Source organism: Zootoca vivipara, chromosome Z1 (assembly GCF_965207765.1).
Source record: "Zootoca vivipara chromosome Z1, rZooViv2.hap1.1, whole genome shotgun sequence".
Taxonomy (NCBI): Eukaryota; Metazoa; Chordata; class Lepidosauria; order Squamata; family Lacertidae; genus Zootoca; species Zootoca vivipara.
Window position 1 is genome coordinate 34,685,379 of NC_142583.1, and position 60,948 is coordinate 34,746,326.

At 41.7% G+C, this 60,948-nt stretch overlaps 2 protein-coding genes across 2 annotated transcripts; one reads left to right on the forward strand and one right to left on the reverse strand.

Annotated features, from left to right (window-relative positions):
* Positions 1-27,472: 27,472 nt before the first annotated feature.
* TDO2 (tryptophan 2,3-dioxygenase) lies at positions 27,473-39,206 on the reverse strand. Its single transcript, XM_035113193.3, has 12 exons — positions 39,148-39,206; positions 38,518-38,623; positions 36,701-36,791; positions 35,358-35,428; positions 34,570-34,697; positions 33,397-33,583; positions 32,898-33,005; positions 31,693-31,804; positions 31,527-31,584; positions 30,274-30,353; positions 29,094-29,184; positions 27,473-28,107 (listed from the first exon to the last, which is right to left on the reverse strand). Exons 1-12 carry the CDS (start codon positions 39,180-39,182, stop codon positions 27,954-27,956), a joined length of 1,221 nt encoding a protein of 406 aa, XP_034969084.1. The 5' UTR covers positions 39,183-39,206; the 3' UTR covers positions 27,473-27,953.
* A 7,701-nt stretch (positions 39,207-46,907) lies between these two features.
* ASIC5 (acid sensing ion channel subunit family member 5) lies at positions 46,908-58,423 on the forward strand. Its single transcript, XM_035112947.3, has 10 exons — positions 46,908-46,969; positions 47,512-47,818; positions 48,441-48,672; positions 49,891-50,013; positions 50,950-51,099; positions 51,699-51,846; positions 53,645-53,701; positions 54,422-54,590; positions 57,072-57,163; positions 58,101-58,423. The coding sequence occupies exons 1-10, from the start codon at positions 46,930-46,932 to the stop codon at positions 58,289-58,291; spliced, it is 1,509 nt and encodes a 502-aa protein (XP_034968838.1). The 5' UTR covers positions 46,908-46,929; the 3' UTR covers positions 58,292-58,423.
* Positions 58,424-60,948: the final 2,525 nt, after the last annotated feature.

The window sequence follows — 60,948 nt, forward strand, 5'->3', positions numbered from 1 at the left end:
CTGGAGGGGAAACCTGTGAAGCAGTAAATGACTAATCTAAATAAATAAATAACACTGTAAGTTTGATTAATGACAATTCTGTTCCTTCCCCATATGGGAGAGGGGCACATTTGCCCTACCCTCCTCCCCTGCAAGAAGAAGGGAGATTGACTCCCTTGAAGGAGAGAGAAGCAGAGATCAGGCTATTTAAGCCCATCCAACACCACATGCTCCCCTCTTCTCATTGAGACACACCCTGCCCCCCTACTGCTTTTCCAGTGTGGGCTTCATTAAGGTGACTGAGTATGGATTTTTTTGGGATGACTTTAATTGGCCTGTGTCACTTCCCCCCCCCCCCGCCAACTTCACTGTTGGGCATCGTCTGCATGAATGCAATGGTGTTTTGTTAGAATTTGGCTAATTTGCATTTGGTCCAGGTGGGTGAGTGGATTTTGGACTAAAATCAGACTAATCTTGCAACCAGAGCAGTGTTTGGGCCTGTCAGGTGCATCAGGGCGAACATTGGCTAATGGGGCCGCCTTAAGCATAGCTCCCTCTGGCGTCCCTCCCCCCATTTCCCAGAGGTTTTTTTAGGGAGGACAGCGCTGCTGGTTGGGCTGGAGGAGGCGGGCAGCGGCTGGAGGGTGGCTCCTCTGGCGGGGAAGAGGCAGAGGTTGGATGCGGTGCCTCCCAGCTCAGCTGGCCGCTTCGTGCCACGGTGGCCACGGCAGGCGGAGGCTCTGGGCACAGCACTGCTGCAGCGTGGCATGGCGGAGGCAGGCGAGGGCGGCGAGCTGATGCCGGGAGGCACCACGTCCAGCCTCTACCTCTTCCCTGGCACCCTCCAGAACTTGGTGCCCTGGCCCCCCACGCCACTAGCCTCTATGGGTAAGACACCCCTGAGTGTGCATGTCAGATTCATATACCCAAGGAGCACGCAGGAAGGTAAGTTTCCTCGAGCCTTGCTGTGTGATCCCAGTGTGTGGCTGGCAGCTGGCTCTGGAGGTGGAAGAGTTGAAATCCTCCCACAGCTCCACCTCACCGTCCTCAGTAGAATACACTTAATATTTGAGAAATCAACCACAACAGCGCTAGCTAATGGAGCATGCTTGTGGGAAGCGGAGTTCTGTGTATGCATCAAAGCACCCAGGAAACTGTATGGTGAGTGGTGGGGTGGAGGGGAGCAGTGAAAGGAGTACTTCATAAATTAACCCTCTATTTGCAGAGATAATTCACATCCAACCAATTAAAACATGTACTGGTGGATATGAGAGCAAAGTAGCATTGACCTTTTGATCATATCAGGCAGGTATAAAAATAGTTCATAGTATCACAGATGTAAAATATGGAAAGAGCAAAATCCCAAGGGAACTGTAATTATTTAAATAGTTTTCTGAATAATGGCTCGGATGCAATAATTAGCAGCTGTGAAAACCATATATCTTTCATTAGTGGAGAATCAGGAATTAATTAAGTGAGAAGTACAATAAAGATTTTGCAGTTCAGTAATAGTGCTGAGGGGCATCAAGGAGACCCTCAGGACAAGGAATTTCCAAGTTTCTTCACCATTCATTTGAAAAGCACACAGATATAACATTTTAAAAGTTTAAAGTTAAAACAAGAAGTCTCATTGCATTAGCCTTAAAGGAGATTTTAATGAATGCAAATGTATTGATTCTTTTTTTTACTCAGTAGACATCAAACTATCTACACAACCCAGCCAAAGTCTAAGTATTAAGCCCATTGATTTCTCTCCTCCACTGAAGCATTAAAAGTGTTCAGTTTTATAACACAAATGAAGAATAATTGCTTTATGGATCTTTCATATACAGCTTCCCTTTTATATTTTTAATTAGTGCTGAAATTATGGTTATCGGACCAGGTTATCTGAAGGACGGGTGACACTCTTTAAGCAGAGGCTTGACAGCCATCTGTCAGGAATGCTTTGATGGTGTTTCCTGCTTGGCAGGGGGTTGGACTGGATGGCCCTTGTGGTCTCTTCCCACTCTATGATTCTATGATTCTATGATTCCTGTGACTTTGCCCATGCTCTTAAGATCATAGCTGCCAAGTTTTCCCTTTTCTCACAAGGAAGCCTATTCAGCATAAGGGAAAATCCCTTAAAATAAGGGATAACTTGGCAGCTATGCTTAAGATTGGCCTCACAGGCTCTGGTTGTAGCCCTTCTATTAAGATCAATTATATTGACAAGCTCTAGAGACAGGGCTCTCTCAGTGGAGGCCCCCTTATTTGTGAACTCCTTACTGAATGATATATGTTTGGCTCCATCCTCATCAGCTTTTCAGTAAGCCTTGAAACTCCTTTATTTCACTCTGCTTTTAGTTAAAGATTCTGTGATGGATTTTTCATTGTTTTACTACTTATGTTGTCGCTGTCTGGGTTTAAATTGTTTTGCTGTAGTTGCTCTTACATCTTAATGCAAACTTTGTATGTAAGCTGCTTCAAGAAATGGGCTTCTCTGTGTTAACATTTTGTTTTTGTTTTTAATTTTTTGGTGGGAAAGAGGCGGCAGGCTTTTAAAAAAGGTAGAAATAAAAGGGATAGTTGTGACTTGAAAACCTTAAATAGAAAAGTAAATTGAGAAAGAATAAAATGTATCTCTGTTTTCAACCATAAGTGCATTCTTGGTCATTTATGAAGAAAAAAAATGATCAAATTTGGCAAAGAGTTTTTAGGAATACTTGGCTGCAATTCAAAAGAGTTATTTTCATAATTAAAAGTAACAATTCAGAAAAGAAATATGTTTCTTTTAGAGTATGATACACCTAGCATCAGGGTCGTGGGTTTGAGCTCCACATTGGACAAAAGATCCCTGCATTGCAGGATTTAGACTAGATGACCCTCATGGCCCCTTCCAAGTATAAAATTCTATGATTCTATGAAACTTAAGACAGGGAGGAAGAGCAGGGAGAACATTCTGTCATGCAAGAAGAAATTCTTGAAGTGACAGAACATTCCCCTTGGTGCTATGTTGAATACAATCCTCTGATTTTCACAGTTCTCTGTGCCATAGCTCATTATTAGCAAGGCCATACTGGTTAACAGTGTGCCTGGGTGTAGAGGACAATAGGAGCTACCATTCTTCCATGGACTCCTACAATGGCAGAGGCCTTTGAGAAATTATAATTTCCCCCTGTTCCTCAATACGTTGCTGGCCAGCATGGTGGCGAGAAAGAAGGAAGGGGAATTTGCCCCTCCTCCAGGGGCACCAGTTATAGGGGGCGAAAGAGGTTTCAGACCCCTCAATATTTCTAGGCAGGGAGCTGAGCCCCCCCCCCCATTACGGTGGCCACCATCCCATCACCTCCAGCGAGTGCCAGCCCACCAGGCAGGGGCAGAAGGTGTGGAGGGCAATTTTCACCCTCTACACTCCCCACTGGAATCGCCTGCACGTCCTGGCAGGCCTGACCAGATGGGGGGCCATCATGTGTGTGAAATCATGCATGGGCTCAACTCGGGATACCTGCCCTCCTTAATTTGCCACCCCCAAACATCCCTATGTTGGTGGTCAATTTAAAAGAAGGGAAATATGGCTGATCCAATTCCCCTATCCCTACAAAAACCAAAAGAAATACAGGTACATGTTTGGACGACAACTTCTCACACACTAGCATAGTCCATTATGACGTTTTATTGATGGTCTATATCTTCGGTGTTTAACAACCTTTCAAGTTACATTGCTAATACCATTACTATTTCATTTTTTTTCATTTTGGAAGAGTCTTAATTTTGCTTTAATGATGTCTCATTACTGGAAGAAAATGCATATGTTCTCACTTACCTTATGTCTGCTATCAGCTCATTATTCTTCATTGCCTCTTTAAACCATTCCTCTAAGCATAAAGAAATCAGACTTGTTATTGCATTTAAAATTATGAGTAATAAATGATACTTGGTTTTCCCGTGAGCTTTATGTCTTTAGTCTATAATTTGTAGGGAAGAGTGTGAATCATGTGGAAAACTCTGAAGAAAATATCCGAGCTTATTTTAATTTATAGCTTATTACATAGAAGTTGTGGTTCTTAAACAAACCCGGAATAAATCCATCTGGAGTGAGCGGATATAATCCACAATTACACGAGCATAAGGGCTTTCTTAATTACAGCCTACAATCCCCTAAAACAATTTACGGCAGAGTAACACTAGAGAAATAAATGGATGAGCTTTGAAGTAAATCTCTGCAGAATTGTGGTTATTCTTCAGACTTTTAAATATACACTCAAATTTTAACTCCACATTCCAGGCCAGCTGCTACTTCCTAATACTTTTCAACTGCAGACCCACATCAAGTAGTTTATACTTGAGGTTTCCAAGGTGGGGGGAACAGTTGTACAATGTGGCATGGGGCAAATAAGAGGAGGAGGAATTTAAATCAGGGAAACAGTGAATGGAAGAAATTGTGTAAGGAGGATTAAGTTGGAGGAGGAGCGACTTGTGGTGCTCCAGCTGTTGTTGGACTCCAATTCCCATCAGCTTCTTCCAGCATAGCCAATAGACAGGGATGGTGGGTATTGTAGCTGAGGGCCACTGGTCCCACACCCTTGGTTGAAACCCACTCTTATTCAGCATGAACAGCAGACCCTAGCCTTTTTATCTGCTTTTAACTAAACATTGGCTGAGTGATTCATCACTGTTTTGTCTCCATCCAGGTCAAGCTTAAATGCAACATTTATATGGAGTATGTGGGATATTTGTAATGCATAGCTGCATTTTCCATTTTAAAAGTTTATCTAAATATAAAGGATTTTAAAACACTAGTATTCCCTTTGCTGTTTCCTTTCAAGGATTTCTACCCCTAGTTTTTCATGTGAGGTTTTAATTAAGTAAAGGTAAAGGTCCGGACCATTAGGTCCGGTCGTGACCAACTCTGGGGTTGCGGCACTCATTTCACGTTATTGGCCGAGGGAGCTGGCGTACAGCTTCCAGGTCATGTGGCCAGCATGACAAAGCCACTTCTGGCGAACCAGAGCAGCACATGGAAACCCTGTTCACCTTCCCGTCGGAGCGGTACCTATTTATCTACTTGCACTTTGAGGTGCTTTCAAATTGCTAGGTTGGCAGGAGCTGGGACCGAGCAACAGGAGCTCACCCCGTCGCAGGGATTCGAACCGCCGACCTTCTGATCAGCAAGCCCTAGGCTCTGTGGTTTAACCCACAGTGCCACCCGCATCCCAGGTTTTAATTAACTAGCACTTAATTCAGAGCCTGAGCAGAAGCAAAAGTGAACAGCAATTGCCTTTTTATATCTTTGATTCCGTGGCTTAACTTTTGCCCACAATTCTCATTCCTTGTACTATTACATTGCAATATAGTTTAGTTGTTCTAAATTGCCGTCATTGGCTGTGGCAGGGTCAGAAAGCAGAGTGAGCAACATGTTCACTCAAGCTATGAAGGCAATTCACCTTCTCTGCAGAAAACACTCGGGCACCACAGTGCTGAAGCAAACCTAATCTGTCAGAAAGTTCAGAAGCTACAGCTTCACAGAAGAGGGGGCAGCCTAAAATGTGCCCAGAGAAGTATGCAATAAGAAACAAACCAGCTGTAATATGGTCTTTGTGCCCTATCTGGGTTGTTTACTACAAAGCTCCCTTAGCAGACATGGAGAGCCAAAATAATCAATGGAGGCGTGATACCAGATTGAAAAGTAAAGAGAGAGACTGCTGTTCTCTGCATAGTTTAGTGCATGCAGTAGCACTGAATTCAGGTGAGCTAGGACCATTAACTTGAGTCGCATCTGCCGTAGTCTCGTTGCTGAGCAACAATGTGCAGTGCTCAGTGGAGTGGGAGGCCAGCCAACCAGAAGAGTCTCTGAGGTGTTACTTGCCTGGAGGCAGAATCAGCATCCAAAGTTGGGTCCAGTCCTAGAGTCAGGCAAACAGAAGTCCACATGGTCAGATGGTCCAAGGGTTAGGGATTCCAATGATCATGGGGTCAAGAGTCAGGACAAACAGGAAGCAGCAAAGAAGGACCAGGAACTACAAACATTGTTACCAGCATCCAGCTGCTGCTGGAAGCTCTGCTGAAGAAGGCTGGATCCAGCTGGTTCTCATCAGTGCCTTCTCTGTTCAGCTGCAGTGAAGTAATTCTGCCTCCTCCCCCTTCAGGCTGCTGTTCAGCAGGTGAAGCTGACTCCTGGCCCATGACACCACCTGAGCATTCTCCTCCACATGTTTACTGGCCTCAGTCCAGTTTACCTGAAGGAGCGTCTCCACCCCCATCGTTCTGCCCGGACACTGAGGTCCAGCGCCGAGGGCCTTCTGGCAGTTCCCTCGTTGCGAGAAGCCAAGTTGCAGGGAACCAGGCAGAGGGCCTTCTCGGTAGTGGCGCCTGCTCTGTGGAATGCCCTCCCATCAGATGTCAAAGAGAAAAACAGCTACCAGATTTTTAGAAGACATCTGAAGGCAGCCCTGTTTAAGGCGGCTTTTAATGCTTAATAGATTATTTTATTTTATTTTATTTTTCTGTTGGAAGCCGCCCACAGTGGCTGGGGAAACCCATCCAGATGGGCGGGGTATTATTATTATTATTATTATTATTATTATTATTATTATTATTATTATTATTTCAGTGGACCATATCCCCCCACCTGCCATTGCTACATCCCATGTTGACCACTCCCACTTGCAGCCCACGCAATGGCCGATCATTTGAGGAGGGGAGCCTGCTCTATGTCTATCACTCACCCACACCCAAGTGAGAAACCTGATTGTATAGGGCTCTCTGTCATGGGGCAGCCTACCCATGTAGGTTCATCTCTTTAGATCTTCCCCAAGCACTTGGAGGGTGGGTAGAGCTGGCAGGGAATGTGGTATGAGAGATCTGGCCAATGGACACGGCCCCAGTCTCCAACTCTAAGGCAAAGGCCTGAGTTTTATAATAAGAGGAAGCCTCTGCTGTTGTTCACATGGAAAAGAGCAAAATTTACGTACTTATGTCTCAGCTCCTGGACTGGCCGTACCATTAGGCAGAGAGAGAGAACTGCCTAAGGTGGCAGGTACTGGGGCAACCCCCTAACTGTTTCTCCTGAGCCCCTTGCCATTGGGTTGTTCCCCACTCCCCCTGGTAGCAGAACCTTCTGTTGTTTGAAGCTTGCTATGGAAGAAAGGGGATCACTGGAAAATAAGAACAGTAAAGCAGTTTCCTGCTTATAGAACCATGACCACTTGATGGGGAGGGGTATTTCATGTAGTGAAGGGCGCATACCAAATACTATGACTTTCTTTCTACAACTGAATTTGACATTTTAGCACATTTAGGTAGGAAGTAACAGAACCACATCCAGAAGTGAAGGAAGCATACATGTCCATATCAAATATTATTCTTGGAAACCTCTACTTCCTAAACTTGCACACAATTTATACTGGCTTCTATTTTATCTGAGAAAGGGAAACTTCAACGTGAATAACTTAAGATTTTTTATATATAATTAAAACAAAAACCCCAAACCGGCATTTGAATGCCAAGGGCCATCTTTCATCCTCATGGCCTTCTCTTTCTCTCAGATATCCTTGATCTTGAATGTGATAAGGTCACATTATCCTTTTAACAGCAGACAAGATTGCAAAAGCTACCGTCGGATCTTCAGGCACCATTCACATGGAGCAATGTACTGCCATCTCAGATACATTATTCCTAGTTTTGTAGTCTCAACGGGGGTGGGGGGGAGGCCTCAAGAGTTGGGCTTTGCAAATCTGAGTGGAAAGAAAATAAAAAGATACATGCACACACAATTTGGGATATCCAGGAAGGCTAGACTGAAGAAGGACAGATAATCTAGCGTGTATGTATGCATGAAAATCCAAAGCAGCTTCTCTCTGCTTGAATTTAGCAAGATGTCCATGGAAGATACATAGCCCTAATGATTAAAATGCCGTGTTAAAACCTAGCCAATTTGCAGATTATTCAAAGCAGCTAGGAAGTGTGACCTGCATTCCAGTCCAGCCCGTGTTCCAAATGCAAATATATCCAGCTATCATATTCACTTTTGAGTGTGCAGAAAGAGATCAAAAACATCTATGGCTTTGGAATATTTATCGGTAGCAAGGGTTTTACATTGCAATGAGGGGTGGGGGAGCATTTCTGTTTCACATGACTTGTTGCAACGAGGCACATTCAAATTGGTAGCATTTTAATGATGCATTGCAGTCCTGACTATTGCCTGCTCCCTCCTCTCTGTAAGCCTACTAGCTTTCGACAAATCAGGGTATAGATACAGCCAGTGACAAAAGGAACAAATCACTCGCAGGCCCTCCATCTCTGCCACAGTGTTGTTGCACTTTACTGTTCTTTGCTGACGAGTACCTGATGTACTGCGGGATCAATGTGACTGGTGAGTGGGTGTCCAGGATAGAACACTTCCTGAGGGCCAAGCTGCACATCGCAGGGAAGATTGACCTTTTAAATCTGAAATGCAGGGATGTAGAGAATTTGCTCACTGCAGCAGCAGTAGCAACAGAGGAGGGAATCTTGCCTGAACCATTTCTCCCCTATCCAAGCTGCTGCTGTTGCCCTGGAGAAAGATGGACAACTTGAAGAGGTCGAAATTTGTCCAGATAAACCACAGAGGCCTATAAAATGCTATGTGAGGGGTGCCCACAAAAGCTGTTTCTGGGTAGGTTTATTGTGGAAATCTCCCCTTCCCAATATATTTAAGATGGTTTTCATTATAAAGCTTCCCAGCACCTTTGTAGTCTATTCCAGGGCACCACTTCCCACTTTAATTTAGCCTGTTGAAATTGGGTGTACTGCAAAACTATCAAAATAAATGAGAGTTTAATCAGTTGTATGTTGTTAAAAAGCCTTGTCCAATATACAACTCAATGTTTCATAGCCGTTTTAGCTCCTTAAAAAAACTGTAGGCAGTAGATGACAAATAAAATAGAAAGATTAATTTATTTATAATAAAAAGCTACGTCTCTCTTTTTGATCTGGTGCTGTTAACCATGTAGAGGGGTGGCATTTATCATATTTAAGGAAAAACAAAACAAATCAAAGTTAAATATTTTTAATTAACAGCTTCACCGTGATTAACGATGCCTATGTCAATTTGCTGGCAGGGCGGCATTTTGGAAAACAAGTCTGTCCTACATGATGGGCTGTTTAAAAGGTAACTAAATGGCATCACAGTGCACTGAATTGCTACATGACCTTAAAGAGAGAGGGAAAAAATGCTAAATGCATTGCAGGTTGCCAATAACCTGTAAAGGAATAAGGACACATTCAGGAGTTCCAGGTAGTAGTAATAAAACAATGAGCATTTCTTTTTCTTTTCTTTTCTGTTTTATTTTTATATTCATATTTCCTCCCTTTAATTAAATTTAAACCATTTGCATTTCAAAGTTACCTACTATAAGGGGGAAAACTCAATAATGAGTTTGGACAAGTGGGCTTTGTGTAAAAGACATGAAACAGCTATATCTCTTCTCCTCTGAGGACAAAACTGGGAGAGAGAGAAAATGAGAGAAGAATTTTTTGCAACTTATGCCATGCATAATTTCCCATCATGACTGGCAATCAAGTTTCTTCAGGGGATACTCTCGAAAGCTGTATCCTGCCATGCAGCATGGAGAGTTTCCCTTCTTTCTGGAACATGGTCGAACCAGTTAGTTGATGAGGGCACAGCATATAAATTGAGGGGCAACTCAGTGTAGTAAGTGTCTTTTGCCTCGTGTCACATGGGAAGGCATGTATGAAGAGATCACTGAATGATTTGTTCCAGCGGCGGCGCTTCATGCTCTGCCACCAGGGGCGGAGAGCAGGTGCGCTGCCCCCAGGGATGTGGCACAAGTTCTGGGAGCAGGGCGCGCCGTGCGCATTTTGGGGGAAGGGCACGCCGTGCGCAATGACGTGGCAGGCGTTTTGGGGCGGGGCGGGGCGTGCGCAATGATATGGTGCGTGTTTTGGGGCGACGTGCGCAGGGGCGGGGCATGTGTTTTGGGGGCAGGGCGGGCAGCAGCGATGGGGCCCCTGGGATCGCGTCGCACGGGGCGCACCGCCCCCACCACCCCTATCTTCCTACACCCCTGATTTGTTCAGTTTCATGAGGCTTGCTAGGTGCATTTTGAGATGTATGTGCATGGATCCTCCATTGCTACAGTTGCTTTTAATCATCATCATCATCATCATCCAGAGCTCTTCAGTGTTCCACAGGCAACATTCTTTGGACCGTCCTGCCTTCTTGCGAAGCCCATGGATCTAGAAAAACATAAATATAGACAGCAATCAAGCTATAACATCCAGAAAAGAACAGGTGCAACAGAGGGACAGAGCGACAAGAGTCTTTGTGGGGGCTCGGAACTGACATTGCCATTTGACTCAAGAGCAAGGGTGAAACTCTTAATCAGGCATAGGAAAACTCGGCCCTCCAGATGTTTTGGGACTACAATTCCCATCATCCCTGACCACTGCTCCTGTTAGCTAGGGATGGTGGGAGTTGTAGTCCCAAAACATCTGGAGGACTGAGTTTGGGGGTGCCTGGTTTAGAAGATGCAAAATTCCAGAAGCCAGCACAAAGCAGCATTAAAAACAGAATAAAAACAGAGCAACCTATAATTGATATTAAAATTATCCTGAAAATCCCACAAAGAGCATATATTGTAATGTTACCCTAGAAGTTATACAACTGAGGGGTAGGATATAAATAGAATACCCACTAATCATCCCTCATATTGTTGAATTCACATTATTAAAACAGCCCAAGCTTAGGTGCACATGTTAATTTAAGGCCAATTTTACTCTAAGGAAAACTCTAAGGAAATCTCAGGGTGGGAGAAAACCTTTCCACCAAATGGAAACATCCCATCGATGTTAAAACACAGGGATGTCACTTCTCATATACCAGAACTATGATTAATTGTTCGCATTTTACATGAATTATCACAAGAAAAATTACAGCTCTCTGAAAAGTTTTGAAGTACAGGATTCAATAGATTGCTCCTGAAAGACCTCCTGCCATAATGGCCAGCAAAGCCATGGCATGGCCATCTCTTCTTCATGTTTTCAGAAACAATATTCAAAGGCACTTTCTGAAAGGATGGAAACATTAGATCTTCTCACGAAGAGAAAATTGCTCTTGAAGTTCTCTGAATGGAACAGACGGATCCAAAGTTACTCTTTGACAGGTCATGCAGGGAGCGAGGAAGAAAAAAGGACGTAAACAGAGAAAATCATATGGGAATCTATAACAAAGGATATGCTGAAATGGGAACGATCAGAAACAGAAAAGTAGAGAGGTGAAAGTTACACTCAATAGCCTATTTCTAGTCACCAGCATGGCAGAGACTAAGCCTTCCATTTTACTGTATTAAACATCAGAGACTGGAGAAAATGGCCATAAATAGAACAGCCAGGAGGATAATGAGAGGGAAAGGTTTTTATCTGCTTTATAGATGAATGTACTAGAGTCTCATTTAGAAGAGCAATTCTGTTCCCATGAAACAATTCTCTGCTCATCATAGGCATGGAGTAAAATAGACAACCAGATTCTTTGCAAGTGAAAAAGAATGAAAGTACCATTAGAGTATATTACTTTCAGATGCATACAGCAGAATTCAATTAACATATAAATGTGACAAATAAAACTAATTAGATACTGCCAAGGTGACTGAAGATAAAGGAACAACCTACAATTACAATATAATTTCTTATCTCTGTATCTGTATATGATATATATATACACACACACACTGTCAGGAACTAAATGTTGTCCACCAACTTGTTTCCTTTTGAAATTCTCTACTGCTCTTCTATTACATGGCTGAACCACGGCTTCATATCCTGAGTTATTTTGTGACCGTTAATGCATATCATAAGCAAACAACCATAAAAGGTAAATGGAATTCCTTTCCCCCCTATTATCAATATGGTTATTGACTATTATCAATTTGATTACCACGATAAATTTAGGATAGTATCATTGGGAAGGAGAAAACATAATTTTAGTTGGAAGATAAATATTACCTCCAAGCTAACATATTTGAGTGTGGGAAATTCGTCATTTCATAACTGAATTGTGGGTGTTCAGTAACATTTCAGCTGACATTTGAAGTTCCCACAGGCTGACTATGCAAGGAAGTCATCAGTCCAGAATAACTGTTGGCCTATGAGAAAGGAAAACATTAAAGGTTTGCTGTATGGTGAGGCAAAACTCGCAACTTTGCATAGAATTTGTGTGTGATTTGGGTAGCAGCCATAACACCCACATGACTGTGAAGGCATAAAAGCTTTAAAAAGGCACACTGCATCATTCAGAGCTACAGCTAACATGTGCAATCAAATCATTGTGCTGGTTGGATTAACAATATTGAAATCAGAAAATGAAATCTACGTATATAGCAAACCCTGGACAGAAATTCCTGACAGTAAGAGCTGTTCGACAGTGGAATTTTCTGCCAAGGAGTGTGGTGGAGTCTCCTTCTTTGGAGGTCTTTAAGCAGAGGCTTGACAGCCATCTGTCAGGAATGCTTTGATGGTGTTTCCTGCTTGGCAGGGGGTTGGACTGGATGGCCTTTGTGGTCTCTTCCAACTCTATGATTCTGTGGATAACTAGACATGCCTAGTTTTAGCATAAACATTCCCATTAGCAGAGATGTGGCCAAGATCTTACTGCTGCATATGGCGTGGCCGACCTTTTCTAGCTGACTAAAACAGCTGGAATACTAAAACTGAGGTTTTTAATTAACTCTTATACAATATGAAGTGTAACTTAGCTGGAACATGAGCAGAAAGTTAGATGTGAAAAAAAGCTCACATAACACTTAAGTATTATGGCTGCATTTAAAAACAAGCTGCTATATAATTAAGGAAGGCCAACAGTGTAGAAGAACACAATTTCACTACTTTAAAATAATTAAATTTCAGGCACTATTCCTGGATACAAACTTTACATACTTTTGAGCATCCATCGGCCATCACTGCCAGGTTGCTGCTTGGTCCTGAGTAGAGTAGTTTGGATTTGATATCCCGCTTTATCACTACCCGAAGGAGTCTCAAAGCGGCTAACAATCTCCTTTCCCCTCCTCCCCCACAACAAACACCCTGTGAGGTGGGTGGGGCTGAGAGACTTCAGAGAAGTGTGACTAGCCCAAGGTCACCCAGCAGTTGCATGTGGAGGAGCGGAGACGCGAACCCGGTTCCCCAGATTACGAGTCTACCGCTCTTAACCACTACACCACACTGGCTCACTGAAAAATAGTCATAACATTACACATTTTCTGGGGGGATTACTGTATATGAGGGGGTGGGGTTTTTTTATCGAATCCATTATTGGGTTATTTTAAGGCGGTCCTTTAAAGCGGTCCCCATCACTTAATGGGGAAAAATATATACAAGGGAAACTTATTCTTCATTTACTCATGAAAGGCTAGGGGTAACAGAAGTTTGTATGCTGAGGATTGCCAGAGCCCTTTGAAGTACCATTCCCAGAAGAACAGCACCCTGTTTGCTGCTGCATACCCCGCAAGAGTCCCCAAAAAAGGGACATCCCATTTTCTTGCACAAGGCAAGAACAAATAAACTTTACCAATTTATTTGTTAAGTAGGTTTCACCAACCTGTACAAACCAAAGACTATGTGGTGAGACTGGGAAGAGCCTAAACAGAGGAGATACACCGAAGGACATACAAGAAGACAGAGTTGTTCCCAAGTATATCAGAATTTTATCCAAAAAATGTTTCAGTTGAAGTGTTCAAAGGCACATGTGTCCATCCGAATCCCTTGGCACGTAAATTGGGTCCTGACCTAGGTCACATCCATACCATAAAGTATTATTTCCCCACTTTAACGGTCATGAAGAATTCTGGGAACTATAACTTGCTAAGGGTACTGGGAATCTATGGGGCCAGCACACTTAGCAAACTACAGTTCCCAGGATTTTCCATAACAATTAAGCATGCTTTAAATGTATTGTGTGGATGTGACCCATACTTTGAAGAAGCCCACTAAATCAAGGGAACTTAAGTTAGTCATGACTAGCTTAATTCTTAATGATTTTAATGGGTCATTTTTAAGGATGAAAAAGTTTGGATCTAACTTATTTTAGCATGAGAATTAAGTTTTAATTTTCTTATGTTATAAGAACTTAGCTGTAGCTGCATCCAGCCCTAAGGATTATGTGCATATTAGATTTCACGTCTTCAATTTATTAGGCTAATATTTGTATGTGTGGCAGCTTCATTAAAAATAAAATAAAGCACCTAATCATCTAATTCAGAAACATTTTTATTAAATTCCTACAGGAAAGCAGGGTTATGTGACTTCTAAAAACCCTTTCTACAAATCATATGCTACATCTGAGCTGATGACAAGAAGATCATCTGCAAAATAAGTGACAGTAGACTGTTTATCTTGGCCAACATCTTAAGACCTCCCACCCAGCATTAGGAAAATCAACATATGACTCTTTTTTTTGAGGGGGGAGTTCTGTATTTAATGAAGTAAAGTGCTATATTCCCTGCCTTGAGCAAATATAAATCACAGTGTTTGTTGGGTTTGATGATCTTGTTGTCAGCATGTGTCAATAAAAGCCCATGGTTTCTTCATGCTTGAGGTTTTATAAAGCATGACATTAAGGCATTACTAAAGGTAATTTTCAAGTAAGCAGCTATTGTCAACTCTTGTCACACTGGTGAAGGCCAAGAGTCACGTTTTTATCAAATAAAATAAACGCTATGGGTTTGTACTTTGTTTAAACTGGTGCATATCTTTGGTTTTTGCTTCAGTGTTGAAAAGATGGGAGGATACATTTTATACTTGTTATTCTGTCTGGTTTCAATTACATTGTGTGTTTACACTGCAGTGGAATCAGATTCCATAACAGCAAGTTCCCAGCACCCAGTAGCTGCTGGCCACATAAAAACTGGGCCTGGTGATGAGGTTGCCGAGGAGAACAGGAAATGGATTACTGTTCCTTCCACATGAACGGCAGACGAGACCAGAGCATATCCCAATAGCAAGATCTGTCCTTTCACTCTCAGGTATATTCTGGTCTTCATCTCCCCGTCCTACCATGTTTGCTCCTATGTTTTGTGAACACTTTGCATCAATGTACATATGGAATAAATCCCTGGCAATGCCAAGGACCTCCTCTGAAACTTTGATCAAGATCCATCTCCTGCTTTGCCCTATGAATAACAGCTGCATGTCTCATGGCTTAGACCAGGCATCCCCAAACCGCGACCCTCCAGATGTTTTGGCCTACAACTCCCATGATCCCTAGTTAACAGGACCAGTGGTCAGGGATGATGGGAACTGTAGTCCAAAACATCTGGAGGGCTGAAGTTTGGGGATGCCTGGCTTAGACTGTCCAATATTGATGGGGAAAGGTTCAGATGTAACCTTAATCAAACAAATGGTTGTTGTTGTTGTTGTTGTTGTTGTTGTTGTTGTTGTTGTTGTTTTATACCCCACCCATCTGACTGGGTTTCCCCAGCCACTCTAGGCAGCTCCCAACAGAGGACTAAAAACAGAATAAAAGTTCAAACACTAAAAACTTCCCTAAACAGGAAATGTCACATCATGCACAGAAAGAACCAACAATTTCGTTTCCATGTCGCTCGCTGACTTTTATTCACTATTGCATTATGCTGCAGCTTGTTGTTAAGCAATTCAGATTAAGATTTAAGTTAGGACTTTTAATGGAAATGAAAGAATTTTAACTCATGCATTACAATGAGTCAGCAAACAGAATAATATCCAAAGCTAGGCCAAATGGCCAGATAACTGCGGTGGAAAAACAAAACAAAAAACCCTGTCAAAATACAGGTAGCAGGAATGTGTACTCATCATTAACATCTGTCTAAATCTAATTTCTATGACCCTCACAAATGATTTTGCAAAGGCAAAACATCCCACAGCATGAATAAGAATGCATGCATTTGTTTTGTATTTATTTATTTAATATCAACAGTGTTATAACTTGGCAATTCCTTGGTGTCTTTAAGATAGTGGTTCTCAGAATGGAAGGAAACCTGACTGGCTATGACAAGGGGTGCAGGCTTTATGTCTTCACTGAGGGGGGGTGGGGACTAAGTGCAAGCACTCTTCCTAATCAGAAACAGTTACACCTGAACCCCTTTTCTGACCAATTCAGTACTAGAGTCCTTCTAAGATTCATTCACTCTTCTGGTGGTCCTGAATGACATGACTCACTCCCCCTTTTCCTTCTTCTGTGCTCCTGGAATATTGATTCAAAAATTCATGCTTATCACTCAATATCTCATCAGTTGTTGACTTGCAACTGAATTCATGAGCCGCTCCACTGAAAAGCATTGTGTCTGGAGTGCTATGAAAGCTTGGTGATATGTGATCTGCGGTGGCTGTTTCACATTCACGTTGCCAGTTGTGGCAGTTGTTGAGTGATGAACATCTATGTGTGTACTCACCTAAACACTGAACCATCTTTTTGCTCTTTGTTGCGGCTTGTTTCTTTTTCGGGGGGGTGCTGCTTCTTTCTTTGAACCAGGGACATTACAAACACACTTTTTCAAAATCTCTCATGAAGCTAAAACAAGTTGGCAAGTGAGGCTCCCCCCCCCATCATAAAGCTTGATTGCTACAAGAAGCTACACTGCCAAAATTAATATTTCTATACAATGATTAAAGTCATAAGCATTCTATTCTGCTTGACTATGTCAGCAGCAGGAAAGGCTATCTACCTTCTAACCTTTTACTGTGCACTTACCGGTATAAACCTTGGAAGTTTTTCTTTTAGACAACACACTCTTCCATTTCACTTGTGGCTGATTGCATGTTTTTATTAAACTCAATATTTTTCACTACTTCACCATGATAGTTACTCAAAAATATTGCCTTCATTGAACAATGAAATGCTTCTGTACTTTGTAGGTATAGTGTATTTTAAAATCCAGCAGACTCTCACCTTTATAAATGAACCCAAGGGTGAGATTCAGGCTGCTAACAGAGCAATCATTCCACCAGGAAGAGCCCTGCCCTTAACGTAGCGCAACAGTCAAGTCTAACGGGTAGAAGAAGGGCCGGATTTAGGTTTGATGAGGCCCTAAGCTACTGAAGGTAATGGGGCCCTTTATATGTCCAGCTGTCCTTTGTCAACAACAAATTGTCACTGTTTTTTGTGTTGAATATATGCTATATGGTCATTGATGGACCTAATAGGTATCGAAAGCCATTTGCACATATTGCCATGCAACTGGTCCATGCAGAATGTAGGCACCCTATATATAAAAAATGAGCAAACCAGTGATATTTTAGGGAGCGGGCTAGCAGGCAGGGTGCAGTACTTACGTCACAGGAGCCTACACAACACAAAACACTGTTGCTGTACTTAGGTTTTATTTTATTTGGTTTTGATCTTATATTTTGGAAATATACATCTAGGTTTCTTTTTCCTTAAATTTTTTTGGGGTCCCAAACAGAGTGGGGCCCTAAGCTATAGCTTATATGTAAATCTGGCACTGGGTAGAAGTGTCCATTGTTAACCTCCCATAGGTTTCGTACGGTGATGCTACTTCTGCTTGCAGAACAAACATTTCATAGGATTGCAGAGTTCCAGAGATTCAAGAAACCAAGCAGAGGTGTGAGTTTTGCAGAGAAAGAAAAATGTGAGTTGGAAAAGTTTCGAAGGCAAATCCTATGCAAATTGGGCTGTTTTGCATGTGGTGATGTGTATCAACTCATTTTCAGTTTGCATTGGGGGGGATTGATTCCATAGAAGAGCGATCTAATTTAGCATGTTTATTTTACCCATGTCTAGTCAACAAAGCTTGAAACTGCACAACGCACCTAATACTGTATTTGCAGTGGCCATTCATACAGTGCTAATTATGAGCTGATGAAATGGGAAAATTCCCAAGGGAAAAAGGAAGTCTCTGGCCCTGCCTGTCATGTCGCTGGCATGTGACACACACAACCAAACACACATGCACACACATTTGCCCAGGTGGGGATGCAGTTCTCTGTCCCCAAAAAGCCCCTTCCCTTTGTTTTAGAGCATAGAACTGGGAACCCAACATGCCACAGAGAATAACATCATTTTCCTGTACACTAGTACCAGTGAATTCTATCCAGTCAGAGATAGATATTTGTTTACAACAAAGTTTTGTGATACTGCCTTTTATTTTTTGACTCCAGATTTTTAATCCCTGTTGATAACTTGGAGATCTCTGTAGGCAGTGAAATATTATTAATTTCCCCCTAAATATTAATATTCAGCGTATGCTGCTGAATAATTAATAGCTGCAAATAAAGATGGGATTTGATTGAAAGCACAGTAGCTGAACCATAGAACTTAGGAGGTGAAGATGCCCCTTGGGTCATTTTGCCCATTTGTCTTTCTTGGCAGGAGACAGTCGGTGGCTATGCATGAAATGACTTGAAAAATCTTCTCCAAGAGTTCTGCTTTAAGTTTAGTTATTTTCTATGTTGCCATCGTATTTTAACATTCATAAGCAGAAATAGTGTTCATTTTGATTCTTTCAGGGGTGAGGAAAGGTGTGATGAGCCACGATCAGCAGGGGTGAACTATTCTGGAATTTCGAAACAGTGCCATCTCAATGGCAGAGATCCTTCTCCTCCAGTTGAAATTTGTGAAAGAAGCAGAGCAAAAGAAATAAGAATTCCCCTCTCAAACTTTTCCCCACTTTCGCTTTTCCCAGACATTTTAGTCCTGCTTTTGGTTATGGGTTCAGCAGCTTCCTCTGAACTCTTCTGATTTCTCAGAAGTTATATCACACTTTCTGATGCTGCTTTTTATTTTGGTCATCAACTCCCAGGTATCTAATTCTGAAGACCACTGCAGAGAAGGAAGAGGACCCAGTGCCCATAATGGAGTGCATTCCAGGGCTAAGATGGATGGGCAGCGAGAAGATACTGCGGCACCCAACAACCAGGTCACTCGTGTTATATTAAATTTGAGTTGTTCAGGTGCCATGTACCATGCACAATGTTGACATAACAAATGCATGCCTTCACCACCAACTCATGACACCCTCACTAAAGATGTTCAGGCTACCATTCTCATGCAATGGCATTCTGCAATAGTATCAGTTCCATAGAAAATTGCTGATAAATTCGGATCAAACAACAACAACAACAACAATTTATTGTTTATACCCTGCCCATCGGGCTGAGTTTCCTCAGCCACTCTGGGCGGCTTCCAACAAAAGATTAAAAATACATTGAAACATCAGTCATTAAAAACTTTCCTAAACAGGGCTGCCTTCAGATGACTTCTAAACGTCAGATAGTTGTTTATTTCTTTGACATCTAATAGGAAGATGTTCCACAGTGCAGGTGCCACTACCAAGAAGGCCCTCCTTGGTTCCTTGAACTTCTCTTCTTGCAGTGAGGGAACCACCAGAAGGCCCTTGGTGCTGGACCTCAGTGTCCGGGCTGGACGATGGGGATGGAGACTCTCCTTCAGCTCATTTAGTGCTTTAAAGGTCAGTACCAACACTTTGAATTGTGCTTGGAAATGTACTATTCATAGGCATGAAGGGGTACACAAAAATAAAGAAAATAATAATGTTATTAGTTATACAATTATATGCAATTGTGCAGCTGTGTAACCTAGCCAAAATCTAGATCTTATTTTTGTGCATGCATTTTAAACTAGCCAGGCATGCACTGCATCCATGGATACAAAAATTTCTGCTGCATTCATCTGCTAAAAATTAATCTGCTTTCTGATGAAATATTAATTCCATCCAAAGAATGCGTGCATGTTCTGCTCTTCCATCCTGACAAAATGTGGTCAATAATAATTCTGGATGCAAAGCCCTAATACTCTCCTCTCTGGTCACACAAGCAAAAAATAAATCTGATATACCTATTTTTTTCATACTTAGGTCTAACCTCACAGAAACACTGGCTTTGGCCGCTAGATCTCTGCTACAGTCGTCTATCTAACACTGGCTGTGGTACGTTGCTGCCCCCAAGCGGCCAGCAGAGAGATAATCTCTTCCCACTGAATTTTATTATTTTCCATGCAAAAGTAAATTACGTACCTGATTTGCAACATCAGGACCACAAAGGAGCACACTAGCAGATGAATTGAGAGTCAGCAGGAAACTCTTGATTATCTGAAGTGTTTAGTCTGGTAGTGTTAGAAGCCTGAAACTGTGGGGACAAAAGCTGGATCAGGCTTTCAGCTGCAGAATATCATTTCACTCAGTGGATCCTAAAAATTGTTTGGACAGATTCTAGTTGTTATACCAGTTTCTATGGTGTCAAAACACCAATACATTAAGGCACATGTATAGACACCATTAGAGGTGAGATATTTATTCAGAGTAGGACAAATAGGTCCCTGCTCTCAATGAGCCTGCCTTTTAAAACAGGAGAGAGACAAAAACAAAAGCGGGGGGGGGGGGGAGAAGAATGTGATCACTGCAGGCAGATATATAGCTTGCTAGAAGTTTGGAAGTAGGATTCAAGGGTTAAGCCAAAGGACAGGCAGGAAAAGTGGGTTTTGATATAGATTCAAAAGGAGTAAAATAAGCCAAATTTAACATGTATTTCCATGGACTGCTGTAAAATTGACTTGCAGTAAAAATCAGCTGCTAGCAGACTATTTTCAACAAACCCCTTTCAGTGAATCTTCCTAACTGTTCTAAACTGGAAATAGCAAATTTTTGCATTCTTCATTTTCACCACAGGGCGTCAGTACTGAAACAATGAATCTTGGAAGTGTACTCTAGTCCAGGAAAGTAACACAGATGAACAGGGCAACCTCACTATCAACCCATGCCAACCCCCTGCGGTATGGCGGTGTTGTGGCAACGGCAACCAATTCCTTTCTTACCACCAAGAGATGTAAACGCAAGAGAGGTTTTGTTTGTGTGTTTTGTATTATTTTTTTAAATTACACAGATAACTAATCTTGTGGAAGTGTAATCATTGGACTTTGGAAGTCCCTCTTAACATTTGGCAGTTGCTAACAACAGAGGGAATTTAAAAATCACCTGTACTGCCACCATTTCAGCTAATTTCATGTAACAGGACAATGTCTGGTCAATGGAAACATTTGTACCAGCAAAGTTTGACTGAAGGGACACGAAGGTTGTTACACAAATGAGAAATCTGAAAAGGAAATAAGATTACCATATAACTGAGAATTGAGTCATAGAACCATAGAATTGTAGAGTTGGAAGGGACCATATACATCCAGTGGTGTTGTTCAGCTGAGGTATAGCTTTTCAGCAATTCCTCTCCCTTTAGTGTCTCCACACCACCTTAAATCTTCTCTGGAGATTTGGGGGACCCTCCACAGCAGGTTTAGGGAGGTTTAGGGTGGCAAGAAATGGCTAAAAATAGCTTTCCCCCATTCCACTGACAGAAGCCTTCCTGTCAACTGTGTGACATCATTGGATCCTACCCTGTCTGTACAGAACTATAAAATATATGTGGCCAACAAGCTATTTTGAATTACTTTATTTTAAAGAAATAAAGCAGAAATGCATGAAGGGAAACTAGATTTTGTTTTGTTTTTCAAGTGAATGTTTTGGAAGATTTCAGTACGCAATATGTCATTGACTGTTCCTACAATACTTGTGGTGGTGGTGGCTCCACTGTTCAAGCTCTGAGTTAGCTGAACCAGGTATTAATTTCGTAGAAATCCACAGGTTCTGTTAATAAGTGACCATTTTTGGTAAAGACTGGATGAACCAGTCTTGGAATTCTGCCCACTGTGTAGTAAATGCGTCTACAATTCTCCTTTACATTCCAAATGCAGACCAGTGCATAGCAGATATTGGCTGTAGAGCAGAATGACTTCAGAAAGTAGCATGCCTTCTATGACAAATAGATGGGATGCACAAAGCAGATACGGGATACGTAAAAGGGCATCGGTAGTGTTTGTCTATCCTTTGCACTGTTTTTGTCATGTGACCTGGGCAAACAAGTGACACTGAGTACAACTTGTACAAGCAACAAGGTATGTTCTTATTTGAGGTTATTTAACTGAGTACTACAGAGAAAATTGCTTGTGAATAACCAGAATAAGAAAAAAGGAGTGAAGGGAGGTTTGCAAATAGCTAGAAGTACACTTGAGCTTACCTTTCGTGGTGGTGCCTCCCTGAAGATTGGCCTATTGCAAGCAGGCTTAGGGGCTGGCCAACTGAGCCCACAGGCTCCGTTCCAGGGGTATATAAGAAGGTCCACCAACCCTGACCTCATCCACTCTGTTGTCAGATCTCCCACCCCCCCTGTCTTGTATTTTTGCTTTGACCTTGCTATGAGCATCCTTGGTCACCATGTTTGGGGCTGGGCAGGAATTTTCCACCTAGCAAATCGGCTCCCGCCTTGTGGGTTTGCCTGTCTTACAGCAATCAACACAATTTTGGCAGATAATAATAATAATAATAATAATAATAATAATAATAATAATAATAATTTCTTTATACCCCGCCCATCTGGCTGGGTTTCCCCAGCCACTCTGGGCAGCTTCCAACAAAATATATTAAAACATCAGTCATTAAAAACCTCCCTAAACAGGGCTGCCTTCAGATGGCTTCTAAAAGTCAGATAGTTGTTTATTTCCTTGACATCTGATGGGAGGGCATTCCACGGGGCGGGCGCCACTACGAAGAAGGCCCTCTGCCTGGTTCCTTGTAACCTCACTTCTCGCAGTGAGGGAACCGCCAGAAGGCCCTCAGTGCTGGACCTCAGTGCAGGCTGGGTGGTGCAGGGCACCATGGCGCTGGCCCGCCAGGAGGGCATCGTGAGCTGCGCCCGCCCGCTGGCCGGCCGGTCTGTCGGTCCGCTGCGCAGCTGTGCGCTGCGCCCACCTGCCCATCGCGCTGGGAAACGGGACGGGAGGGCGCCGGAGAGATCGTGCTGTGCCTGCCCGCCCGCCCGCTGGGAAACGGGGCGGGAGGGCGCCGGAGAGATCCGGCGCACCACGGCACCAGGGGCGCTTAAGACGGCCCTGGTCCGGGCTAAACGATGGGTGTGGAGATGCTCTTTCAGGTATACTGAGCCAAGGCTCTTTAGGGCTTTAAAGGTCAGCACCAACACTTTGAATTGTGCTCGGAAATGTACTGGGAGCCAACGAAGGTCTTTCAAGACTGGTGTTATGTGGTCTCAGCGGCCACTCCCAGTCACCAGTCTAGCTGGCGCATTCTGGATTAGTTGTAGTTTCCGGGTCACCTTCAAAGGTAGCCCCATGTAGCGTGCATTGCAGTAGTCCAAACGGGTTTAAGCCAAGTCCAGTTGCAGACGACTCTGAGGTTGCGGCACTCATCTCCCTTTACAGGCCGAGGGGGCTGGCGTTTGTCCGCAGACAGTTTTTCCAGGTCATGTGACCAGTATGACCTTGCCGTTTCTGGTAAAACCAGAGCAGCACATGGAAACGCTGTTTACCTTCCCGCCGGAGTGGTACCTATTTATCTAACATTCTATACCTTTACTGAACAGCCCACTGCATGCTTGCAGCTGATCAGGTGGGACCAAGGTCTTCTGCCGCCTTTTATAAGCAAGTGATAAGCAGAATAACAGATTGAGGCTGCATGTTACTAGACAGGGATTTTGCTCCAGGCTACATAAGCAGACTGTTAGATCAAAACCAGGGGGTGTATCATATCCATATTTCCTGATCAATTCCCACATAATAATTTCTGTAGCAATAGCAAATTTTACTAGTTATTATTTCCACCAGCTCAAGCGATCCCTGCTTTTTAATGTTTGTGGACAACATAGTTGGCATGCTATTATATGGCAAGGACTTCTGCTTAATACAGCAAACATTTCTTGGACTAGAGCCAGAACAGTTTCTCCAGCCTTAGCAGCCAGATACTTTCCAATCAAAAGCTGCTTTGCAGCTGGATTATTTCAAGCTAAGTTGATGGTAGATTGCATTCTGATGCTGAGGGACTATTTCTCTATCTCCCAGTGGTCAAGAAAAAAGAATTATGAAAATGCTGCTTAAATAGGGCCCTTTGACAGTAATTGTGAATGCACTTTGCTGTCAAGATGATATTCAGTCATGCTGTTCTAATTACTGGTTTTGATAGGACAAGTAAATTTTCATCTGCCAGTTAAATTATTATTATGTATCAGTTCAGAGATTCACAGTGCCATTCCAACCATGTTTGCTCAGAAGTATACCCCCCAGATTTCAGTGGAATTTTCTTCTGCATAAGCACGCTTGGTAGCTGAGACTAAATTCAGCAACAATTTAAAACTTAGTAACATTCTTCACATTTAGTAACAAGCAGGAATGCTTACTTTGTTACACACACAGTACAAACTCTGAAATCAACTACTGTAACTGATTTGCAATACCTCCAGAGTCTTGTGCCTATGGGAGCGTTTGGATTTTCAGCTAAGTCTCAAACAACAAAACAACTGCTGTGGGTCCAAAGGAGGAAACATGTGCATGCCAGCTTAGTTTGCCACAGAAGAGGGGAAAGTAAGCAAAAGGTTTCTACCTCTCACTCTTGGCAAGAGCTTTGTAGGTACCATGAGAGGCCTCAGCACACACATGCAGGTTAGTGCTACTGGATATAGCTGTAGGAATATATGCAATCCAATAAGGGTCCATGTATTTTTTTTCCATTCCCAGTTGCTAGATTCAGTGCATGCCATTTTGGAAGAACCTGCTCTTTGTTGAGCCATAGACATTCCAGTGAAGGCTTTTGCATCAATGGAAGATAGCCTGCTGCTGCCCCCAAGGAGTTCATAATGGAACTCACTGGTGGCTCCATTTATATTCAAAAAACATATACACAACCGCTGTCATTACTGTGTATGAGGCCAAATTATAACCCACCCTTTGCATTGCTTATTTATTCTCTGGCATCATGCACTCATTGTGTCTGCATCTAACACATCTTTGTGCATACTGAAGTGCTTGAAGCTGGATAAAGGGTCGGATTCTGTACAAGAATTTGCTAACATAAGCTTTTGTTTTTAGCCCCTCCATGACAGTCCAGCAAATGGCCACAAAGGTTTGTGAAACGTGACCTTTCTGAAACACATTTTTTTGGTTAGCACTCCCTATTGGATTGTATGGAACCCCTGGGGAATAGACAGCCTAGGCCCAAATCTGTGGTGAGTTGAGCAAAAGAAAGTATAATCAGTGGTGTAGTAATAGGGGCGGGGGGCACCGCCCCGGGCAGCAGGCTGGGCGGGGGGCAGCAGGCTGGAGGAGAAGCCCCAATGCAAGCGAGACTGCCTCACTCCACGGCTTGCTCGTGGGGTTTCCCGCACCGCCGCGCCGCATGCCTCCTGTACGCGCATGCGGCGCATGCGTCGTGATGCATGCGTCATGCATCATGACACATGTGTTGTGATGTGCGACGCATGCACATGATGGATACCCCACCCCCCAGCAGGGTGCCTTCACGTTTGCTGCCCCGGGCAGTCAGGCGGCTAGCTACGCCGCTGATTGTAATTGGCTATGCTGGATCCAAGCACAAGTAAGCTTGCAGACATAGATTTGATGCCTGCATTCTGAGAGCCTATTTGTAATTTCAAGCAGACAGATTTCACATTCCTCCTCTCAGTTTCATCGTCTTGGGATGCAGAAGTTGTGCGGTTGTGGTGAACCAGTATCTTAGCATGAGGAAAGCTGAGATCTCTGGTGTGGTTCAGTCACCTTGAGGCCTGTCCTACCTGCCTGTCTGACTCTTTGCTTATATGCTAAGATGCACACTGTTAAAGATTAGCAGTGACTGCCTTTGAGGAAAAAGCTGGGGAAATTAATTCTCAAGTATATATGATGATGAAAACCCTGTGTATTCCTCTGAAGCCAGTTGCCACAGACTTCAAAAGCAGTGAATAAAGTTACTCAGAGCAGCATCTCATATGTTGTGACCCCCCTGCAATCCCCCATCACTTAATCCCCTATTGGAAATATTTCTGATCTAAAAAGAAAGGGCAGGGCAGGGGCTAAGGAGTAAGAGGAGGTGCTGCAAGAATACTTAAAGAAGGATTTCCCTAACGATCAAATGGTCGCCTTGATTTTGCGGCCTCCTAGGTATTGCTGGTGATGTTCCTGCTGTGTTTATGTGAAGTGGCTGCTCTGAGTAAAAGCTTTGTGGCAGACACTTCAGCCACTGCTTTCCACAGGATGAAGGAGTTTTACCTCCAGGAAGGGACCTGTGTGCCCTGAGACCATAACAAATCAAAGCATCCTCTTCCATTCATTGCCATAAACATTTATTTTTAGGAGCTGATCAACAGCTCTGCGGTGTACTCAAGACCATAATCACTTTTGAAAAAAAGAAGGCGTTTTATGTATTACAAGTTCATGTCTCCGTTTTCAAAAATCCTGACCTCACTTGTGCTTAGCAAAATATTTCAAATAAGAGTTGAGCTATTGTGACCCATTAGATAAGAGAGCTGGGTTCGTATCTGGGAGACTAGAGTTCATCAAATACCAGGTACTGTACCTGCTGTGTGGTTTTTGGCAAATCGCACTCTCTACCTTGGCTATAAAATGGGAACAGCAATAATCCATCTCACAAGATTGTCATGTAGGCAAAATACAACCAAAATTGCAAAGCATTTTACAAAATAAAGTCAGAATTCAGTGAGTGTTGAATGCATAGGGTGTATTTTTTTTCCACCTAGCAATATACTTTGTAACTTTATCAGTGCTGCAGAAATTGCAAATCAACCCCTAGAGGCATCCAGCCAGCAGCTGTGTTCTCTCTGATTTTCTGCTACTGCTGAGCTCTCCTTCTGCTTCTGTTCTTAAGCATTTAAGTTCTCTGGGAACATGACATCATAGCTGCCAAGTTTTCCCTTTTCTCGCGAGGAAGCCTATTCAGCATAAGGGAAAATCCCTTAAAATAAGGGATAACTTGGCAGCTATGCATGACATCACTGCTCTGTTTAGTATAGGCCCTGAAGTAGCATATCTAAGTCTTTGCTTCTCCATTTAATATTGGCAATCTGACTTCTCTTTTAGTTGTCAGGCGTGTTGTTCCTTTCTCTTTGGCTCTACACTGGATTCACATGCACAAATGAAAAGTATTTTGAAATGCTTAAAATTAACATTTGATCACAAAATGCCTGTAATTCCGACCACTTGGGGAAAACTGTGGTGGCTTAGCAATCAATTTGGATTAAAATATGACTAAAAGTTAGCTGAGTTGAACATTAGACAATTCTAATTTTAATAATCATTTAAAAAATCATTGTATCTTATTTGTATCTATGATTATAAAGACTGGCATCCTTTTCTTAAGTCACTTATAATTGGAGAAGGATGAAATTCTGCTGTGATTGCTTCATAATATATGCCAAGCATTATGTACAAAATGGTGTTGTGTCTTCCTAAGCCAAGTCAAATATTAGCTCAGTCCCTCAGTAAGGAGTCCTGGAGTCTCTCATAACATTACTCTATTACCTTAATAACATAGTGTGGAATTGATTGTCCCTATGCAGTACAGAAGATCAATGTGGTAAGTGGTGCTACATGTAATTATCGCTGAAAAGAGGATTATATAGATTTTGCTACCTTATTTCTTCAGTTACTCAATACTACAGGGTAGACTTTTATTTTTATTTTATTTACAATTATTTCTGTGCCACCTCCCAAGGCGTGTCACATTAAAACATTATCTTCACAATCACAAAACTCCATAGTACAACCGAAATACATGTCTAAGCAAAAGTCCCAATGAATGCAGTAGGGCTTCCTCCTAAGTAAGCCTAAAATAGCAGCCTAAAATAGTTATCTGAACAAGCTTAGCAAATCAGACAGAACATTGTTAAACAGGGACAACAACAACAACAACAACAACAACAACAACAGTTAAAACCATTAAAATAAATGGATCAGATTTGTTTGCTTCATCATCTCTAAATTTTATTTATAAATTGTGGAGCTGATTATTGTGCTTTGGATGCTATAGTACATTGCACATAAATAGATATAGATTTCTATGCTGTTACATACGGTATGCATAAAGGATAATGTTAAAGGCCCGAGCTTCATTCAGTTATTTACAAGGAATAGACATGGAAGATTTTCAATCTGAATCATCACTGCTGAAGTAGGAACTGTCACAATATTCTGCTGTGTAAAGGAACTTGTGAACAGTAGGGTTCATCCTGGGGATCCAGTGACGAGGCACCAAATATGTTGAAAGGTTGAACAAATCAACAAACACTTTGTATCGGTCGCTGCCAAGGAAAAAGAAATGCGTTCATATTTTGAAAGGGAGGGGGAATGGTATTCCATATTATTTTCTAGTTCTGCATGTCATGATGGAGTGTGATTTTGACATAGATAGTCCTGCTACCAGGAGTTTTCATGTTGTACCGGCCTCCAACACTCATGGTTGAGGGCTGGGTGTCATCAGCTAAGGCTGGAGGGGGTAAGCTGGATAGAAAGCGGTGAACTAGGGCCATGACAGTGCTGTGATCTTATGCTATGGATTCTGCAGTGCCAACAACATTACTTCTGTAGTCGTGAGTCCACTTTAAAGTCCGCTGTGGCCTGATTCAAGCAGCTGCATGGATTGCAGTATGAAATGTAACTAGATGAACTTATGATAAGCCAGAGGAAAATTGGGGTAATTTTGACCACAAGAGCAACCACACCAGTGTAGCTACTTATGAACACCATCTTTATGTAGCCACATTTTTCACATTCCTGCATTCATGGCTGGCAAGCAACATCCTTGCCCTAGCTTATAGCAGCCATCCCCAATCTAGCACCTTCCAGATATTTTGGATCACATCCTCGCAAGTGTTGGCTAGGGCAGGTGAGAGTTGCGGTCCAAGCGATCTGGGAGGTACCAGATTTGACAAGGGTGGTTTATAGCAATGAATTTACTACACTAATTTAAAGATACCGTTGTTTGTCCTGAACCTGCCACCAGTCACTTTCACTGGGTGGGGGGGGGGAATCTAGTGTTTGGAAATAGGGAAATAAACTTATTTTTCCATCTTTACTCTCCCTGTAAACTGTTGAAATCATATTTGTTAGTAGCTGTGTCATCTTTTTTTATTTAAAAGAAAACCCTCAGACTCAAATTTTGAAACAGTGTTAAAGCAAATAAAAGAATGGCTCTCTTCTTTCTTTTTTCATATCATCATACTTTTTTTGACTTTTGCCATTTATGAAACATGACTGTAGACTGGAACTCTATTTCCTATAGTCTCACCTCACAGTTGAGCGCAAATATTGATATCCTGAGGATCCTCCAGTCCCAGCCTTGCTGCCAATCATTCTGTGCACCATACACACATGGTTATCTAAATAGATGAACTTTTTTTTAGTGCATATCTCATTAAAAAGGCTATCCTATTACAACTGGAATGGTCCTTTAAAAAGTTATATAATGGATAGCTTGGCTTCTCTGTATTGCAAACTTGAGTGTCTATACATTAAAATATTTCCCCCAACTATATAATTAAATAATATCAGCACATATCATGTTTTGCAATACCTGCCTATTCAGAGGTAAGTCCCACGGAGGTAAGCGGGTATAGGATTGCATCTTTGCAGTTTTTAAAGTGTCCTGTCTAAGGCAGTTCAGTATCATATTGCAGATGAGGCTGAAACTGAATGGCCTGCTGAATGTGATTTCATGGGAAAGGCAAGATTTGAATGGGGAGACTTCCTGAAGTGTAGCTCAATGTTTTGCCACTGTGCATCTAGTTATAAGACAATTTTATTCAGTTAACTACTTCAGGTAAAAAAGAAGGAGGAGATAGGGGTGAATATTTTTTTTCTAATAGACAAGGTAGATCTCCTTATAGACAAGGTAGATCTAATAGCAAGGATAGATCCCCAAATACCAAGTAGAAAACTGCAGATATGTACTTACTGAGAGACAATGGGTCTGTCTGCAGTATTTGTTCACCATGAGTCAGTGGTGCACATATTTCAGGAATATGTAATGCATCTTTGCTCTCAATCCTATCACGCCACAACAGTGTTAGTTTGTGGTCTGTGTGCAAAGCTGTCAGGTGCCATCCACATGTAACAGCAGGGAGTAGGTAGTTATGTGATTTCCCATCTTTTGCAGGACAAGCATGAATTAATTAGCCACACATTTAATTAATCCGTTCTCTGTACAAGCTCTTGGGGTTTCAGTACTGTTATAGTAGCAATGTGCGTTAGCAGTGCTTTTTTCTGGGGGGGGCGCAGGAGGGCGCATACCCCTAAACATTTTGTGAATCTTTGTACTTTTGTCCATTTACTGTATTTTCCCCCCAATTTGAACTATAAAATGGTGATTTTCTTGAGTCATAATGATAGAACCCCTAAACCTTTTTTAGGGGGGGAAGCACTGTGCGTTAGTGTGTTGTCGCGGTCATAGCACAGGACAGAGAACTTACATCTCCATTTAGTCATCAGCACATCGATATCCATCAGAGAAGTGAGGAGCTGAAAAGGAACCTGAAAACGAGGCTCCTCTCTTAAGGAGGTGGGGAGGACAGAGGGAAAACTCATTAATGCACTAAAATTATCATTTTCTACTGTATGCATCAAAGGAAAAGGCACATTGGTAAATACATGCTATGCTATATTTTATACTAAACTTTGCAAAAAATAGTTTAATGGTCAGCTATGGTTGAAATGTTGCTGTTCCAAAAACAGCAGTAAATTGGTAACAAAGATTACATTCATAACTGGCGTCTCACAAGATTACCTATGGTTCCTGCTTCTATTCTTTCTACTGACACACTGTATATATGAGTTAATAGGAGCTGGAGAGGAGAGTTTCATGCTGATGGTTCCATAAGCGTAAAGGCACAAGTTTATTGACTCTAGATCACCTGCCATTCAGCAGCTAGTAAATTATAACCAGCTTCCACACAAGATAGAAAGATGGGCAGTGTATTCCTGTGCATGTTTTCTGAGAAGTAAATCCCACTGTGTTCAGTGGGGTTTACTCCCTAGGAAGTATACTTAGGGCACAGTTCTATGATCCCTTGGAGGATGTTTCAAAAGGCAGACTTGCCTCTTCCACACCCCAGCTTTAAGGACGCTTAGCCTTACACTTTATTTACCAATAGTAATTGAAACATAATGTGAAATCCTAGAATGTTTCATTCTGAAATCCAAGCCCCTCCCCAAACTTCTACAATTCACCCAGGCAAAGTCTGCAGGGGGCATCTACTTGCAAAAATCCAAATACAGTCGTACCTTGGTTGTCGAACACCTTGCGACTCGAATGTTTTGGCTCCTGAACGCCGCAAACCCAGAAGAGAGTGTTCTGGTTTGTGAGCGTTCTTTGGAACCCAAACATCTGACGCGGCTTCCAATTGAGTTGAAGAAGCTCCTGCAGCCACTTGGAAGCTGTGCCTTGGTTTTCAAATGTTTTCGGAAGTTGAATGGACTTCCAGAACGGATTTTGTTCGAGAACCAAGGTACGACTATACTAAGAATATTTCACTCTCAAAGCCAGCCACCACACTTGGAAAAGACAGCAGGAATGTGGTGTGTGTTTTGTTTTTGTTTTTTTTTTAAAAAAGTTTTAATAAACTCTCTCAGGAAGAAAACAAGATTGCTAGTGGGAGAGATTTTACAGGTATGAGTCACCCTTTAAGAGAGAGATTTTACAGGGATGAGTCACCCTTTAATGTACCTGTAGAAGTAGATCATTAGAGCTCCCTTCATTGCTTTGTAAGACAGCCGTCTTTCACCTGCAAATTGTAATGCATGTTAAATAATATATCAGTTTTATTACAGCTTAGTTCCATCTGGTATACTAGAAACTAGCAATTCACATCTGCACACTCTAATGAGCCTACCTTTACTAAGGAGATGTTCGTGGCGTTTTTCATCAAACAATGAAATGAGCACTTCTTTTTGTTTCTGAAGCTCTGCCAGTTGATCTTCTTTTTCCTCCAAGTCTTGTTTGGCCTTTTGAAGTCACATCAATTATTTATTTTAAAAACACACTAAAAGCTTCACTTTTTCGTTGATTTGCATAAAATGGAATAGGATCTAAGTTCCAAAATTTTCCTTAAGAACTCAGTTATGCTGACCCAAAATGCACTCAACGCCATCCAATCGTTCTCAGCTTTCTTCATGAACTCTCATTCTCAGTTTTCCTCATCCTCATGAATAGGGAACAAACATGCACCCACCTGCTAATTCTACCATTAACTTATTCACAATTTTTTTTCCCATACATGAATATTAAATCTCTGTTTGACACCCCAAGGGGCAACATGGGAATGAGACTTCTGATAACAAGTTCAGTGACTGGACTTGAGAGAGCCTTAACTGTCATGAGAGAACAAAACTGTCATGGCTCCTAACTACCACTCAACGGGCTTTGGGAACAGAAGGGGTTTGAAGGGGTTAAGGAACCCTAAGAAAATACTCCTGGTACTGTCACAGAATTGCCCACAGAACGTTTGTAGGAAATATATCCCTTAGAATCATAGAATTGTAGAGTTGGAAGAGACCACAAGTGCCATCCAGTCCAACCCCCTGCTCAGCAGGAAACACCATCAAAGCATTCTTGACATACGGCTGTCAAGCCTCTGCTTATTGACCTCTAAAGAAGGAGACTCCACCACACTCCTTGGTAGCAAATTCCACTGCCGAACAGCTCTTACTGTCAGGAAGTTCTTTCTAATGTTTATTATTCCAAACCACTGAATTGGCAATGAGCTCATGATCAGTACAGATGAAAATTTTGTTTCACAGAGGCAGCCGAATAGATGAGTGGCACTTGGTAAAACCAATACCTTTGTGTGTGCATCATCACATGATCCACATGATAATACAAGCATAAACGATTCCTTATAGCTCGAGTGATTTCCAGCTATGTTAGAACCACATATTCTCACATGGAAAAAATGGATCACACAGGCATGCTTAGGCTTCCCTTCCTCCAAAATGCACGGAGAACTGTTCATACAGATGGGCTCTCTCATGGGACTGCACCCAAGAAGTTTGGTTGCAACAGACAAGCATGGATGGATATGTGACAAATTATGTTTACCTGCACCATTGCAAACTCTTCTTCCAGTCCCTTCAGTACATTCACTTCAAATTTCCCCCAGAAATTAAATCCTTCTGGTTCAAGTCCTGGCGTTCTCTCCAACCATGCCTTGCAAAACAAAATAGATTCACTATTATGTAGGTTACATAGCCTGTACTGATAATATTTGATATTTTAATATGTGAAGTGGCAACGGCGATCTTAAGAAATACATGTAGGCTTAAAAATAGCACTATGTTTACATTTGAATGTAGCAGTTCCTATTGGGATGGGGACTGCTTTATTGACACCCCCTGGCATGCATAATGACTAATTGTTGTTGATGTTATTGTTATTAATTACCGACCCTTCACCCTAAGACTACAGAGCAGGTTACAGCATTAAAAACATCACATTAAAAAACAAATTAAAACACTTACAAAGCCTACTCCAAAATCAATGTGATACTTGCAAGTAAAGGTAAATTATAGAAGGAAATCAGTAGGAGACAAACTCATACTTCCACTAGCTGCAATAGAGTTGGCTCCTGTTCAGATTTAAGCAATAATTCGTTCTCTTTTCCCTTGAAGTTATCCCGGTAATGCCTTCTGTTATATGGGACTCTCAGACTTTGAGGGACACCAATCTTGTTCTCCAGCAGTCGAAACTGTAAGCTCTGAAATCCTGAAGCTGGACTCAAATAATCTCTTTGAGGATAGATTTAAAAAAATACATTTGAGGATAGATTGTAAAAACATGTTTTCATTTTATCTGTAAGCCACCTTGAGTCCATCAGGAGGAAAGGCAGGGTATAAATAAATCTAGTAGTAGTATTAGTAGTAATATACAAGTAGTGTTAATAGACACTTTTTGGCAACCCAGTCCCACAGTCCAAAAGTATTTCTATGTTTGATTGCAAATTTATTAAAAACAATGGATATTCAATGCAGGAAGCTGCCATTAGCATTTTAGTGCAATTTTCTCCTAATTATACATATTTTCATGTAGTTTGCCTAACATTCACAATTTACAAAGCAATTTGTCCTAATATAACACATTTCTGTATGCTCGGAAGACGCCAGAGCTCTTTCCGCAGTGCACCCTGGCCTTGCCTCCACGAGGGCGGCGAGGGGTGCTCACAGCGGTGGTGGCCGTTGGAGGTGGTCACCCCCGTCTAGCCTGTTGCCCCCCGCCCAGCCTGCTACCCAGGGCAGCACACCTCCCCCCCATTACTACACCACTGCCTCTTCATACCAGTTGCTGGGAACCAAATGGTCATCTCTATGGGCATGTGAGAACAAACCGCTGGAGTTGATAAGCCCTTGGCTTTATCCAGCTGGTCTCCAATGTTCATAATGACCACAATAATAATGGAGTGTGGTACAGCTTCTTAGCTAAATCCTAAAGTATAACCACTTCTCTGTTGGCAGTGCAAACATAATTGAAAATAATTGAATGCTTTCCTTGGAGCTGTGAGACGGGCGACCTAGGGTTGGCATATTTTGAAGAGGCGGGAGGAAAGACGGCACATTTGCCAACTTCTGCTTTTAACTATGGATCACTATCACGACTCTACCCATGAAAAATAGGACAAGTTCAGGAAAAAGAGGACATATGGCAACCCTATGAGGTGCTCAATTACTTGTGAACACAGCTAAGCATGAGAAATCAAATAATCAAATGCAGTGTTTACCTAAAATCAAAGAAGTCCAGGGCAGTCATTGTTTCCAGAACAGAAAATTGTTCCACAAGTAGTTTAAGAATCATAGTTATCCTGTTCATTCGAGTGACAACCTTAAGCATGTTTCTCTCATCTCTCACCTTAGTAGAAAAAGACATCATTATCATGACTCAACTGGCAAGGGAGAGCAGGGCCTCTGTAGGTTATTCTAATTAGGGCTGTGTCACCCGGATATGTTTTAATCACCTGAGTTTTCATTTGAATGATAGCCCAATCAATTGAATCTGCGTATGAGGAAACAAACCAATTGTTCTTAAGGGGGGAGGGCGCACTTTCTTTTTGTTTAGATGGTGCGTGAATGTGTCACACTAAGGATAATCATAAACTCTGTTTGGGAGCCTAGGAGCTGCTGGGATGTGCACAATTCTCTGTTTGCCATGCGCTTCCCACTGGCATATCCCTACTGCTGTCCATGCTTTTGGGAAGATACGGGCAGCCAAACAAATGCATGTAAACTGTCCTTGTGAACAGGAACCTTAGGGCTTCAACTGATGGGGCCTCTACATGTTTTCAGGCTGTCCTGCTGCAGATATTCTCCCAAATAAATACACAGATATCACTGGGGAAGGAGCAAGAGTGGAGCACAATGGTGAGAGCCTTCTCTCCTTCCTCCCATGATTAGGTCTTTAGAATAAGATGCCTGAATCAGGGGTTGAATTTCAAATATTCAGTGATTATTTGGTGAAAAAATGGAAATAAGAGGATTTTTTCATTAGCTATCTTCTATCTCTCTTACTTACGTGACCATTTTGGAAAATCACTCGAACTGAATCCAGTTCCCACAGAATCTGCTTGAACCACAGTTCATAAGCTGAAATCAAAAGGCACTATTTTTAGTTTCACTTCTTAGGGACAGTGACAATGAGTTAAGCTGAAATATCAGAGGTTGATCATTGCCATATCTACTATGAAATTGTCATATGGAAAAGTTGCTATCATTACTTAAAGGTAAAAGGACCCCTGGCCATTAGGTCCAGTCATGGAAGACTCTGGAGTTGCGGCGCTCATCTCGGTTTATTGGCTGAGGGAGCCAGCGTACAGCTTCTGGGTCATGTGGCCAGCATGACAAAGCCGCTTCTGGTGAACCAGAGCAGCACACGGAAACGTCATTTACCTTCTCACTGTAGCAGTACCTATTTATCTACTTGCACTTTGACATGCTTTCAAACTGCTAGGTTGGCAGGAGCTGCGACCGAGCAATGGGAGCTCACCCCATCGTGGAGATTCAAACTGCCGACCTTCTGATCAGCAAGCCCTAGGCTCTGTGGTTTAACCCTCAGTGTCACCCGTGTCCCTACTTAAAGGTAGAATCCATAAACAACATGTTTATACATACTGTCTCCAGTTTTTTTTCTGGCCTCAAGTAATCTTCTTAGTTGCCTTAACTGGCTCCTCTCTGCCCTTCCACTTCAATGACTTTGCAGCCATAAGGCAGTTTAACAGGATGGCCTCTGTGTAGTTAGCAAAAGGCCCCTGAATTGGCCCTCATATGCGTCTAGTGTAAAATATATGTGTGTCCGATTTCTACAGCATATATATTTCACTGAATGTATAGGCCAGCAGTTTGTTTTAAAACGTCAACCAACCAAGCAGCATTCCTTGATACTCATCTAAAATAGTTTGGTACCAAGACATCTAGGAAATTCCCCCTCCAAAAAAGGAATCATGCTCCACCACATCTTCCCCATAAAATTTTAAAAATGGGTCAAGGTTTCTGAGGAATGGAGAATAGATGTCCATGTGCTCTCATTGTGTTCATTCATAACTCTGACCAGTATGATAAATACGACAATAATTTCATCATCAGATAGTCAAGTGGGGCTCACTGCCAGGGCCGGCTCTAGGGGTAGGCTGGGTGGCGCGGGGTGCCAGGGCGCCGGGTCGGCAGGGGGCGCTGCACAGCGAAGCCACGCAGAAACCACGCTGCGCACTGTGCCCGCCCACCAGCCGCGGGAAGAAACGGGGCGGGTTGGGGGACGCCGGAGCGATCCGCGCACCACAGCGCCAGGGCGCCTGACCCGCTTAAGACAGCCCTGCTCACTGCACAGCATTAGCTCTGCTCCTGCTTCTTCTGAAAGGTTACCTTGATGGGTCACAATAAACAGATGTTCATCGTGGATTTTGTTCCCCTTCTTTTCACTCTGAAGCTCCTGAGCATTCAGTATTTTGTCCAGCTTTAAAAGTAAGGTATTTTAAGTAAGTATATTTAATTCTCACAAAACCTTTCTCGGTTTGGCTTAAAATATATATTAAACAATCAACACGAACAACTTTTAAGTTCAGAACTGTGTTGGAGCTTCACAGATTCCTCCCCCCCCCAACCGCTGCCCCCCAAAATAAGAGTAATATTCAAATGAGTCATACTCATTGGTTTGGTTTGGGGGATAAATTTGATTCAGTTTACGTTTAAAGCTGAATCTAGCAAACTTTCCAAAACAATATGATAACCAAAGTGCAGCCATCCTCTGAAATTCACACATATCCGAATTTTGTGATGCAGTTCCCCAATCAAAGAAGGTTTGCAAAAATGCACATATTATGGTAAAGTGTGCATAAAATGAATCTATTAGTAAAAATAACCTGCAAAAATGCAACTCAAGGAGAAACCACCTCCCAAAATGTGTGCATTAGTCAAAACTGCATTCAAAAATATATGTGTTAATAATTCTGGGATCTGTACTTTGTTAAGGGTGCTGAGAATTGGTAGAAGACCCCTATGCTTGTTCACAGAGCTACAATTCTCAGAGTTCTATGTAAGGATGGATGGACTGTTAAACCACTCTGAGCACTGTAACTCCATGAGGGGAACAAAGGTCTCCTAACAACTCTCAGCACCCTTAGGAAACTCCCAGAATTATTTGGACAAAGCCATAACTATTTAAAGTGGTATCAGAGCACTTTAAATATATAGGGGAAATGTGGCCACATGTGTCAGAAACTAAAATTAACTGAATAACAGCATTAATTGTTTTGCTATTGTAGCTTTTGTAGCTTTTGTTGTTCTTGTCTGAGATGTCATTCCAAAAAAGCTGTTTTGATTCAGTACTGTACTGTACAGTCTATACTGAATAACAGCAGCTCTCCAGGGTCTTATTTCCTCAGCCCTGCCTGGAAATGCTACGGAGTTAATGTTTTCATAGGGCTTTGTTTTGTAAGCCATCTTTAAGCACTTGTCAAAAGGTTGCTCTTAAACCCTGCAAATAAATGAGAAGAAGGACAATTGTTTGAATTATCTGTTGATACCGTTGTCTGGCAGCTGTCTACCTAGGCCTGGCCGGTTGCTCTTCAATAGAAAGGATAAATGGTCACAAATATGCCCTAGGTCATATGGCGTCGAAGAAAACTGAGCCACTGGTCCATTTAACCTGGTATTTATCCACTCTGATTGGCAAGTGCTCGCCAGAGTCTCAGGGAGAGGACTTTTCCATCACCTCATCCTTTTAACTGGAGATGCTGGCAATTGAACAGGGGACCTTCCACATGTAACACTAACACTAAGCAATGTCCCTTGAAAGAAAAATGTTATAAATATCAACAAGCCCATAAGGGAGGACTTTAAGCTTGGGGAAAAGTCCATTTCTCATCATGGAATGAGACAATAATTGCAGGGGGGGGGGGGAAACGACACTAAACAGATAAGGGAGGGAAACAGTTCAGACACAAGCTTTTTAGGCATGGGTCAAGCAGAAGTGTGGAAAAGCCCTAAGTGCCAATGAACTTGGTGGAACTTGCTTCCGAGTAGATACATATATGAATGTGCTGTTAAATATCTCACTATTATGAAGGATATATTAGCTACTATGGAAAATGTGGGTAATTATTTTTGCATAGCCATGTTTGCAACTATTTACAAAAGGTCCAGCTGTCATTGCTGAGGCTGCGCCACTAAGTCACACTTACCTGCAGATAGTCGCCATAGATGAGACCACCTTTGCTAGCTTTGTTTAGCCCTTCTTGTGATTTGTCACCTTCCTCATCCTCCAGTGACAGCTTCTTAAAATTAAATCTAGGAATAAACAATAGACATTCCTAATAGCAGTAAAAGTGATATTGAGTGTATACAGTCTAAAGATCACTTACAGAAAGTATTCAATGTTAGCAAGAGTAACATAGTTCAGATCATTCAAATTTGCCATAGAGTGATTATATACTGTATATTCATATGATATATACTAATGGAAGTGACCAAAGGACGCATACTTGTTCTGACATTATGACGGTTCACGTTTTTAACATAACTGAAAAATACTGGTTCAGCAGTTCCATCATTTAGTGTAAAAAGCAATATAAAATATGCCACATCAGTTGCTAAGATCCCCAAAAGTAGCTTATTGTGATTTGTTTTTTTAAAATATACCCTTTTAGAAGTTAATAATCTACCCATTAGGCAGTATTTCATTCTTTCTTTTTGTCCTCTTAAAGTTTGGTCATTCATAACATACCCTACAACATTCCTCAGAAAACAGGGACATTCTAGTCTGTGCCTATCTTAATTACTTCCTTATTCTTTAAAGAGAGAAATGTACTTACTGGTATTTGTTCTCCCAAAATGGACACCCACTCATGACTCCAGAATCCAATAACACACTGAGTCAGACTCACCTGGAGGTAAAATATATTGACATTTCCTAAATGCTAGCAGAACCTTTTTTGTGTAACCTGATCCCATGATTTAAGCCAATCCCCCTATTCAATAGCCATTCCTCTTGTCATTCAGCTACAATCATAGAGTATATCCTGAAACAAACTCCATGAAATATTTGTTTTGTCGACTGACCTTGGTTCAACCCAAAGAAGAACTGCAGAAATGGTCATAAAGGTCAAGGGGTCACAGAGAGCAACTTGTGCTGCAGTTGCATCCAACTGATCATTTTCACTACGCACAAAGTTTGAAATCAAAGTTGAGTGAAATGACAGACAAGCGGATTGGTGTCTTTTTCATGGAGTCAAGAACATCCTTAATTGTTGAAAGAAGAATGCCATGTTTAAGAGCTCAAATTCTGAAAAAAGAAACTAATGAAATGCATATTATGAAGGTAACAAGGAATACTTTCTAGGAATAAACCTATAATTCAGGCAATCAAACACTCACATTTAAATGAAACATTATGTTTTGAGGGCTTGTTAAGTCTTTCAGGCAGGGGAGAGAGAGAGAGCTTAACTTTAAAAGAGCTTTGAACTTTCACAGTAAGTTTCCCAAGTCCCGGTTTTATTTGTTAAACATTGTTACTCAATTCCATCTAATCATTAACAGAGTACTGTTGAAGTAAGTGATAGTGTCTTCTCACTGTGCCTCTGTTGTATTATATCTCTGGTATACAACATAGTCATATAAAAAAAGGGAAAGATGAGTATAATCCCAATGATAGAACGTTCCTTTTCTTAGTAACCTTATTTTAAAATAATCAAACAGTTATATATGAAACAATTATTCAAGACATTAGAATACAGAATACCATTTAATGGGAGAAAACATACCGTACTGGCCTGAATATAAGCCGCACTCCCCCCCCCCGGCCCAAATTCTGACCATGAAAAGTGCGGCTTATATTCGCAAACTTTCAAAAATTGGGTTTTACTCCAATATTGTCTGCTTTTAAACACTGCTGTGAAAGCCACACTGTGCTCACACTGTGCCTCCAAGCACCCTACTAACTTTCCAAACCACGTTCCCTTACACAGGCAGCAACACACACACCCCGAAAATTAACAAGCTGAAAGGTGATAGCACACACACCAAACGCAAACAGGAATACAAACCTCTCTTCCTTCGATAACCAGTAAATTCAGTAGCAGGATCATAGAACAGGCAAATAAGTGTGTGTGGGAAACGCTGCCCAGCTGAGGAAGTGCCACTTCACAGCTGATTGAAAAAATTCGCTTCACATCTGTCCGTCTTTTCTTCGCCGCACCAGCACGGCAGGCGAAGGTAGAAAAACACTGAGAAATAAAGTAGAGCTAGCCCAAGAAAAATTAAAGCCAAAACAATCACTAAAGCAGGAGATCCATCTAAGATCCGGCAAGGAGGCGAAAGGAGTGCCTGTGGAATTTTAAGGGAGCAGCTTATATTTGGGTGCGGCTTATATTCGGGGCCAATATGGCATATATATTGCTATGAAAATAAATATTCCAATAACTGATAAATAAAAGCAACTCTCCTCACAATATTATCTGTAACTGCTTCCCCCATCCTTTCGATAATATGTGTGCAACATAATTTGAATTATCACGAGGTTTGTAAAATGTATGTTGTCATAGCTAGAGTACTCTCCCGTTTCAGCATTTCCATTTAAGGTCTCTAATTTCATCCAAATAGATGGCTTTTCTGTAGGAGTCTCCTTTATTTTTCCAGGAGATTCCTTTATTCTTTCAGGAGAATCCTTTGCCTTGGGGGATTGAACTTTTAGACCAAATGCAAGACAAGAGGGGAGGAGGGAATGGCAGGCACCAGAAGCCCAGTGTTTCTAGAGTGCTTTGCTTTCTATCAGGCAGAAAGGGAAAGGCTGTCCAGTTAATCCCGTTGCATGTTATGGTTTAATGGGCAAGAATTTGATTTTGTAATTTTGTACTTGCGCTTTCACACAATTTTGAGGTGTGGGTGGGTGTGGGCGTCTCTGCTTCACATTCCACAGAGAGACTGTTAGAGGAAGAGGCATCAAGCTACCCTACAGAAACATGGCACTGGAGCCAAATGACACTTTAACCTGCCAGTGGAGCTGGGTCCAGCCTTGCAGCTGCTGAGATGTCATACCCTGGACTGCGGACTTTGCAAACTTGAATATCAGGGCAGAGGGAGATGGAACATCTCCATGTCTGCTGTGAAGACAAAGGGGTTATGTCATGGGCACAGGCCTCTTCCCTTTCAGTAGCTTCGAGTCCCTCTGCCAAGGTCAGTTCCTGGCTTAGCCCCCCAGCCTTGCTGTAGCCTTGCTTCCTATCTGGGTACATCCTGTTTGCTCTCACTGTGTTCATTTGGCTTTGCTCTGCGTATGTTTGCACCAGTGACTTGGGATGAATCAGGATGCCTTGGGGAAATTTTTGTACTGTGCAGCCTGAGGCTGTGTTTATATGGCTGGTTTTTTTTGGGGGGGGGGTTACCCCTGCTGGAGAAAAGACATGGCTGCAACAGGGCCTTTTTCAGCCAGAACTCACCAGAACTCAGTTCCAGTGCCTCACAGGTGAGCACTATTGCCATTATAAGTGAACAAGGGAGGAGTTCGTAGTGAGTTCCCGCACCTCTTTTTCTGGAAAAATAGCATTGGACTACAGATATATTTTTCTCCCAAGGAGGTTAGAGCAGCTTGAAGGGCGATTTCCAGGGGAAGGGCTTTGAAACATCTTCTGCCTCCTGCCTGCCCCCACCCTTTGTTGCTTGTTCACTCACACCACAACGCACAATAGGGCCTGATGGAAAATGAAAAGAGTTTCTATGAGCTAGAAAGCAGCTTACTTCTCTTCCTGTTACTGGTAGTGGCTGCGATTGCATCATAGCAGAAAGCAAACAGCTGGTTCTGGGTCACTCCTTACAATGTGGGCCCTGAGCTGAGGTCCAGTTTGCTCAGCCTCTGAACATGGCAATGCTTGATTGGATGGTCTGAGTATGTCACACAGTTTCCGATGACATCAAACCAAAACAAACATTCTTGTCTGACCAGTTCATTAAGTAAAAAATTGAGAAAGGAGCCTCCTTCTCGTCAAACCAATAGCAGACATGCCAGCTCTGTGTTAGGAAAACATAAAAAACTCATAGTACATTTTAAGCAAGGCAGTTGAAGCGTTATCTTATCAGAAAGCAATTTAGGCAACAATTCTATATATGCTTACCTATGAGTCCTCCTGGACTCAGCAGAGCTCATTCTGCATAGATATACCTAGAATAGTACTACAAATGTCAGAAATGGTTTTTTTTAATTACAAAAAACACCTTCCTCCTCCTCCTCCTCCTCCTCCTCCTCCTCCTCCTCCTCCTCCTCCACCTCCTCCTCCTCCTGCTGCTCCATCTCCATAGCTGTATGTCTGCAAGGCAAACAAGCAAGAGGATGATGATGGGGCCTAGTGGTTACAGGAGCATCCCCACAACTGGCAGCCCCTTACCTTTCTCCATGTATCTCGGGGGTTCACTGTGCTAGATCCCCTGTAAAGCAAGTCCACATCACATAGTACTCGGGGCTGGGAGTGGTTAATATTGGGGGTCTCAGTAGTCCTCTTTCCAGAAGAATCTGGTGGAGAAAGGGGGTGCGCGGTGGGGGTGGTTTGTCCCGGATGTCACTGCTGAGGGGGGTGACATAATGCCAGGTGGCACTCACTCCAGGGCCTGCAGTGCGCCCGAGCCGCACGTCTCTCCTGGGAGAGACACGGTGGCTTCGGCGCCCGCAGGATCTGCACTGCCCCAAATAGTCCGCCCGCTGCCTCCCGCTCTGCTATACGGCAGAGAAACCTTATGAGGAACGGCTTAGGGGGAGCTGGGTATTTTTAGCCTGGAGAAGAGAAGGTTAAGGGGTGATATGATAGCCATGTTCAAATATATAAAAGGATGTCATATAGAAGAGGGAGAAAGGTTGTTTTCTGCTGCTCCAGAGAAGCGGACCCAGAGCAATGGATTCAAACTACAAGAAAGAAGATTCCACCTAGACATTAGTAAGAACTTCCTGACAGTAAGAGATGTTTGGCAGTGGAATTTGCTGCCAATGAGTGTGGTGGAGTCTCCTTCTTTGGAGGTCTTTAAGCAGAGGCTTGACGGCCATATGTCAGGAATGCTTTGATGGTGTTTCCTGCTTGGCAGGGGATTGGACTGGATGGCCCTTGTGGTCTCTTCCAACTCTATGATTCTATGATTCTATTCCAGGCATCCCCAAACTGCGGCCCTCCAGATGTTTTGGCCTACAACTCCCATGATCCCTAGCTAAGAGGACCAGTGGTCAGGGATGATGGGAATTGTAGTCCAAAACATCTGGAGGGCTGAAGTTTGGGGATGCCTGTTCTATTCTATTGAGTGGGAGGAGGAGGCAGGCTCCTTGGAGGCCCCGCAAAGTGTCCTGCCCCAGCTTGCCCTGCCCATGGGCACAGAGCACATGCTCCGCCCCAGGCACCAGATCGGCTTGCTCTGCCGCTGTCCATGTGCAGGACTGCAGTTTGATCATGGATGCTGTGGAGCTGTTTGGAGAGCTGGGGCAACAATGTGTGTGAGGCAGAGATCTGACTGCCAGCCCCGAGTGTTTTGAACAGTATTTAGCAATTTTTATATCTGAAGCAATCATTCTCGGGTGGGTGGGCAGAATAGGATGTAATTTCCATCTAATTTCTACTTTAGAAATTCATGCTTCAGTCCACCTTTAGCAGTTTGGTGCCTATAGCTGCACTATGTCAGCAAATGTGGGAGATGAGATGGCCATCCTAAGAATATTGGAATTGTGAAAGGATATGCTTCAGCAAGCCCTTCTGATTTGATAAGGAAAGGAGAGGGGGATGTGACGATCGGCTGAGGCACTTCAGTGTGACTCAGCGCACACAGACTAAACAGAATGGGGTGGGAAGAGGGAAAACTGAAAGGATAATCTGGCCCTTTTGTCAAGTTCTTAGATGGCTGGGCCTCTTGGTAACAAAAATTTACATATAAAGGTACATAGTACTCCATTCTCAGTTCATGTTCTGAGTCGCACTGATGTGCCTCAACTGATTGTTCTGTTCACCTTTCTTTTCTCCTTAGCTTTATCCAGTTATAGTGTTCATGTCTCTTCATCCTCAGGTTCTGAGTATATTTTAGGATGACAACAGTACCTGGGGGGGGGGGCGCCTAAAGATGCTGACAAGCTTACGTGCATACAGGTATAAATGCACATACAGTTTTGATCAGACCTGACACTTGAATGTGTGGACATGGACACAGGTCTAGGAGGCACAATTTTGATTAAAGTAGGACCACTGGGTGCAGTACTGTCATACTGGATTTGTCCTATGAACAGAGCCTCCGTTATCAGAAATTCTTTTTCGCAGTCACATGTTACTTTACTTCTGCAACATACCTTTTTCTTTCAGTTTCCCATTAGGTAGAAACATCTGATACCCATTTTCTTCATCCTTCTGCTTGGTATGTGTGAAATTAGCCATACTATTCCAGGGAGAGGTACTCTGGTGATAAAGCTTAAAAGGCCTCCATCTGCTATCAACACTTGTTGGAGCAATTTACTAATATGCATCCCTGCAACTTCTTGACTGCAGTGAAAATTGCATTTTTGCAACTCATACTAATCCTTTAATTTGTACACTTCCATTTACCTTTTGATTTTGATTTTTTAAAAAGAAAAGAAAGAAATTAATAACATTAAATTGTGGGCATTTATCAGGGTCTCTCATGGGCTATTTAGACAAATCCATTATCCAATCTGGATAGTCAGCATGGACTATTTTGAGTTATGTTATGCACACACACACACACACACACACACACACACACACTGTGGTTAAGTTTAAATGCTTCCTATGTTCCCTGAGCATTTTGTAATTTCCGCAGACACGGTGCCCTTTACGTTTAACCTCCATTTGTAATTAATAGTCTGCTTTAAGTAAATGGGAGATCCATTTACTCAAGGTTAAGCAAATACGGATAACAGTTATGCAATATTAATAATCCAATCAGATACTCATTCTCAGTGGGAGGAATAGAGTTCAAGGTTTAACAAACTGCAAACTAGTTTGTAGCAAAGAAAGGCAGCAGGGGAAGGGGAGGGTGTTTTTTGATTTTTAAAAATAGTACTCTTAGCTTTAAAAATATATGTACATGACAAGGCTTCAAGCCTGCAACCTGGGAGGTGGGGGCATCCTTTGCGACTTCAACAGACACAACCTTAAAAGAGCATGGCCCAGAATTCTCTCCAGGGATATTTTTCTTGAATTTGGCTTCATATTCTACTCCCTTGAAACAGAAAGATCCCTGAATACAGTAGTTACAGAGAACCGGCTATCACTTTACATTTTATACTTGGTTATGATTGCTAAAGAACAAAACTGCATGCAATTCCAATGCAAACCAGCAGTCGTCTATATCACCTTGCTAAATAGCAAGGAGACCTTTGCAACACATTAGGTGCAGAGAGGCAGTAATGAGGCTACTGATGTCAGTGTAAACAATTTCACAAATACTAATGAAGCTGTTCAGTAGAATGAAGCATTTGCTGAATAAATCAGCTCTATCAATAAATTACTTTGCTCACTTCCTTGCCTCTATTAGCAGAAGAGAGATCTGGTTTGTCAGTGCATCGGTGCTGTGCTCCCTCTAGTGTTATCCGTGGAAATAAACTTTAATTCTTGATTTGCTTTCTGGAAATAGTTGGATTTTTCAGAGAGCGAATCAAAGAGAAGCACTTTGGACCCATTAAATACATTTTTTTTCAAGATAAGTAACAAATGTTAATTTCATTAGATCCCATTCTCCAAGGTAACTTTGAGGACTACGATCCTACTAAGTAACTTCGTCAAATTTCCACCCAATTACAACATTTAATTATATTATTAACAAGTTTTATGAGAGGCCCACCAAAGAGGAAAATGTGAAGTAATCTGTCAACCCCTGCTTGAGCAATACTGTCTACTTCGAACTGAGTTTGAACTGAGGCATGCAGGCGTAATGTGCCACCGATAGATAACATTTTATTGTGCTTCCTTCATTTTTTATCCTAATTGATAAATAACGTTATGGAAGACGTTCAAGTACTGTGTCAATAATTTTCTGACAAAGATTCCTCTCCCATTCTCCCACTCCCATACACAGAGGAACATGGCATCCAAAACTGGCATTTAGAGGATATTATAAGTAGATGCTGTTTCTTCGGCTAAAGGTCTGATATCACCTATTTATAATATCCTCTCTAAATGACAGGCATCTCTATGATCAGGCTGGCTGATTTTTAGCAGCTACAAATTCTGTGTTCACAGGTGAGTCTGCCAGCATGTACAGCACAGTTCATACAATACCATTGTATGTTATTTAAAGAAGGAGAGGGGACTCAAAAGTCCCATTGGTTGCTCAAAAGTCCCCGCTTTTATATAAACCCTCTGCATCCTGCTACTTTGGGAAATTAAATGACTCAATTACTTTTAAATTCCAGGAATTCTTCACTCTTATCTAGCCTTCCATACATTATCTGTGTTGAATCTGTGTTGAATTAAAAAATGCTATGAGTATAGCAACTGAGGCATGTGAATTGCCTCTTGATGTGTATCCAATGTAATCCCCACCCCTTTCCTCATTTTATATAAGCTATTAACTGCTGGTCTTCTGTAGCTGAATTTTCCTTTTCAAATAATATATGCCCAATGGAGAAGCTTAGAAAATTAAGTGGATTTCATGACAGAGGTATGTACCGTAACAGTAGCCATCACAATGCTATGCATCCTTGTCTATGTGGTATTCTTTTGGAGGTGATGATTTAGATTTTCTGTGGATACAAATACTTTTCTTATGAAAAGAGGCATGAGTTTATGAATCTTTTTAGCATACTTTATCAGTAGATAATGGCTGAAATCCTAGGCACACTTACCATTTCGCAGTAACATCTAGTAAGACACACACACAAAAAAAAGATTGAGATGAAGATCTAGAAGTAAACAATTAAGCAAGGTACTACATTAAAATAGGAAAAATGTCTGTTAGTGCTACTTCTTGTAAAATTTTGAGTAATAAATGCTCATGTTTGTCATTACTGCTTTAACTGATATTTTATCTCACTGCTTCGAGGCATATTCCAGATATGTAAACCTCTGTAACAAATGAATTAAATCTGGCAATGTTACATTATGGCTTTTCCCTGCCATTGGGATCCACCTTGAAGCATCCTTTTCATCTGGTTTTGTAGGGAACCTGTGTGCCAATAATTTTTCTTCTTGTCAAATGTTAAGGATTGTTGGAAAAAGCCAGGCTCTATTTAACAAGAAAACCACTGCCGTCTCTGGAAGAAAGGAAGAAGTATGATTATGAATTTGCAACTTCCACCTCATTCCATGGAGTGCACAATATTGTTCGTACAAGGAGCAAGAGCCGTAAGGCACTGTGGATGACAGTAGTCGTGGGCTCCATTTGTTTGGTTGCCTGGCAAATCGGCAGTCGTTTTGCCAATTATTTCAGCTGGCCCACAACAACATCAGTGGTAGTTCAGTATGTGGAAAACATAGAGTTTCCTGCTGTAACTTTTTGTAATCTGAACAGGTAAGGCACCGTTTACTTCCTGTTGTTGTTTAGTCGTTTAGTCGTGTCCGACTCTTCGTGACTTACTTCCTGTAGGAATGGGCAAATGTGTTAATTTTGGTTTCTCTCAGTTTCTCATTCTTCCCATCTTCTGTTCAATTTTCCACATCAGCTTGAGAAGATTTTCTTTCTTTTTTAAGTTCCATTGAAAATTCATGAAAATTTATTCCTCTATACACCTTTTAATATATAATTTTATATGCCTTTCTGTGTGTTATTTTCACTGATATAATATATTCATTTTTGTACCCTTAAGCTGGCTGAAGAACTGCATTGCAAAATTCAGAAAAGTGTGAATTTGGGAGACTCTATGTGTGTTGGTTCACATGTTGTGTTGGAAGGTCCAAATTAAATAAGCCCACCTTAAAATGCAAATTGAATTGAATTTCCCCATAATTCCTATCCTTCTGCTAGATTTTCTATTAAGTTCTATATAATATACATAGGTCTTCCATAAAATGCAATGCTTTGACCAAAACCTGCCTTGGGCTCCTTACTCTGTTTCTTTTAAAAGTTTTAAGAGCTGCTTTGAAATTATCCCTTGGAATTCATAAAACCCTGCTTTTATGATTTATGCTCACAGGTTCCAAACCCAAGCAGTAGCTAACCTGAGTGCCATTTTCTTCCTGTGGAGCATAGTTTCGGGAGTACTACATCTGTTTGATACTAGGGAAAAGTTTGGCCAAGAGATAAATGACTTCCTTAATGGGAATCAAAATTTCAGCATCAAAGAATTCACAAGGAATAATGGTTTCTATCTCAACAACAGTACATTGTTGGATTGTGAATATTTTGGGGAGCCGTGTTATCCAGAGGTAATATTTGCATTTCTGTTATCAGAGGTAATGTAGAAATTGTGAGGGCATGTGAGTGTGGAAACATGCAGATAACTTTGACCAAAATCTAGTAATCTGTAAGGTATCACAAAATACACCCATCCTTTCGTATGGAGAGGAGACTGCATGTATGTAAAAAGGAGTAGATTGCATACGTTTTGTTGGGAGCCATTATTATGATACAAATTTTATTTCCTCAGTGGACATCCACCAATTGTGAGCCTCAAAGACTGGAAAATAGGTCTGTAATTGCTTGTCTAAGGCTTGATAAAGCTTAATGTGGCAAAAATCAAAAGGATGCTTCAGAAAGTCTACACCTATGAATGTTTTAAAATTCTGAATGACTTGATCTGGTCTTAAAGTGGGAATAAGGCACTCAGAATTCTTCATTGTTTTGTTTCTTTGGGAGGAATTCATCATTACACTTTCCCAAATGTTCTGTCAGTGCTGAGACATGTCATACAACCCTTCACATGTAGGTTAAAGTATTCTCGAGTATGCATGGTTGACAAAGGTAATGTTTGAGATAGTGAATTGTAGTAGTTGTGTGAAACAGCTAGTGAGTGAGAGTGTATGGATGGTCATATATATGTTGTGTACTTTGAAATTCTATATTATTCTGCATTGTTATGCTCTGATTTTATGTAAAAACAAAAAAATGGATACTGATTGTGTATTTTGTTATGTGAATCATTTGCTGGGCATTGTACTTACTGTTCATGTAAATCTCTTTCAGATCTTTTAAAAAGTAAATGGAATAAATAAATAAACTGTTGACAGACACTTCTCTGGGGTGTTTTGTTGCCTTGGGCAAAATAATAAATGGTTCACAGGACACCAATCAAAATGCTTGTTACCTGAGGCTCAAAGTATGGTATAGACTTCCTTCCCACACCTTTCAGTAAAAAATAAAATGATAATAAATAAATAGCAGTTTGATGTCCCTTCATGACACCCCAAATCAGCTGCCTGGGACATCCTCCTCATTCTGCCTTATCTATTGGTAAGGCCAGTTTTTACCTCAGGTACGACCCTAGGAACTATGAGGAAGTGCAGCCAAGATGTTAAACGGGTTGCATTTCACATTTTCATCCAAAATAAATCCAAATCTATAGCTATGGTTCTCTGTGAATATACTTACTTAATATTAGGTGAGCTAATTCAATTTCTTATTTTCTTTTACTTTCTTCATGGAAGAACTTTGAACATGTCTTCACTGAATATGGAAACTGCTTCACCTTTAATCATATTAACACTCCAGCAAAAAGAAGAGTGAGTGTTTCTGGAAGGGGCTTGAGTTTGCTTTTCGATGTCAAACAGGTAGAGCTATTCAAAATGTTTCTACAATGCGACTGCAAAACCTTGACGATAAAGGACAGGGCATGTGGGTCACTATAATGGTACAAGTTATTTTAAAACAAAGCAATAATAATAATAATAATAATAATAATAATAATAATAATAATAATAATACATACATACATACATACATACATACATACTGTACATACATGATTGAAGTTTCCCACAAAGTCAAATTTAATTAGTAAAGCTTATGAAAGCCCTGGAATATAATCTGCATCCTGAAATTTAGTTTGCGTTGATGATTTTGAATTGGTGTGAAATCTGACGTAGAGTCAGATGATAAGTGATCTGGTAATACATAGCAGATTACAAAATGAAGATGCTGCATATATACTATTATTTTTCTCTTAATGTTAATTATGGTAGTAGATAACGCATATACTTGAGTATAAACCGACCCGAATATACGCCGAGGACCCTAATTTTACCTAAAAAACAACAACTGGGAAACCTTATTGACTCGAGTATAAGCCAAGGGTGAGAAATGCAGCAGCTACTGGTAAATTTCAAAAATAAAAATAAATACCATCCTATGCCTTTCCCAGCTTTCGGCAGCGGGGTGGGGGGAGAAGCTGCGAGGAAGGGAATCCTTCCTCACCACTTCTCCCCCCCCCCCTGCCTTGCACAGAGCAGGCATAGGACGGGGGTTCGAAGAGTCACAGCACAGCGCTTCTCCAAACCCCCGGTCTTGTGCCTTTCTCTGCCGCTGCCCGCCTCACCCGAATATAAGCTGAGGGCGGCTTTTTCAGCACATTTTTGGTGCTGAAAAAGTAGGCTTATACTTGAATATATATTAATTTTTTGCCAAGGCAATTCACAGTTCAGTGTGACAGTGATCTGAAAATTATGCTCTGTAATTTTACTGTAACGCTTCAATGCCTTGTGTCCTAGGCACAGTTCACCGATGACCCTGCTCTTGGTTTTGTTGATGTCGGCATCACATTTGCTATCCACTCACCTAAAGCGCCTCCCCGATTTGATGGTTTAGGTATATCAACCCCAGTAGGAATGCATGCTCATGCTGCAATCCAACAGGTGAAGGTAAGCATTAGAATAAGATACAGAGAGATGGAAGTATGGCTAGCCACTTTAAAGTCCAATAAACTGCATATGCAATCCTCATTATTGAAAATAACAATATTTAACAATATCAAAATACAATATTGAAATCTATCACAACAATTAACCCCTAATGATTGACAACTTTAAAATATAACCAAGACTTTAAAATGACAAGGCACACAGGAAGGATTAAAAAAAAAAAGCAGAGTAAAAATTGAATTCGATATAGTACTCCAGTTCAGTTCTATGTTCAAACTCCAGTGTATACCTAGAGCTTCCTAACCAGAAAATCTTTCCCATTCAGTTGTACATCTGAGCATCCGTCTTGAATCAGTACAAATTGAATCTGGCTGGGGGCAGTCAGGCTGTCCTCTAGGGGCAGCCCTGCAGAACAACAATCAAGTTTACCACCAAGCCTTTTAATTTATTTCAGTTTGGTCTGGTCCAACAACAACAACAAAAATCTTTTGCAGCAATCTATGCATGTGTGGAGGTGGGAATGGAGGTGGTTTCTGTTCAATTCATACTTGACAGTGGCAATGGATATAACGTATGTCGTGCCATTTCTTTCATTCAAGACAATTATTCAAGAATACCCTTGGGGAGAATGCAAGCCAAACATCAAACTTCAGCACCACAAGATCTATAGCACCTATGGATGCCTACAAGAATGCAAAGCACGCCATATTCAAAACAAGTGTGGGTGCTTACCGTTCATGCTTCCAGGTATAACTGGGCAGGTATAAGTTGCTTCATTTGCTTGCAGTGTTCAAAGAAATCCAACGCAAGTGTGCGAATCACAGCTTGGGGGACGCCTTTAGCCAAGTTTGAGCTATCTGCTCGCTTGTAAAACCTATGCCCGAGCAGGGAGGGCAAAAACAAGCATATGGTCAAAGGTCTGAAGTGACTTGTGGCAGCTTCTAACACAATTTGGAACCCTTATTCTGCAGGGTTCCAAACAGTACAAGGAGAAAGAACTCCCTGGTTCACCCTTTCACCCTCCCTGACTTGTAGGGCAATGGGAGGCGGGGCTTAGTGCTCCCATCCCCACTCCCCCTGCACAGCATGCAAGCATGTGACATTACTGTAGTGCCTTTATAGATTACTGTACTTTCTGTACAGGCAGAGCATCCCAAACTTTCCTCTGCAGAGCGGTGGAGGCACTGCTACATCCACAGCCTGGCGGCTCATGGAGATGGTAGCAGAAGGCAGAGGGGCACAGGCAGATCAGACCCAATCCCAATCAGCTTCAGGCTAGTTTAGATCCAGGCCAAGATCAGGGCCAATGCCAGCTAGCATCAGCTGGGAGAGCAGCTTGGGATCCAGCTTGGGATCCAGAGTTTCATCCCTGCTCTTGGAAATGGCCCATTTGGAGGCTTTTTGCCAGGCTCTGCTGCAGGAATACCACCAACTTGGCTTTCACCCACCCACATGTTGAATGGGTGCATGTTGTGCACTGGCAGTGACAAAAGTATCACTCCATCAGTGGTGGCCAGAGGCAGGATGGCTGAACCAGCAGAAGCAATCAGTGCAGCTCAGCAGAAGGAGGAGGGATTGAAATGTAGTCTCAGACAGCTTAGTTTCAAAGATAAGTCCTTAATTGCTTAAGAATTTGCCTTGTGCATAGATGACAGCTGAATAATGAAACCATTAGGACAGAAACAGGACACCTGCAGCCTAAGGGTTCTAATATAGCTCTCATGCACCCTTCACCTTATTTCCAAAAGCTCTCAGCAAGAATGGTTCAGACCTCCGGCAAGAATGATCTGTTTCTGCCCAAGCAGTCCTCCTGCGTAACAGAGAGAAAAGGAGTTGGCAGGAGGTGAATCAAGGGGCTAGCCTGCCCACCAGAGGTTCAGTTCTGCGCATGCAGTCCCTAACATTTTACCATCAGATGATGTCATGATGATGATGATGATATGATGATGAATTGCATTTCTTACCTGCCAGAAGGTGTCCAGGGTGAGATACAGCCATATAAAAACAGAGCATTAAAATTGCTTCAAACAATTTACAATCAGACTACAGTGGTACCTCTACTTACGAATTTAATGCGTTCCAAACAAAACATTTGTAAGTCGAAAAAAATTGTAAGTCGAAGCAACCCCATCTAAAAATTTGTAAGCAGAAAAAATCCTATCTAAACCGCATCCAAGATGGTGGACGGAGCTCCGTTCGTAAGTAGAAAAATTCGTAAGTAGAGTTATTTGTAAGTAGAGGTACCACTGTAATAGGATGGGTACTAAAGATATATTTCTCAGGAGTCAAAAGCCAGGGTAAAATTAATGCAGCCCCAAACAGCAAAATGATTGTCCATCCTCGGCTCAGGTGCTATGAGTGTTTCTACATGAGCTTCAGGTTGATACATACAGGCATTGAAATCTGTGTGTTACTTGCTCGGATCACTTGCTTATTGGTAATTATTGGTTTACCAAACAGATGGATTCAAATGTGTGTTTTGATACCTTTGTCCTTGTGTTTTTCTCTCCTTCCCCACTCCCTCTTCTTCACACCTCTTGAAAAGGAAAGGGCACAGAATGTGACCTGGACAAATTTTACAATTGTGTTTCTCCTGAACTGTGTAAGTAAAGCCAAAGCCAAATACTAGAGCCTGTTCCATAGGAACCAGACAGGGCCATGTCACAGTGATTACGTCTGCAACTGACAACCAGCTGGACCAGTGGGGGTGGGGGCATGTCTCCCATTTTTACCAACCTGTGGAATCCCAGTCACACAAAAGCATCATTTGCACCAGGACAGTCAGGCTTAAGGGGAAATCCCATAGCCTGGGATATTCTGCTGATGGGAGGCAAGGCTAGCCTCTGCAACGGCTAGCCTCCGCATATATGGCTAGCCTCTGCCAACAGTTTATTAGGGAAAGGAGAGGACTTGTTTTTTTCTCAGAATACTTTAAATGTTCCCAGCTGAAAGTTGTGTTTAGACAAACCATAAATAACATTCTAAATGCACTCTTCCATTCATCTGTACAGTTTTGGTTTGATTTCACAAGTTCCAAATGCTCAAGAAATTCAGTGTGAAATGCAGGCACCTATTTTTAGTGGGAAATCACACACTACCATCTTTCTATGACTTATCCCAGAATGTAAGGCTGCTGACATAGATTCAAATTACCACCAAATCCTGCAATAATATATATAATATTTATTATGCTTTATTAACTCATTTGCTTGGGATGATAAACTCAATCTATTTTTTGTTGATTTCACTATGGCTGCTTGCAGATGGTGGTCGCCTTTTCTTTTGAGTGGGCATTTACGTTTGAAATTGGTTCCCATTTTAGATAAAATTGAGCTCGCAGGATTGTGTACAGCAGGAACACATAATTCCACTTGCCCTGTGCCTTGTGAGGAAACAGATTATCCAACCACCATTTCCTATTCGACTTTTGAAAGTGAAAAGGCTTTGAAATTTCTTTCCACAAAGCTGAAGAAAAATCCAGAATATATCAGGTACTTTTCTTCTTCCTTGTCATGCTGTCAAGAAATGTGTTTTGCACAAGAGCAACCTTTATTAATCAAACTGAAGACTTATACTCAGGAGATGTTGGACCCCAAGAATTACTATAATTCAATGGCTTCTATTTTATTATTTATTTTATATATTTATATACTGCTTAATACTGAAGCAGTTACTGCATCTTTACAAAAAGAGAAAATACTATATAATAAAACAATAAATTGGGAGAACTACAAGGTATGCAAGTCCCACTATTTGTCTTTTCGCTATATGAAAATTCACTTTTCCAAACATAAATAATTATGCCCAAACCTTGCTATACTCACCACAGATTCAGATATCTGAACAGCCAGAGTTTGCCTATTTCCTTTCTCCCCTTTTTGTTTATGTTTTGCTGGTTGGTGAGAAGGAGGGAGCAAGCAAGCAAGATCAGACAAATCAGATAGCAGCACAATTGTTTTTTTCTTTGCCTTTCTTTTGCTGGTTGTCTGCAGTCATTGCAGAAAGAATCCATTGAAAAAGCAGGGGAGAGATCGGGGGAAAAAAATCCAGATTAGAAATGCTCCCATAGGAATCACTGGAAATTGTGGACTTGTTATGTGAATGCTTGCCTAACGAATGATTTCCAGGCAACACCTTGTGTTTGGTAAGCAGGACCTGTGTGTAGAATATAATACAAAACTACAATATAGTACAATATAAAACAATAAAAACTCCCAAAAGTAAAACATATAGCAGCACATTTTGAAAACGTTTTGAGTCAGGGATGCCTGATCTCTTCTCCCAATATCCCACACACACACACACACACACCAAAGCAGAAACATATAACTTCTGCAAGGGTAGTTATGTTGCCCTGCAACAGCAAAAACACAGAGGCACCTTTTACAAAAAAAAACCCTAATAGATTTATGGTAACATAAGCTTATAAATCACAGGCTCTTTAAAAATGTTTATAATCCAATATAATTTTTAAAGTTCACTCTTCTATCTCTATTATCACTGGAAAGGTCTCTGATTTTATCAACACTAAAAGCAGTTTTATTAATGATTGCGTTTTATTAATCTTTCGAAGATCAAACTACAGAAGATCTGTGCTTAGATCTCACATTTCCCCCTACTTTTAATTTAATGGATCTGCAGGAGGCTATGGCTTGGGGAAAAGTTCTTAACTCTGTTCCTCATTTTCTAATCGACTATTAGCTCTACTTGGCAGCGGGTGGGACTAGAGGAATGGCCCCCCATTGCCACTGCTCAAAATTGCAGCTGCTTTTTTTGAAAGTTAGAAATGCTATGGATCTTTCCCCACCCTGTGCAATGGTGTCTTCATAACAACATTTTTATTTTACTCCTTCTGACATTTGATTACTGTTCACAAATGGGGTACTATCTAGCAATTAGTCACTGAAGCATGACAAATTACAGGGAAATGCTTCTGTCCCCAAGTGATTAGCCAGTCAGGATCAAACAAACATATTAATGACTGTAACATCATAAATTATCTAATAGCCATCCATTGATTTTTCAGAAACTTAAAAAGGTAGTCTCAACTATTTACAGCCCTATTCCAAATATGTATCGTGGTATTGCCTCAGCTACCTCAGGAAGCCCAAACTGTGGGATCCATTAGCAGGGTAATTATGGTAATCATAATGCAACAGGTTTAAAATGGAGAAGGTCCTTGAAGAAAGGAGTGCTCACATGAGTTGAGCCTTCATTTTTAGGGCTAGGATTGCCTAACATTGATTTGTTAAACAAAATTTAATGGTTCAACTCAGCGTTCATAAAGAAAGAAAACTGTTAGCTCAGAATTTAAGTAATAGCTAGGCTGGGGTGAAGCACTCAAAGCTGGTCACCAGCAATCATTTGAACTAAGTAAGTAACTACTTACTATTTCAATGGTGTCATTTTTCATTGTTATCTAGTGATCCTAGGAATTTTAGTACATTTTGCAGCAACCAGTGAGGGTTGCCACTGTGTGTACACTCATCCCAGAGTTTCTGCCGACTTTATCTCTTTGACACATGTACCTACATGAAACATTCATGTTCCCAGGCATCTATCTGTTTGTCATATCCACACATTATATTTTTAGATTCATATTTATTTTTTAAACAAACCTGTAGATGTGCTCTAAAAAGAAAACCAAGGACATTATCCAGTCTTCCTGCCTACCTGGATAATCTGTTCTATGCACAAGAGTTGCCTGCTTCCCATTGCAATATTTCTTATGAGAAGACATAGGGGCTCATAAGAACTGTTTAGGCTGACTTTATAATATGTGAAAACACTCCTGAGTGTGCTGCAGAATCAAATTCTATGTTCTCTCCACCTCGCCATGATTTCGGATTATTGTTACTTTGTTAAAAGCATGAATAGTATTTTCTGCAGATGGTGATGGCTAGATTAATCATCATGATGATAATAAATAGTAATACAATTGCATAATAAAAGTGTGTCTTTATTATCCATAGGCGTAACCTTGTATATATTGACATTAGATATCATGATTTGAATTACAAAATGACTCGGCAGCAGAAGGCATTAAGTGTATCTGAGCTACTTGGTAAGTGACCCAAATGCACTTAAAAAAAAAAAACTACATTTCTGAGTGATCACAGTAATGAAGTAGTTCTTGACATAATTATTTCTATGCTGCATCACACTATCACTGTTTTCTTAATTAGCATTATTTGGATCATGAGATATAACTATCTTTACCAGCAGATAGTATTCAACAGTGGGCAGTATATAGTGGGTACCATAGTATTATTATTTTTTTACTCAGAATAGAATAAATAAACATGACTAAGTTAGGGTCATTAATTTCAGTGGGTCTACTCTGAGTAAAAAACAGTTGGATACCACCCAGTATTTCTATATAATATGTTTCTGTTTGTTTGCTAACAGAAGAATCAAGTCTTGTATTACACTAGGTTACAGCACAATAATATTTATTTAGAAGTAATTTCCACTATGTTCAATAGGTAAGTGTGTATGGTATTTTAGTTTCGCAGAAACCAATAGAACTTAAGTTAGTAATAAATTTCAACAGAGTTGCATAACGGAAGTGGTCGTTCTGGTGAGTATTTTCAATCTGAAGCACAAAATCTATTCAGTTTTGAAATGGATCTTATTCAACATTGTGCAAGTACATTTCTGTTTCAGCAAGGGCCTTCCCTTTGTTCTCTGCCCCACCATCCAAATGTTTTCTGAAATGTTCTGGAGCATATTTGGAGGGGCATGTTGGGGGGAGCATATTTGGGGGGCATGTTGGGATTACAGGAGGGAGGATAGCAAGGGGAAGTCCCCTTGTGATGACATAAGTCCATTTCATTTGAGGTCAGCCACAGTTCGCTTTCACTCACTGTGTCAGTGATTTCAAGACTGAAGACTAGCATCCCAATCTAGAACACATTTAGATAGAATTAAATTGTACTAATGTCGATAGAATATAGAGGCACAGAATTGCTGGATCAATCTCTCTATTTCTTTCATTACAGCTGATGTTGGTGGCCAACTTGGTTTGTTTTGTGGAGCCAGTATGATTACGATCATAGAGGTTGTGGAATATATTTTCACCAACTTCTGTTGGATGTGTGTCTTTCTTCTACTGAAAGCACCAGAAGTGCCCAACTGGAATACTACAGATCAGAATGCACAAGCACACAAAAGAAGAATACAAGAATGTTAAGGGCTTTCAGAAAGGGAATGGAAGGTGAAGTTTTCTTTTCAGTAAATGGCATTGCATTCTGGAGATAATGCAGGATTCAACAGTATTCAGTTCAAACTTATTTCTCTGAAAACAGATATTAGGGAAGGCAAGTATTTATGAATACAGGGCTTGCTTATCCTGGTAGTCTGCACCGTCACAGAGAACACAAAATTTCCTCATGTACAATAGAATTCACATTAGTCCACGTTTATGTCAGTGGGATGTAGGTGTGCCTAATTTTCATTGGAGTGCACAAAGTGACATTCCACCCCACCCCAAATTATAATTGGTTCACTCTCTCTAAGTTTTATTGGATAACTTTCATAGGAAACTGAGTGGGGTGGGGGTTTCCTAGAATTTCCCTAAGCTTGGAAGGGTCCTCCACCATTGCTATCCCTCTGGATGGTAGCTTCCCTCCCTCCCCACCTGCCCTGCTCCTTTTCACCAATTTCTCAACTGTATCAAGTGTGAGGGGAAGAGCCAAAATGGGCAAAGACAAGACTGATGGAGGCCATAGATTCAATATGAATAACCTTGGTTCTTGTCTCAAATGAAGGCATCTGAGCATGCCCATGTTAATATCTGAAGATGTATTTATCAGGAGAGCAATTGTACAGCCAGGGCAGTCTCAAGCAGGTCACACGCCCTGGTGCTGAGGGGCGGAGATCGCTCCGGCGCCCCCGCCCTCACAGGGCGCAGCATGGTTTCCGTGCAGCAAAGCACCACGCCACCGGGGGTCTACCTAGAGCCGGCCCTATGTACAGCTAAAGCGCATGACACAACTTCCATGTATCCTGCCACTTAAAGGGTAGCGGGTGTTCAAAAGGATGCCTCTACCTCCATCCTTTGATAAGGAAGTTCCTCTTCTTTCAGTAGTCAAGATGGGTATGAGATGTAAAGGTAAAGGGACCCCTGACCATTAGATCCAGTCGTGACCAACTCTGGGGTTGCGGTGCTCATCTCGCATTATTGGCCGATGGAGCAGGCGTACAGCTTCCGGGTCATGTGGCCAGCATGACTAAGCCGCTTCTGGTGAACCAGAGCAGCGCACGGAAACGCCATTTACCTTCCCGCTTGGAGCGGTACCTATTTATCTACTTGCACTTTGAGGTGCTTTTGAACTGCTAGGTTGGCAGGAGCTGGGACCGACCAACGGGAGCTCATCCCATCGCAGGGATTCGAACCGCCGACCTTCTGATCAGCAAGCCCTAGGCTCAGTGGTTTAACCCACAGCACCACCTGCAGCATAGTAAACTGCAGACCATTAATGCTTGCTGTTGGGTGTGGGTCCACAGAAGGAAGAATGATTTCGAGCAAGGGTTTCCCACTAAATCACTCTGTCACTGCTAAATGCTATGTGCTCATACTTACATAGAGATATAGGACCTCAGGCATCTCCACTTGCTGCCTTTTTCTCCTCCTGCCTTTCCTTATATCTGATAATATAAGAAGCCTTATATTGAGTCAGACCTTTTGTCCATATAACTCAGTATTGTCCACACTGGCAGCTGCAGCTCTCTCCAGGAATTCAGGCAGGATCTACCTGGAGGTACCAGGGATTGGACCTGGATCCTTCTGCATGCAAAGCAGGTGTTCTGCCCCTGAACGAAAGTCCTTCCATATGTTAGAGTTGCATTGCAGCATTATACCCAGCTTCAGAATGCTTGAGTTTTCCAATTCCGCCTTGCACTGCAGACAGCAAATCCTTGAAAAGCTTCCTAAAGGGATCTGCTAGATATTTGGAAGATAGTGGTATGGGCACAGGCCTTCCAAGTCAAAGGGTATTGCTCAAAGCAGTTTTGCGCTCTGGAACCAGACCTCAACAATCTTAGGAAATTAATCTCTGAAGCAAGTGAATAATATAAAGTAGAAACTATAGACATTATAAAAATAGTAATACTTTAATCAAAGGTTTTTTTAAAAAAGGACATGCCTGCAACATTTCACATAATGCAGAAACCCTTTTGTTAGAATTTAAAATATCTTGTTATAGACAGCCAACTCACCCACACCCCAACAGGGAACCATATAGCTGAGGGGAAGTGTTTGCTGTAGACTGGGGAATCCCTAATTACAATTTATGACCAGCAGATGTCCTACTTAGCTTTCTCTTTTTCCAGAATAAAATGAGATATTTTCAGGTAAAGGATGATCTTTAAAACACACAATATCCATAGGTATTTTTGTGCTCGCTACTGACACTGCAGTCCAGTGAAGCCACATTTATGGTGTTCAGTAAGGGGAAGATCAGGTGAGCTGTGAGCCTTCTTAGTCTGATGTCCCCGTTGCTCACTGTAATGAACAATGGCAAGGGTCCTGGGCTCCCTGCGTATAGTTCAGTGGAAGACAGGAGTGTCTGGCGTGCTCTGGTCCATGGGATCACGAAGAGCCGGACACGACTAAACAACAACAACAACAACAACAACTGTCCTCTGACATTCCTTCAAATCAAGGCTCAATTCATAAAGTAGGACCCGACCCACCCTACGTGCAATGTGGCCCATGTTACTCAGAAATATGTATTTTGTCATTCTCTGCTTTCTCTGAGAGAAAAGTGACGGTGTAAATGGTAGCAGAATTGTTATTTTGCAGAGAGTAGAGCGGCGATCACTTTTCTTCAAAGAAATATCAGTGCA

Bases quoted from the DNA above. Each gene is read 5' to 3' on its own strand.
- TDO2 (XM_035113193.3), bottom strand. From the start codon at position 39,182: ATGAGTGGGTGTCCATTTTGGGAGAACAAATACCA. The intron at 36,792-38,517 runs GTAAGTGTGACT...TTACTTTTAAAG, and splicing joins TCTATGGCGACTATCTGCAG to CTGGACAAAATACTGAATGC. The intron at 31,805-32,897 runs GTAAACATAATT...TGACTTCAAAAG, and splicing joins AAGAGTTTGCAATGGTGCAG to GCCAAACAAGACTTGGAGGA.
- ASIC5 (XM_035112947.3), top strand. From the start codon at position 46,930: ATGGAGAAGCTTAGAAAATTAAGTGGATTTCATGACAGAG. The intron at 51,847-53,644 runs GTATAACTGGGC...CCTCTTGAAAAG, and splicing joins CTTACCGTTCATGCTTCCAG to GAAAGGGCACAGAATGTGAC. The intron at 54,591-57,071 runs GTACTTTTCTTC...TATTATCCATAG, and splicing joins AAAAATCCAGAATATATCAG to GCGTAACCTTGTATATATTG.